The sequence below is a fragment of the Pelophylax lessonae genome (genome assembly GCF_965119305.1).
Source record: "Pelophylax lessonae genome assembly, chromosome: 10".
In the NCBI taxonomy this organism is placed as follows: Eukaryota; Metazoa; Chordata; class Amphibia; order Anura; family Ranidae; genus Pelophylax; species Pelophylax lessonae.
Genome location: NC_138777.1, coordinates 234,419,399 through 234,491,487, shown reverse-complemented (window position 1 = coordinate 234,491,487; position 72,089 = coordinate 234,419,399).

The window sequence follows — 72,089 nt, the reverse complement described above, 5'->3', positions numbered from 1 at the left end:
TCCCCAAACCGTTCCCACAAATCTGGGAGCATGAAATTGCCCAAAATGTCTTGGTATGCTGATGCTTACTGGAACTAAGGGGCCAAGCCCCTGAAAAACAACCCCACACGGTAATCCCCCCTCCACCAAATGCACCTCAATCCGATAGAACAACTTTGGGGTGAATTAGAGTGAAGACTGCGAGCCAGGCCTTCCCGTCCAACATCAGTGCCTGACCTCACAAATGCCCTTCTGGAAGAATGGTCAAACATTCCCATAGACACACTCCGTCCTAAACCTTGTGGACAGCCTTCCCAGAAGAGTTGAAGCTGTTATAGCTGCAAAGGGTGGGCCAACTCAATATTGAACCCTACGGACTAAGACTGGGATGCCGTTAAGGCCCCTTTCACACTTATGCCATGCATTTTTTTTGCCACAATTTTGCTGTGATTTTGACTGGACTTGAAATTATGCCTATGTCTATGGACCTCAAAAGGCATTAAAATCAGCTCAATGTAGTGCAGGGGACTACTTTGAAGTCGTCGTGACTTGAAGTCGCACAGATATGAACGGTACTCATTGGAAATCATGGAGTATGGCTTGTCATGCGACTTTGCAGTCCCAAGTCGCAGGACAAGTCGCACAAGTGTGAAGGGGGCCTAAAGTTCATGTGTGTGTAAAGGCAGGCGTCCCAATACTTTTGACAATATAGTGTGTGTATATGTATATATATATATATATATATATATATATATATATATATATATATATATATATATTTACAAATGTGTATAATTCTGCACTGGGAATAATAGTGTGTCAAAATTATATATCACAAAAAACAAAAACAAAGAAAAAAAGCGGCTAGCACAGGTTCATAGATACCAAAAACCTACACAAAACATCAACAAATAAAGTGCAGCGCTATCATATAAAAGTGAAACACTACATACACGTGAAAAATCTTTTCCAAAACAATCTGTTCCCAAGTGTTTAAGTAAAAGTCCACACAAGTATAGGAGGTGTTCCCAAGTGTTTAGGTAAAAGTCCACACAAGTACAGGAGGTGTTCCCAAGTGTTTGAGTAAAAGTCCACACAAGTACAGGAGGTGTTCCCAAGTGTTTAAGTAAAAGTCCACGCAAGTACGGGAGGTGTTCCCAAGTGTTTAAGTAAAAGTCCACTCAAGTATAGGAGGTGTTCCCAAGTGTTTAATAAAAGGCCACACAAGTACAGGAGGTGTTCCCAAGTGTTTAAGTAAAAGTCCACGCAAGTACAGGAGGTGTTCCCAAGTGTTTAAGTAAAAGTCCACACAAGTACAGGAGGTGTTCCCAAGTGTTTAAGTAAAAGTCCACGAAAGTATAGGAGGTGTTCCCAAGTGTTTAAGTAAAAGTCCACTCAAGTATAGGAGGTGTTCCCAAGTGTTTAATAAAAGGCCACACAAGTACAGGAGGTGTTCCCAAGTGTTTAAGTAAAAGTCCACGCAAGTACAGGAGGTGTTCCCAAGTGTTTAAGTAAAAGTCCACACAAGTACAGGAGGTGTTCCCAAGTGTTTAAGTAAAAGTCCACGAAAGTATAGGAGGTGTTCCCAAGTGTTTAAGTAAAAGGCCACACAAGTACAGGAGGTGTTCCCAAGTGTTTAAGTAAAAGTCCACGCAAGTACAGGAGGTGTTCCCAAGTGTTTATGTAAAAGTCCACGCAAGTATAGGAGGTGTTCCCAAGTGTTTATGTAAAAGTCCACGCAAGTATAGGAGGTGTTCCCAAGTGTTTAAGTAAAAGTCCACGCAAGTATAGGAGGTGTTCCCAAGTGTTTAAGTAAAAGGCCACACAAGTACAGGAGGTGTTCCCAAGTGTTTAAGTAAAAGGCCACACAAGTACAGGAGGTGTTCCCAAGTGTTTAAGTAAAAGTCCACTCAAGTATAGGAGGTGTTCCCAAGTGTTTAAGTAAAAGTCCACTCAAGTACAGGAGGTGTTCCCAAGTGTTTAAGTAAAAGGCCACACAAGTACAGGAGGTGTTCCCAAGTGTTTAAGTAAAAGTCCACGCAAGTATAGGAGGTGTTCCCAAGTGTTTAAGTAAAAGTCCACGCAAGTATAGGAGGTGTTCCCAAGTGTTTAAGTAAAAGGCCACACAAGTACAGGAGGTGTTCCCAAGTGTTTAAGTAAAAGGCCACACAAGTACAGGAGGTGTTCCCAAGTGTTTAAGTAAAAGGCCACACAAGTACAGGAATTGTTCCCAAGTGTTTAAGTAAAAGTCCACGTAAGTACAGGAGGTGTTCCCAAGTGTTTAAGTAAAAGTCCACACAAGTACAGGAGGTGTTCCCAAATGTTTAAGTAAAAGGCCACACAAGTACAGGAGGTGTTTCCAAAACTCCAGAAAGTGCGCCCAATGCTTCGATAAGACTGAGCTCGCAGAAAAGACACATCAGGAATCCAGAAGATAAAAAGGAGTGAGATTGGGTGCCACTGCTTACTGGAATCCAATGGCTTTCAAACTAATGATGTCAATGTGTGATTGACCTGGCCACTTATTATAATGTAAGAACCTTTTATCTTCACTGGCAATATGGGGGAAATGTATATATAAAATAAGGGTAAATCCACTGCCCAATGTGCATATAGACCAAGCTTTAATTGCAAGGTCACAATATCACAGGTGAGAACCCAACTGAGGGGGAGGAGCGCGATTTTCGTGGTGACACACGGATGTAGTCTCTCTCAATCATTGCACTGAAGGAGAAGGAAGAGACTGGACTTTGCACTATAAGGATATCAGTAACGGAGAGAAATATCACAAATACAGTACATACAGTATCACTTTATAATGCATGGACTGTAATATCGCTAATTTGTACAATATTTATGAGTGGATTTACACATTAATATTAACTGGTTTCTGACGCCCGCCGCAGTTATACAGTGGCAGGCAGCCGCTCCCAGGCAAATCGCCGTAGGTCTACGTCGCTCGCGTACATGAAGCTAGGGGGCGAGTGTGCGCCGCCAGCGGCACGCTCCCGCCCCCGCTCATCAGCGGGGAAGCCGATACGCAGGTCAGGCGGCTCCGATTGCTGCTGGGCACCCGCGATCGCACCCCGCTGAGAGAGAAGTACGGTCGGCTGTTGTAAACACATCTGACCGTCCTCCCTGGAATGATCACAGAGCTCCTTCTATATAGGATCACAGGTCTCTGTGGTCATTTCAGAAGCCACGCCCCCCCCCCCAGTTAGAATCACTCCCCTAGGCTCACATTTAACCCCTTGATCACTGATAATGTTAACCCCTTTACCTGCCAGTGTCATTATTACAGTAACAGTGCATATTTTTAGCACTGATTACTGTAGTAATGTCACTGGTACCCCCAAAAGTGTCAAAAATGTCAGTTAGGGGTCCAATCTGTCCGCCACAATGTCGCAGTCCTGCAAAAAATCGCAGATTGCTGCCATTACTAGTAAAAAAAAAAACAATAAAAATGACATAAATCTTTCCCGTAGTTTGTAGACGCGATAACTTTTGCGCAAACCAATCAAAATACACTTATTGCGATTTTTTTTTTACCAAAAATATGTAGCAGAAAACAAATTGCCCCAAAATGTTAAAAAAATGTTTGATCTAATGTACTCAGTCAGCCCCTGCTGATCTCCACTAATTCCCTCTGGCCCCCCACTGACCACCAAGGTACCCCTTAGCTCTTCCTGACCTCTAATGCACTCAGTCAGCCCCCACTAATTTCCACTGATCCCCTCTGGCCCCCCACTGATCACCAAGGTACCCCTTAGCTCTCCCTGACCTCTAATGTACTCAGTCAGCCCCCCACTAATCTCCACTGATCCCCACTGGCCCCCCACTGACCACCATGGTACCCCTTAGCCCTCCCTGACCTCTAATGTACTCAGTCAGCCCCCACTGATCTCCAGTGATCCCTTCTGGCCCCCCACTGACCACCAAGGTACCCCTTAGCTCTCCCTGACCTCTAATGTACTCAGTCAGCCCCCACTGATCTCCACTGATCCCCTCTGCCCCCCCCCCCCCCACTGACCACCGTGGTACCCCTTAGCCCTCCCTGACCTCTAATGTACTCAGTCAGCTCCCACTGATCCCCTCTGGCCCCCCACTGACCACCAAGGTACCCCTTAGCTCTCCCTGACCTCTAATGTACTCAGTCAGCCCCCACTGATCTCCAGTGATCCCCTCTGGTCCCCCACTGACCACCAAGGTACCCCTTAGCTCTCCCTGACCTCTAATGTACTCAGTCAGCCCCCACTGATCTCCAGTGATCCCCTCTGGTCCCCCACTGACCACCAAGGTACCCCTTAGCTCTCCCTGACCTCTAATGTACTCAGTCAGCCCCCACTAATCTCCACTGATCCCCTCTGGCCCCCCCACTGACCACCATGGTACCCCTTAGCCCTCCCTGACCTCTAATGTACTCAGTCAGCTCCCACTGATCTCCACTGATCCCCTCTGGCCCCCCACTGACCACCAAGGTACCCCTTAGCTCTCCCTGACCTCTAATGTACTCAGTCAGCCACCACTAATCTCCACTGATCCCCTCTGCCCCCCCCCCCCACTGACCACCATGGTACCCCTTAGCTCTCCCTGACCTCTAATGTACTCAGTCAGCCCCTGATTGGACCACAGTGGATGCAAAATAAGTAGGTACACAGATATTTTTTTATATAGGTTAGGCAGGACAGGTAGGAGGAAGAGGGGTGGGGGGGGGAACATTTTTTAGATTATAGTTTGGCTTTTCTTCCTCTTTAAGGATTGATTTCTAAAAATTGATATAAATGATACAGTTGCTGTAAATTGTAACAAACCCAGATTTTATTCATGCAGACTGCTGAAAGGTCCACTTTAAAGGCATGCTCATCAGAAAGCTCCGCTATTCCTATCCCCTGACGCTCAGATACCCACCGATGGGAGTATTTACCAATCCCTTAATATACCCCAGCTATTAAAATATGGAACAGCAAGACGCAAGTAAAAAAAAAATGCGAGCGTCTCATCAATATATGACTTCCATATAAACGTGGCGATAAACCCAGAGAAATATGTGCTTAGTACACCAAAGTTTCCCTTTAAACGTGTCCCTGGCGATATGTCACAGGCCCGGGGTGTGGAAATTACCCGGCGGAGATTAGGAGAGTCAGTGAAGTGTGCAGTCTCCTAATAGGCATGGAGGGAAACATGTTTCTACATTCAGCCGCTACACAAAAATGCTGTATTAGCCACTTCAGACGCAGGGCGATGAAACCCAATTGCCGCACGTACAATTTAAACAGCTGGCAGTGCCGTAAACTCGATTTGATCCCTGATATGGCTGATCTTCCGCAATTCGTACCACATTACCGCTTTTCTTCTGGTGGGCGCAGAGCCACCACTTCTTGTTGTCACTGCGCCGCGGCCATGGGGGGGGGGGGGGAGCAGCACGTCCGGGGGGAATCCCAACAAGAAGGTGGATTGGGGGGGTGGGGGGACCTTGGGCTCATGTCAGGTTTTTTTTTTTTTATTTGCATATAAAGTTTACAAAAATAATTCCAAAAATGGAATTTCACATATACACATTTGTTTATCAAGAAAAAGCAGTATTCAATAACTGTAAATCTGTAATATTTTTCCCCCTTTTTTTTTTTAAGTCTGCTCATGTCAGGTTAACCACTTAAGGACCGGTCCTATTTTTGACACTCTGTGTTTACAAGCTAAAATCATTTTTTTTTGCTAGAAAATTACTTAGAACCCCCCCAAACATTTTATATATATATATATATATATATATATATATATATATATATATATATATATATTTTTTTTTTTTTTAGCAGAGACCCTAGAGAATAAAATTGAGATCGTTGCAATATTTTTTATCGCACCGTATTTGCGCAGCGGTCTTCCAAACGCAATTTTTTTGAAAAAAGTTTACTTTTTTAAATTAAAAGATAAGAAAACAGTAAAATTAGTCCAATTTTTTTCCATATTGTGAAAGATAATGTTATGCCAATTAAATAGATACCCAACATGTCATGCTTCAAAATTGCGCACGCTCGCGGAATGGCGACAAACATTGGTACTTAAAAATCCCCATAGGCGACAGTTTAAAAATTTCTACAGCTTACCAGTTTAGAGTCACAGAGGGGGTCTAGGGCTCAAATTATTGCTTTTGCTCTATCGATCGCGACGATACCTCACATGTGTGGTTTGAACACCGTACAACTTCCATATACGTTCGCTTCTGTGTGCGAGCTAATGGGGACAGGGCGCTTTTTTTGTTTTTTTTCCTATTTATTTTATTTATTATTTTTTTATTTTTACACAGTTTTTTACAAAAAAAAAAAATTTGATCATTTTTATTCCTAATACAAGAAATGTAAACATTCCTTGTAATAGAAATAGCCATGACAGGACCTCTTTAATGTGAGATCTGGGGTCAAAAAGTCCTCAGATCTCACAAGTACACTAAAAAAGAAACAAAAAGAATGTTAAAAAGAATCGGCCCTTTAAACCGGTTGCTAGGCAACGACGTTTGACGCCGCTCTGGTCCTCCAAGACCATAGAGTCGAGGGAGGACCATCTTGCGCTCACTCGACTTCCTGTCTAAGAGGATCCGGGACCGGATCGTTTTGCCCGCTGCCGGCGGGTCCGATAAGCGGGGAAAACGGCCGAGACGCGGCGGGAGGGGGCACCTTTTCCGCTGCACCATAAGGGTGATCCCGCGGCGAATCTGCCGCTGGGACCACCCTCATCAGAAAGCCGACCGCCCACCGTTTAAAAAAATACCGGGGTTATGGTAGCTATCTGCTGCCATAACCCCAGTATTTAGCTTTAAAGGGCCGATGTAAATAGCCGTTAGGCGGTTGGTAAAAGAGAACCTGTCACAGAGCAAAATGCCTGCGTGTGACGCTTCCAGCTGTACGGTGGGCTGCTTTGACCATCTAATAATCATTGGCTCTGTCCTCTGTCTGAAGGCTGCATTCACACCCGGGCGTATTGAGAATGTGCGCACCATCGCGCCGCGTTTGTACGTGTTTTGTGCGCATTCTCATGGGGCAGCGCATGCAGTCGCCCTATGTGCAACAAACGCAGCAAAGTAGCCCAGGTAGATTTCTGCCATCTTGAGTCTTGAGTCATTTTTTAACCACTTGCCTACCGGACGCTTTCACCCCCTTCCTGCTCGGGACAGTTTTCAGCGCTGTCATCACACTTTGAATGACAATTGTGCGGTCATGCAACGCTTTTTTTTTTTGCTAAACAAACAATAAAATACTGAAAATGTTGAAAAAAAAAAGTTCTTCTTAGTTTCTGTTATAAAATGTTGTAAATAAGTAATTTTTCTCCTTCACTGATGTACGCTGATGAGGCTGCATTGACGGGCACTGATAGGCTGCACTGATGGGCACTGATGTGGCTGCACCGATGGGAACTGATGAGGCGGCACTGATGGGCACTGATAAGAAGGAACTAAAATGCAGCACTAATGGGCACTGATATGCAGCACTGATGAGCTCTGATAGGTGGCAATGATGGGCACGGATATTCAGCACTGATGAGAGCTCTGATAGGTGGCAATGATGGGCACAGATATTTAGCACTCATGAGCTCTGGTAGGTGGCAATGATGAGCACTGATAGGCAGCAATTATGGACATGGATAGGCGGCATGGATAGGCACTAGTAGGCAACACTAATGGGCACTAATGGGGGGCACTGATGGGCACTAATAGGCTGCACCGATGGGAACTGATGAGGCAGCACTGATGGGCACTGATAAGAAGGAACTAAAATGCAGCACTAATGGGCACTGATATGCAGCACTGATGAGCTCTGATAGGTGGCAATGATGGGCGTGGATATTCAGCACTGATGAGCTCTGATAGGTGGCAATGATGGGCACGGATATTCAGCACTCATGAGCTCTGGTAGGTGGCAATGATGGGCACTGATAGGCAGCAATTATGGACATGGATAGGCGGCATGGATAGGCACTAGTAGGCAACACTAATGGGCACTAATATGCAGCACTGATGGGCACTGATATGCAGCACTGATGAGCTCTGATAGGTGGCACTGATAGGCAGCACTTATAAACACTGATAGGCGGCAGGGATATGCACTAATAGGCAACACTAATGGGCACTGATAAGTGGCACTAATGGGGGGCACTGATAGGCTGCACTGATGGGCACTGATGTGGCTGCACCAATGGGAACTGATAAGGTGGCACTGATGGGCACTGATAAGAAGGAACTAATATGCAGCACTGATATGCAGCACTGATGAGCTCTGATAGGTGGCAATGATGGGCACTGATAGGCAGCACTCATGGACACTGATAGGCAGCATGGATAGGCACTAATAGGCAACACTAACGGGCACTAATGGGGGGGGGGGCACTGATAGGCTGCACTAATGGGCACTGATAAGGCAGCACTGATGGGCACTGATGAGGAGGAACTGTGCTGGGAACATATGTATGTGGAATGAGAGGATTTGAGCTAAGCATGCAAATGAGTGTATAATTTATTTTTATTTTTTGGGGGGAATTTTTACTGACACATAATGCTCATGTTGGCATGTTTGCCCTGGACTCACACCTATGTATGACATTTCTGGTTTTGAGTTTAATACGGCTTTAAGATGTAGGCCAGTGGTGGGGCTGAGTGTAAAATTGTCTGGAGGGGCCCGGGAGTCGAGAGGGGAATGGATGAAATGTTAATAAATATGAATATTTAGAGAATATTAAAGACGCGGAGGAGCTTAGAGGGAGGAGTAGGGGTGCTCCTGTCACAGATCAGGGCTAATAACGCATGCAAAGCTGGCTATTCTTCTATTCCTAAACAAGCAGCACTTGTATTTTTTCCTATTTTTGTTGTAGAAAATCCTCTGAAATGAGACTGAGCAGCTGAATAAATGTTGGAGGGATTATCATAAAATTCAGCGGAGGCAACAGTTGCGAGCGCTGATAAAGCTGGAGTTTATTTTCAGCTTGTATCTGATGTCTCTGAACTCCTCAGACTGCTTCCCCCCAATTGCAAAAGCCATCTCCAAACCACAGACAGTCTCTAGCAGTCTCTTCTAATGCTTTAGAAGTTTCTAAAAGTCTCTCTAACACATCAGCAGTCTCTTGTTATCAACTCTGCTCTCTCCTTCTGTCTGCATGTTACCTGTCAACGCATGCGCATGCAGCAGAGCCTGATTGGATCCTGCCCTCCCAGGGGGTACCTCCAGGTACAGAGGATGACAGGAGGCTGATACCAGGACAGATCCAGATATGCCTGCTGCTTGTATGTAAACATACATTCTTTTTTTTTACATGTATTTATAGAAATGTATTTATCGACATTTATTTGTTTACATTTATTGATTTACATTCATTTATTTACACTTCAATTTTTTTTCAGGTTTATGTAATTTTGTTCTGAGCGCAGATATATTGCTTTGTTTTATTTATTTACACTTATTTATTTACATTGATTCATTTATTTAAAGTAATAGAACATGTATTTACATTAATTGATATTTTTTTATTTATACATTTGTTTGTTTTTATTAACATTAATATACATATATTTATTTATTGATATGTATTAATTTATTTAAAGTAATTGAATTTTTATTTACATTGATTTACATGTACTAATTTATTTATTTATACATTTATTATGTTAAATCTACATTTATATACATTTATTAATTTATTTAAAGTAATAGAACATGTATTTACATTAATTTATATTTCTTTATTTATACATGTATTTGTTTTTATTTACATTAATATACATATATTTATTTATTGATATGTATTAATTTATTTAAAGTAATAGAATATTTATTTACATTGATTTGCATATACTAATTTATTTATTTATACATTTATTATGGTAAATCTACATTTATATACATTTATTAATTTATTTAAAGTAATAGAACATGTGTTTACATTAATTTATATTTCTTTATTTATACATGTATTTATTTTTATTTACATTAATATACATATATTTATTTATTGATATGTATTAATTTATTTAAAGTAATAGAATATTTATTTACATTGATTTGCATATACTAATTTATTTATTTATACATTTATTATGGTAAATCTACATTTATATACATTTATTAATTTATTTAAAGTAATAGAACATGTGTTTACATTAATTTATATTTCTTTATTTATACATTTATTTGTTTTTATTTACATTTATATACATATATTTATTTATTATTTTTTATTAATTTATTTAAAGTAATAGAATACCAGGTAATAGAATATAGTATCTCATAAAAGTAAGTGCAACCCTCGCATTTTTGTAAATATTTTATTCTATCTTTTCATGTGACAACACTGAAGAAATGACACTTTGCTACAATGTAAAGTACTGAGTGTACAGCTTGTATAAGTGCCGGGTCACACTTTTGCGATGCGGGAAGGCTGCGAATTCGCAGCCTGTTCCCACATCGCAAACGCACATCTGGCAGTTCACACTGCCATATGCGATACGCTGGGGGTGTCAATGAAATGTTAACGACACCCCCAGTTTGATCGCATATCGCAGTGCGATCTGACAGTTCGCACAGGATCGGATTGCACAAGTGTGAACCACTGTGCGATCCGATCCTGATGCGGCTGAAAAAATGCCTCATGTGCGACTTTTGTGCGGGTGCAGTGCGAATTTAGCCATACAAAGTGTATGGCTGAATTCGCACTGCACATCCGATCGCATGTAATGAAGGAGCAGTGCGCTCCGATATTACATGCGATCGCCGCACTCGCGGAAGTGTGAACCGGCACTAACAGTGTAAATTTGCTGTTCCCCTCAAAATAACTCAACACAGCCATTAATGTCTAAACCGCTGGCAACAAAAGTGAGTACACCCCTAAGTGACAATGTCCAAAATTGGCCCAATTAGCCATTTTCCTCCCCGGTGTCATGTGACTCATTAGTGTTGTAAGGTCTCAGGTGTGAATGGGGAGCAGGTGTGTTAAATTTGGTGTTATCGCTCTCACTCTCTCATACTTATATTTAGTCTACAGCAATTCACAGATTTAAAAAAAAAAATGAAAAATTTGAAAAAATAGAATTTTTTTTATTGGATATATTTTATAGCAGAAAGTAAACATATTATTAATATAAAAATTTTAAAATTTTCTGTATTTTTTTGTTTATAGCGTAAAAAATAAAATCAAATACCACAAAAAAAAAGCTCTATTTGTGTTAAAAATAAATTATATAAATTAAATTTGGATACAGTGTTGCCTGACCGTGCAATTACTAGTAAAAATAGCGCAGTGCTGAATAGCAAAAATAGCCTGGCCATGAGGGGGAGTAAAATCTCTTGGAGTAATTAAAACCCGTCACTGAGCGTCGTCTATATAGCTTACATCTTACAAAGTTGGAGGCAGGCTAATATTCAGTCTACAGCAATTCACAGATTTCTCTTGTTAATTGGGGTTGATTTTTAAGCAAACAAAGCGTAGCCAAAAAATAAAGAATAATAAAAAAAATATATTAAACTCTGTAACTGTTGCTGTAGAAAAAAAAAAAAAATGTTTATGAGGCAACAGCTGTTGAGAGCGATCGCTCGGCTCTCCTTACTGAATATTAATGAATTTCGCTCGGATTGTAGTGACATTAAACTTTGGACTCGAGAGACCCGAGAGTCAAATAACAAGTTTACACTGAGCGAGCTTCATTTCATTTCATTGCATCTTACAGGAAAGCAAATAATCGCACTCGTGTAAAGGGAAACAACAAAATAGTCCGACGTACGCGCATATCAGGGGTGAGTATGGAGCTGTACCGGATATACACGCAGCTATAACCACCCTAAAAGATGCCGAAATGTAAATTAGTGAGGAGCCTCGATCCATTCCTTGTTTTTCCTGATCCTGGAACCGGGGAACACCACACTCACCGCCCACTTCAATGCATTTTTATTTCTAATGGACAGAAAGAAACATTTTCCAGAATATTCACTCACCGGCCACTTTATTAGGTACACCTGTTCAATCGCTTGGTAACACAAATTACTAATCAGCCAATCACATGGCAGAAACTCAAATGCATTTAGGCATCTAGACGTGGTGAAGACGACTTGCTGATGTTCAAACCGAGCATCAGAATGGGGAAGAAAGGGGATTTAACCAGTTCTGGACTGGAAGGATTTGCTCCCTTAATGACCAGGCCAATTTTTGCGATACGGCACTGCGTTACTTTAACGAAAAATTTCATATGGTCGATATTTTTGTGATGTCATTCTGCTTTCTTAGGCCGCCTCCCTCGCCTTGGACAGCCTCGTCTGGAGTCGGGACTAGTCTCGCGGGAGTGTATCACAGCCATACACCCACCCACAGCAACCCGGTGCCAGCCAGCCACCCACATCCACAGGCCCTGTACATGCCAGCCAGCCACAGGCCCTGTACCAGCCAGCCACCCACAGGCACTGTTCCTGCCACCCACAGGCTCTGTACCTGCCAGCCACAGGCACTGTACCAGCCAGCCAGCCACCCACAGGCACAGTACCAGCCAGCCAGCAACCCACAGGCCCTGTACCAGCCAGCCACCCACAGCCCCTGTGCCAGCCACCCACCCACCACAGGCTGCCAGCCAGCCAACCACCTATCACAGGGTGCCAGACAGCCAGCCACCCACCACAGGGTGCCAGACAGCCAGCCACCCATAGACAGGGTGCCAGACAGTCAGCCACCCACCACAGGGTGCCAGCCAGCCAGCCATCCACCCACCACAGGGTGCCAGTAAGCCAGCCATTAAGCATTAAACAAAAATTACCATGTTCAGTACCAGATTTGTGTCAAAAATAGTCTTTATTTTTCAAAATTTTAAATGTACAAAATATTGGCCCATATCGGCCGATACCAATACGTTGTGACCAAAATATCGGTATCGGCCCTGAAAAAAACATATCGGTCTATCCCTAGTCCAAACCGGTACTGGCAAGGTGTACCTGATAAAGTGGGCGGTGAGTGTATATGCACAGGCTCTATAGGGCCAAACGCTTGTGGATACCTGAGCCTTAAAATGTATGAGCTTGCTGTTTTATTCACTGGAAGCAGGAGCCCTAAAGCAGGGGTGCTCCACCAGGGTTTTGTGGAACTCCATAGTTCCTCCTGAGATTACTAGGGGTTCCATGAGCAGTGTGCAGAAGTGGATTGGTCTCCAATTATACTGACCTCCAATGCAAGGAATCATGTCTACACTGTCCTCTAATATTAGAGGGAACTACAAGATTCATGTCTTTATAACAGGGGTTCCCCAAGAATCTGAAACCTATTTCAAGAGTAAAAAGGTTGAGAAAGTCTACTCTAGAGTCTTAAGGACAATGGAAGCCAAAGTGCTGGTTGATAAGGATGTCTGCATGTGTAACTCATTATCCACCAAAGCATCCCGCAATGCAGGGCCGGCCTTTGGGGTGTGCGAGCTGTGCGGCCGCACAGGGCGCCATGGGCAACAAGGGCGCCGTGCGGCCATCACAGCTCGCAGAGGATCAGGCGATTCAGGCTGCACAGCGGGAGGTGAGCGGCGACTGCGGCCTGGACAGGGTTAACACAGGCCGCGGCCGCCGCTTACCTCCCGCCGTGCAGCCGTGCCTCGATCACCTATTGCTGCAGTGAGGCGAGCTGTGTATCTCTCACACAGCTCAGCCTCCGATCCTTCCACGGAATCCACGCTGACTTCCTGCCCACACATCCCCGGGACTGTGGGGGGGCGGGAGGAGGAGAAGGGGCGGGGCGAGGAGGAGCTGACGATCTCTCCTCTGGCATCAGTGCAGGGAGGGAGGAGAGATCGTCAGCTCCTCCTCGCCCTGCCCCTTCTCCTCCTCCTCCCGCCCACCCACACTCCCGGGGATGTGTGGGCGGGAAGTTTTAAAGAAAAAAAAAAAAGCTGCAGACAACGTAAAGTAAGTGACATCTCTCTCCTTCAAAAAATGTAAGGGGGGGCTCTGTGTGAGGGGGGCTATGTGTTGGGGTCTGTGATGTAAGGGGGGGCTCTCTGATGTGGGGGGCTCCGTGGGGAGGGGGGGTCTGATGTAAGGGGGGCTTTTTGTGGGGGGGTCTCTGATGTGAGGATGTGAGGGGGGCTTTGTGTGTGTGTGTAGAGGGTCTCTGATGTTAGGGGGGCTTTGTGTGTGTGTGTGTGTGTGTGTGTAGAGGGTCTCTGATGTTAGGGGGGCTTTGTGTGTGTGTGTAGGGGGTCTCTGATGTTAGGGGGCTTTGTGTGGGAGGTCTCTGATGTGCGGGGGTCTCTCTGATGTGGGGGGCTCCGTGAGGAGGGGGGGGTCTGATGTAAGGGGGCTTTGTGTGGGGGGTCTCTGATGTGAGGGGGGCTTTGTGTCAGGGGTCTCTGATGTGAGGGGGGCTCTGTGTGTGGGGTCTCTGATGTAAGGGGGCTCTGTGTGGGGGGGTCTCTGATGTGATGGGGGGCTCTGTGTGGGGGGGGGGCTTTGTGTGGGGGGTCTCTGATGTAAGGGGGGCTCTGATGTAAGGGGGGCTAAGTTATTAGTGATCATAAAAAAGAAAAGTCAAATAAAGTGCAAAAAAGGTGCAAGAAAATGCGCGCGGGGGGGCGCCACGGGATTAGCTCGCACAGGGCGCCTGATCACCTAAGGCCGGCCCTGCCGCAATGCAGAGGCATAACTAGAACCTTCAAGGCCCAGGTGCAAGAAACCATGAATGGCCCCCCAACTGGATGTTTCCATCAGTCCCAAGGACCTTTCCTCTGGTCTATCCCCATGACTAAGCTCAGGGGGGGGTGGAGCGAAACGCATTGGGGGTGTGACCTGGTGAGAGTCCAGGCTGTAGGACACCATAGATGTGTGGCATTCAGGGGTCACCATCCTTTCCCCTTTCCTCTGGTATCAGAGCACTTCTTCGACCTATCATGCGACTTGCGACACTTAAAGTCGCATGACAAGTCAAAACACATTAATTTAAATGGGTGCGGTCTTATACAATGCAACTCAAGTCGCAGTGGCCAAAAGTTCCTGCACTGCTTGATTGTGACTTTGGTGCGTTTTGAGTGCTATAGGCTGCAATGTTAAATCACATAAGTTGCAAGCAAGTTGAAAGGAAGTTGCAAGGAAATTGCAAGCAATTTGCATGACTTTGGGGTCACGGCAGTGTGAACCAAGCCTTACAGGCTCATTTTACATGTTCTGCAATGGGCCCTCTTCCTGCTATCTTAAGCATTATCCCACCCCCTCTCTGGCTGGCAAAATGCCAGGACTTAGTCGCAAGTGTAACCTTTGCGACCCTAATAGTTCAGCCACTGCTGCCAAGGGTGATGAGATTTGCTGCAGGACAGCTCCCGCGTTGTGGCCTTCAAATACACCCATGCAGGCTATAGCTCACCTATTTACCAGCCTCTTCCTTTCCTGAATTAACACAATGAGTAAAAGGTACCAATCACTCACTGTGTTCATTCATAACTGAAGCATTGGCTGTATGGCCCCATGTCAGGTTGTCTGTATGGGGCCTTGTGGTTTCTAACAGCAGCCCTGAGGTCAGGTACTGATGTTGGATGAAAATATATTGTTTCCATATGGTGGTCCAATCCCCCCACCCCAAAAGGTGTTTAGAAGGTTTGAGTTCCTTGACCTAAAACTCATTTGACAAAGTCCTTATAGAGCTGGCTTTGTGGCTTTGTGCACAGGGCTGAATGGACACAAATGTCCACAAACACATTTCAAACTCTTGCAGAAATCCTTCCCAGAAGAATGGAGACCATTCCTGCCAAGTTTCTGAGATGGGAAAGAGGGACACATTTTTTTTTTTTTACTAAAGCTACAGAGGGCAAACTTTGTCACAATTCTGCAGAGAAACCATTAAGCTTCTAACCTCAGCTTGTTTAATTAAGCTTTAGCAATAAAACCTGGAGGCTGATTGGTTTCTCTGCAGAATTGTGACTCATTTTGCCCTTTCTTTGTAAATAAACCCCATTGTATCATAAAGTAATGTCAGGCATTGATGTTGGATGGGGAAAATTGTTTAGAATCAATTCATCCCAAAGGTGTTCAGTAGGGTTGAGGTAAAGAGGGCCACCATCAGGGGGGTACAGGTGATACACCTGTACGGGGCCTGAACATCAGGAGGGGCCCAGGACACGGCAACCAGGAAGTGTGCACAGTGCAAGAGAGAGGAGATAGGATGGAGGAGATAGGATTGGAGGAGGAGGAGGATATTGGATGGAGGAGATAGGATTGGAGGAGGAGGACATGGGATGGAGGAGATGAGACTGCAGGAGGAGGACATGGGATTGGGGAGATGGGATGGAGAAGGAGGAGGACATGGGATGGAAGAGGACATGGGATGGAGGAGGACATGGGATGGAGGAGGACATTGGATGGGACTTGTTGGGACAGCCAGTGGGGGGCCCTGAGGAATGTTGATGGTCAGGTCCAGGGGGGCTCAGACCTAAAGCTGTGTAAGTGGCCTCAAAAATTCTGATGGATGCCCTAGAGCAGTGATGGGGAACCTTGGCACCCCAGATGTTTTGGAACTACATTTCCCATGATGCTCCACTACACTGCAGAGTGCATGAGCATGATGGGAAATGTAGTTCTAAAACATCTGGGGTGCCATGGTTCACCATCACTGCCCTAGAGATTACGGCTATGTGAAGTACATGAGTTCCTTCACACCAAACTCATCAAACCATGTCTTTATGAAGCTGGCTTTGCACACGGGGGCACAGTAAAAGGACATTCTCCAAACTGTTATCACAAGGCTGGCAGATGCCTCCTAAACCCAGATACGTAAGACATAAAGTGTACTTTCAAGTTGTTTATTTGTGGTGTTACATTTTTCCAGCTTGACTCTTCCGTAACCAACCCGGTATTTGTTGTCCTTGAATCTTCCAGTCATTTGGTTATTGCCAGTCTAACATCTTCTAGAACAGATTTTTTTTATAGAGCAGAACAATCACAACGTAGGGGGATCGTTAAGTGAAGCAGTAGACTGAGGTGAGGAGTTTACGAGCTAGGTATAATTAACACCACGCTTGTGTCTTCGTATATAAATACAGTGTGGATTGTCCTACAACGCAATGCTACAGCTCAAGTAATAAAGCAACACATGTAGACAGCTATAACATTCCCATGTGTAACCCAGTTTTGTATTTATGGTGATATTCTTAAAACGGAACTCCAAACAGATAAAACAACATAAACAAATGAATGCAGCTTTGTGTTCAATAAAAGAGAAGTATGGGTTTCCTTCTTTTAGCTTTGTCCTATTCTCTGTGAGGTGCCAATACATAAAAAAATTTACAGCCCTTGGAGAAAGTGCACCTTTTCTTTTATAATCAATGTAAATACCTGTGGGAGGGGCTACAGCCTTCTCTGAATTCTTATGCAGACAATCTTGTCGGGATCCCCCTCCCTTCTTTCTCCTCTGATTGATATCAGCTCTGGGCTGTCTGCTCTCCCTCTCCCTCCTCCTCCTCCTCTCACAAGGCACACAGCTCAGATCGATTCTCTACAGACAGCCTCTATCTGCACACTGTGTAGCTGCCTGCTATGCTGCACTTCTGACTTGTGAAGTTCCCAGATAAAAACGGCAGTGCAGCATAGCAGGCAGCTACACAGTGTAGGGGTAGAGGAGCTGTGCTGCATATGCTCAGACGGTTTGCAGTACGGGGATGTAAGAAGGATGCTCCGTAAAAGGGCTGCACTGCTACTGCCACAGACATGCCTAAAGGATTCTTGGTGAAGAGAAGTAAAAAGCCCCTGCTGCTGACCTACTGAGTGCAGGTTGAAGGCAAGGACAAAGCGCAGCCCCCCCCCCCCCCAAGCATAGATGGTGTAAACTGTGTCTGAGCAGAGGCTGGTTCCATGCCGCACTGGAGACTCTCCTCCCCCAGCCAGCCCCAGGTATACCCAACCGCCCCGTGCTGGTCATGTCAGAAACTCAGGTTCAGACGGTAAGTAGAGAGTATCTGGAGCAGGGCTTCAGCTTGGAATGGGGGTCAGTAGGAGGATTGGGAGAGTGGGAGGGGGGTGAGAGAGAGTGGGAGGGGGGCCGAGTCACTGCACCATGGGCCTCTGGTTTGTACTTGCCCCCTGGGCCAAAAATTGCCAGCCTGCCCCTGGTCCCGCCTGGGAACTTGCCAGAATTTAACCCCGGGAATGACAGAATTTCAATACAGTTGCCCGGTTATTACCGTAATCAGTGAAATCTCTGGCTTAGTTCCAGGGCCAACGCCAACTGGTAAAGTAAAGCAAAAGAATGTGGAAATATGACTTTTAAGGTGCTACCTCTCAGATTTGAGAGGAAGCTCTTAAATTTGAGAGGTGCCACCTTGAAAATCCCATTTCTGCTTTCTTTTTCTTTATATAGGACCTAAGCTGGTTCATACATTGCTCAGTTACTGTCTTGAAATGCGTAGCCATGGCCCTTCATGCCTCCCGACATTTCACTTTATCTATAGTGCTCAAATGCTATCAGCTTTTCCTTGCTGAAGATTACCTATAGCAGGTGGAAGCCTGTACTTCTCGGACTAGATTCTTCATACAACATACAGCTGCCTTTCTCAAACCTTTTACCTGAAAGGAAGCCTTGCAACAATTTTTAGGTGTCAAGAAAACCCTTGCTAAGACTAGTCCATTGGTGGTCATTGGGAAAATGCCCCTTACATTAGTGATAGTTAAAATGCCCCTCTTACAGTTATGCTTCTGCCAATTGGTGTAAGATCTGGAACTATGAAGGTACCATCACATGGGAGGTCAATTAACCACAGCTCAAGGAACCACTAGGCACCTCTGGAGGAACCCTTGAGTTCCACAGAAACCTGGTTTAGAATGGCTGAGAAACAGGATCACTATTGGATGACAACTTTATGTGCATTACAGGCACTTTTATTCCTATAACATTTGAGTGGACATTTTTCTTTCTTAAAAATAGATTCATTATGCTGCACTCTTAGATTAACCACTTTACCACTAGAGGATTTTGCTGTCTTACGTCTGGGCCACTTTTTGCGATTCGGCACTGTGCGATTTTAACTGACAATTGCGCGGTGATGCGACGCTGTACCCAAACGAAATTTACGTCCTTTTTTCCCACAAACAGAGCTTTCTTTTGATCACCTGTGCGATTTTTACTTTTTGCGCTATAAACAAAAAAGAGCGTTTATTTTGAAAAAAATAACAATATTTTTAACATTTTTTTATATGAAATTCCCCCCCAAAAAATGTAAAAATCAAATTTTTCTTAAATTTTTGGCCAATTTGTTTTCTGCTACCTATGTTTGGTAAAAAAAAATCACAATAAGCGTATTTTGATTGGTTTGCGCAAAAGTTATTGCGTTTACTAACAAAGGGAAAGATTTTTGTCATTTTTGGTGGGTTTTTTTTTAACGCGTAATGGCGGCAATCTGCGTTTTTTTTGCGGTACTGCGACATTGCGGCGGACAGATCGGACCCTTGACTGACATTTTTGACACTTTTGGGGGTACCAGTGACATTACTGCAGTAATCAGTGCTATATATATGCACTGTTACTGTAAAAATGACACCGGCAGGGAAGGGGTTAATTTTATTGGAGAGGGAGGGGTTAATGTATGCCTGGTGCTTACTAATGTGTGTGGGGGGAGGTGACTGAGTGACACAGGGACAGATCGCATGTTCAACTATGCTGAACCCTGCAATCTGACCCTGCCTGTCACTTAGGAGATCCTCCCGCTTGTGTTTGCAGATCTCCACTCTCGATTCCCCGACGATCGGGGAAGAGCAGCGGGGATCTCCGCTGCTCCTCCACTGGCCCGACTCCCGCTGTGACTGAATACAGAGGGAGCGAGCCTCCGGCGGCGCGCGCGCGCCGCCGAGAACGGGGAGTGTCTGGCGATGTAGGTCTACGTCGCCAGACGATAACGAACCACTTTGCCGCAGTAGGCTCAACGTGAGCAGACGGCAAGTGGTTAAACTCTCTGCTGTTCCTTTATGATATTACAGATGTTTCTTCTGTCTGCTGAGGAGCTGCACTAAGTCCTTGTGAAGCTGGCTGAAATAACCATTACCATTAATGGGCATATTGTGGACGTGATGAACTTTCAGCTAGGACTTTGCTCAATTACCCCTCAACAAACATCAATCTAACGATTGACTTCTGTGGAAGGGCATTGGCCATACGCGGATCGAAATTTGGCAAGTCCCTACTGAACTGGCCGAATTTCAGTCCATCTTTGGCCACCTTTAATCTTGGATGTGGTGTCAAAATTATCCACTAAAACACTCATATTTGTATAGTATGCCAATTGGCAAAGCCAGCGGCATGCCAATGATCTTTTTGTCTGCCCATAAGTGTAAGTGTCAGGGGGGCTTTCTATCCACTAACCACCAATATAGGAGACATGTTCCCAGTGATCCATGAAGAAATTGGTGTTAGCACGGGTTCCCCAAGGCCTAAAAAAGGTTAAAAGGGTTCCTCTGTGATAAGAAAATTGAGAGAAATCTGCCCCAAAAATACTACTTCCCCAGCTGTTATGCTGATCATGAAACTAGAGGAGTGCCTCCGAAATTTTACCCCTCCTTGTGACTTGTCCACAAGCCTGGGGCCACTGGTTGGCGCCATGTGAGTGGGAATTCTCCCACTAATTCACGATGAATTGGTTTTAGCAGGGGTTCCCCGAGACCTGAAAATTATTTTATGGGTTCCTCTGGGGTAAAAATGTTGAGAGAGGCTGCCCCAAAGATACTACTTCCCTAGGGGTTTTGCTGATCATGAAACTAGGGGTTTGCCTCCAAAATCTTGCCCTCCACAAGCCAAGGACCCTGTGAGTGGACATTTTCCCAATGATCCATAAGTAATTGGCTTTATCAGGGGTTCCCCGAGACCTGAAAATGATTTTAACGGTTCCTCTGGGGTAAAAAAATTTGAGATAGGCTGCCCCAAATATACTACTTCCCTAGCTGTCTGCCTCAGAAATTTAGCTCCTCTTCCTGGCTTTACCACAAGCCTAGGGCCATCGGTTGATGCCGTGTGAGCAGGCATTTTCCCACTGATTGATGACGAATTGGTTATATCAGGCATTCCCAGAAGCCTGGAAAATATTTTAAGGGTTCTTCTGGGGTACAAAAGTTTGAGAGAGGCTGCCCTATAAATTTTTTGTTTAATATATTTTTATTGAGGCATAAAGAAAGTCACAAACAAAGACATACCTCTGTAATCCAAAGGAAAACAAAACATAATCCTTGAACAAAATTGTAATCGTCAATGACAACCAAGAGCGGCATGAACATCACACAGGCATGCAATCATGGCTGCCCTATAAATACTACTTCCCCAGTTGTTTTGCTGATCATGAAACTAGGGTTTGTCTCCAAAATATTGCCCTCCACAAGCCAAGGACCACCAGTTGGTGCCCTGTGGGTGGACCTTTTCCCATTGATCCATGAGTAATTGGCTTTATCAGGGGCTCCCCGAGACCCGAAAATGATTTTAACCGTTCCGCTGGGGTAAAAAATATTGAGATAGGCTGCCCCAAATAAACTACTTCCCTAGATGTTTGCCTCTGAAATTCCGCTTCTCTCCCTGGCTTTTCCACAAGCCTAGGGCCACGGTTGGCGCCGTGTGAGCAAGCATTTTCCCACTGATTGATGATGAATTGGTTATATCAGGCATTCCCCGAAGCCTGGAAAATATTTTAAGGGTTCCTTTGGGGTACAAAAGTTTGAGAGAGGCTGCCCTATAAATACGACTTCCCTAGTTGTTATGCTGATCATGAAACTAGGGGTTTGTCTCCTAAATCTTGCCCTCCACAAGCCAAGGACCACCAGTTGGTGCCCTGTGGGTGGACATTTTCCCATTGATTCATGAGTAATTGGCTTTATCAGGGGCTCCCCGAGACCTAAAAATGATTTTAACGGTTCCTCTGGGGTAAACATTTTTGAGATAGGCTGCCCCAAATATACTACTTCCCTAGCTGTTTGCCTCTGAAATTCTGCTCCTCTCCCTGGCTTTTCCACAAGCCTAGGGCCACCGGTTGGTACCGCATGAGCAGGCATTTTCCCACTGATTGATGACGAATTGGTTATATCAGGCATTCCCCGAAGCCTGGAAAATATTTTAAGGGTTCTTCTGGGGTCCAAAAGTTTGAGAGAGGCTGTCCTATAAATATTACTTCCCTAGTTGGTATGCTGATCATGAAACTAGGGTTTGGCTCCAAAATTTTGCCTGCCACAAGCCTGGGGCCACCGGTTGAGTGGGCATTTTCTTCATTGAGCCAGGAAGCCCAAAGACTGAACATTCGCTGCTCCTGCTTTGCAGTTTAGAGAGAAAGACCAACAAGCAGCGTTTGTTATTTACACGGTAGAGTGTTCCTTTCTGTTCCCGTCCCAGAAGTCGCTCTTTTCATTCCCCGGTTTATGTTCTGCGGTGGTTTTTAGCTCAGACAGACATAAAACAACCACATGGCGCTTAATACTCCAGTACCCTCACAAAGGAGGATTAACAGTGACAGCTAACGCGGAATTCATGTTTTGTTTATCCATCAGATACTAAACAGCTGCTCGGAGGTACTGCAGGCAGATGTTCAAAAAATGATATTCAACATTACGTCCAATTTCGACTTTTTGCAAAATTGTGATCCAATCAGACGGCGCTCTTCTGCATCTGATGATTTATTAAGGGATGGTCTGATAAGTTTTCTTGTTTTTAGCGATTACAGGGAACAGCTTTGAAACTGAGAGGCGTAATATGTTTCCCGTAAGGAACGTAACATCTGTACTGGTTCGTAGCTGCCGTAAGTGGCTGTCAAATTTGGTGAATATTTTTATTGTAGCTTTAAACAGCTTCACTAGGAGAAAAAATGGAATATAGGCATTCAAGGTTCCTATGGTAAATAAAGGATAACTCCACTTTCATGGAAAAAATATGGCAAATAAAACAATTAATAATACAGCATGTAGGGCTCTCCTAGTGTAGAGGAAGGCTGATCGGTAAATTTAGTTTGGCTCCACCGAAATCAGAGGAGCAGGGGTGGATCGCTTAGGGCTGCTCAGTAATTCATAGGCTGCTGCTCTGTTACTTCTGCTTGTCTTCTACAGTGGTGGTCTCCAAACTGCGGCCTGGGGGCCAGATGCGGCCCTTTGCTTGCTTTTCTCCGGCCCTTGGGGCACTATTTCATCCACTGATACCAACAATAGAGTATAATTCCCCCCCCCACTGACACCAATGAAGGGGCACAATTCCTCCCAATGACACCAATGATGGGGCACAATTACTTCCAATGACACCAACAATGGGGCCCAATGACATCAATGATGGGGCACAATTCCTCCAAATGACACCAACGATGGGGCACAATTACTTCCAATGACATCAACAATGGGGCTTAATGACATTGATGATGGGGCACAATTCCTCCAAATGACAGCATCGATGGGGCACGATTTTTTTTAATGACACCAATATTGGGGCCCAATGACATCAATGATGGGGCAAAATTACTTCCAATGACACCAACAATGAGGCTCAATGACATCAATGATGGGGCACAATTCCCCCAAATGACAGCATCGATTGGGCACAATTTCACTCAATGACACCAACATTGGGGCCCAATGATATCAATGATGGGGCACAATTACTTCCAATGACACCAACAATGGGGCCCAATGACATCAATGAAGGGGCACAATTCCTCTAAATGACAGCATCGATGGGGCCCAATTTCTCTCAATAACACCAACATTGGGGCCCAATGACACCAATGATGGGCCACAATTCCTCCCACTAACACCAAAGATGGGGTGCAATTACTTCCACTAAACAACTGATGGGGCATTATTTTTTCCCACTGATATCAGGACCTTTTCTACTCCCAATGGCCACAGTCCAGCCCCGATTGCCGCCGGGCACCCACAATCGCTCCCCGCTGAGAGAACGACGGTCAGCTATTGTAAACACAGCAGACCGTTGATCTCTCAGGAATGATCACAGGGCACCTGTGATCCTTCTATATAGGATCAAATGTCCCTATGGTCATTTCACAAGTCGATCCCCCCCATACAGTTATAAAACAACTCCTAGGCACACATTTAACCCCTAGATCTCCCGAGATGTTAACCCCTTCCCTGCCAGTGTCATTAGTACAGTAACAGTTCATATTTTTAGCACCGATTACTGTAGTAATGTCACTGGTCTGCCTAAAAGTGTCAAAAATGTCAGCTAGGGACCCGATCTGTCTGCTGCAATGTCACAGTCTCGCAAAAAATAACAGATCGCCTCCATTACTAGTAAATAAATAAATAAAAATGACATAAATCTTTCCCCTAGTTTGTAGACGCAATACCTTTTTCGCAAACCAATCAAAATACGCTTATGTAGCAGAAAATGTTAAAAAATTTAGATTGTAAATTTTTTTTTTTTTTGAGAATGTCATATAACAGAATGTGAAAAATATTGTTTTTTTTTTTTTCAAAATTGTCACTCATTTTTTTCTTTATAGCACAAAAAAATAGAAACCGCACAGGTGATCAAATACTACCAAAATAAAGCTCTGTTTGGGGGAAAGAAAGGACGTACATTTTCGTTTGGGTACAATGTCGCACGACCGCGCAATTGTCTGTTAAAGTAACGCAGTGCTGAATCGCAAAATAGGGCCTGGTTATTAAGGGGGCAAATCCTTCCGGTCTTAAAGTGGTTTAAAAAAAAAATTTAATTTATTTTTAATGTAAAATAAAATGTAAAAAACAATTAAAAAGGGCTAATTCACACAGGTATTTTTTTTTATAAATTTTTTTTATATTTATATTTTATATCTTATTATAAAATTATATTATTATAAAATTATATTATATAAATTAATTAAATTAATTATTATATATATTAATTATTATGAAATTATATATCTTATCTTATATATTTTATATATATAATATAATTTTGTTTGGGTACAGCGTCGCACGACCACGCAATTGTCCGTTAAAATAACGCAGTGCCGAATCGCAAAATAGGGCCTGGTCATTAAGGGGGCAAATCCTTCCGGTCTTAAAGTGGTTAAAAAAAAAATTGAATTTTTTTTTTAATGTAAAATAAAATGTAAAAAGCAATTAAAAAAAGCTAATTCACACAGGTATTTTTTTTTTTTATATATTTTTTAGATTTATATTTTATATCTTATTATAAAATTATGGTATTATAAAATTATATTATATAAATTAATTAAATTAATTATTATATATATATATATATATATATATATATATATATTAATTATTATGAAATTATATTATATCTTATCTTATATATTTTATATATATAATATAATTTTGTTTGGGTACAGTGTCGCACGACCGCGCAATTGTCCGTTAAAATAACGCAGTGCCGAATCGCAAAATAGGGCCTGGTTATTAAGGGGGCAAATCCTTCCAGTCTTAAAGTGGTTAAAAAAAGAATTGAATTTTTTTAAATGTAAAATAAAATGTAAAAAGCAATTAAAAAGGGCTAATTCACACAGGTATTTTTTTTTTTATATATATTTTTTAGATTTATATTTTATATCTTATTATAAAATTATATTATTATAAAATTATATTATATAAATTAATTAAATTAATTATATATATATATATATATATATATATATATATATATATATATATATATATATATATATATATATATATGTTAATTATTATGAAATTATATTTTATCTTATCTTATATATTTTATATATTATTTTATATTTATATCCACTATCAATGATTTTAGTGTATTATTTGTGAAAATATTGTCATGATATATCTGGGGGGGGGGGGGTATTTGGGGGGGGATATTCGGGGGGGGGGGTAAGGTTGTACGGGGCCCCGTGATTTCTAACAGTAGCCCTGCCCCCAGAGCCCTCCTATGTCTAGCTACTTCATTATGGAACAAGTACTGCGCCGCGCTCGCTTTTTCCCGCGAATGTAATCTCCTTTCTGGTTCAGCAACAAACCGACAAGCTTGAAGTACGTTAAAATTTGTTGCCGGCGTCTCCGTCATCATCTTTGTCTGAAATGTCACAACCTGTCCCCTTACGCCACGCCGGGTGCTCAGGCAGAGAGAGTAACGGCTGCGGGCAGAAAAACGAAAAAGCCGAGTCTGGCGAAGAGACAATGATAGAAAAAAATGACAAAGTGTATAAAATGTGCAATCAGGAATGGACGAAGGTCCGCGTGTTTTTTACTGACGCACGATCGTTACTGTGCCCAGATACAACACTCTGATGGTAAAGGAGACCCCGACATCTGATATAATTCTTCACATTAACTGTGCGAAGGCTCTGAAATGTGTCAGTATAATACTTCCAGGTATTTATCACCTATCACAGAGATCACAGTACTCCCCATGACAATGCCCTCATCTGATTTGTTCTCCAGAAGGACAGAGCCATCTTTGTTCAAGCATCATTCAGGGCCAATATTTTCTTTCAGGACTGAGATGCCTGCTCAGGAATGTCACAATCACCTTGACTCTGACGCCCTTTGCTGTTCTTGGTTCTTTGACATGGATCAGCCTCTGCTGCAGCTTCCACCCTTGTGACTTGCTACAATGTTACAATTCAAACACGAACGCCGTCACCGCACACTTAAGCTGGATACACACTATACAATTATCCTTAGATTTTTTTCCTTACAATTTTATCAAAACCAAATAATCAGGGGCGTAACTACAGGGGTTGCAATTGCAACCGGGCCCCATGCTCCAGGGGGACTGTGCGGCTCCCCTGTACACCTGGATAGGAGGGGGGGCAGCATGTAGAGAAATCACTGTCCTCCTTTTTCCTCCTGTAGCTGCAGGAGGAAAATGGAGGAGATTGGTTCCTCTGTATGCTGCCCCCGCCGCCCCTCCTTTCCAGTTCACTTGTGTTCTGCTGTCTCTGGGCCCCTGTGGGCTCCCCTGGTCCCCCCCCCCCACTGTGCTCCCTCCCCTCTCCTGCCGGCTGCTGCAGGGGATGTGTCACAATAGAGAACCAGGAAGGGGTCGGTAAATATGTAATTTACCAGCTCCTTCCTTTTCTGAATGGACAGAGTCATAGTCAGTGACATTGTAAAAAAATAAAATAAAATGATAAAAAATAATACAATTAAAATACCAAAAAATAAAAACTACCGACACCAGTGGGTGAACTTCTAGGATCGCAAAGTTCACACTTGCTACCGGGCCCTGGCATTCCACCACCGTGGGGAGGCCCCAAGATGGCAGGAAGGGGGCCCACTGCAGAACTTGTGAAAGGGTCCTGCTGCGGGACCGTAATAAAGGGCCCCGCAATGAGAGTAAAGGGGCCCTGAAGGTTCTAGCTACGCCTCTGCTGATAATATGAGGTCAAACCTGAACACTTTCCACGTGTATGCAATCAGGCAGACCCTTGCACTACAAAGTTGAAGGCAAATCTAAAGGAATTCAAAAAACAAAAGTTGTATAGTGTGTATCCAGCCTTAGGGTCCTTTCACACGGGGTTTCCGCCCGGCGGACTCCGTTTTGCTCAGTGGGGATCGACGCGCCGATCCCCGCTGAGCCCATATCGGTATCGGCCAATATGGGCCGATATTTTGAACATTTAAAGTTTTGCAAAATAAACACAATTTTCGACACAAATCTGTTACTGTGCTGGCTGGCACCCTGTGGTGGGTGGCTGGCTGGCACTCTTTGGTGGCTGGCTGGCACCCTGTGGTGGGTGACTGGCTGGCTGGCACCCTTTGGTGGGTGGCTGGCTGACACCCTTTGGTGGGTGGCTGGTTGGCACCCTGTGTGGTGGGTGGCTGGCTGGTACAGGCCCAGGGCCTGTGGCTGGCTAGCTGGTACGGGCAGGGCCTGTGGCTGGATGGCTGGTACAAGCCTGTGGGTGTGTGGCTGACTGGCTGGCACCGGGCAGCTGTGGGTGGGTCTATGTATGTGGGGGCTGTGTTAAACACAATGTGTGCACTGTACACTCACTGTCTCGAGACTCCCCGACTCCAGAGGGAGGCGGCCTAAGAAGGCAGGCGCTGCCCCAGTGCAACATATGCAATGACGTCATGACAATATCGGCAATATTAGTAACCTTCGGGGCCGATTGACATATATCGGGGAAAGTGCATATCGGCCCTTGATATATCGGCCTTGCCGATAATCGGTCGATCCCTACGATGGAAGCTTGGGAGCTGCTAGATTCAACCCCTTGGTTGAGTGTTGGTCCATAGCTGTCACATAGACTTGGTGATACCAGCATTGACCCCCATAGGATAAACATCTACCGCTGCGCCATTTTAAAATGCAACCCTGAGATTGGTTAAAATTGGACGAACATACAGACAAAATATTCTGGCTGCCTGGCTTAGAATATCAGCTCATTTGCTTTTAAGTGGCCTAAAAAAAAAGGGGGGGGGGACATGTTATATTTAGAGACCAAAAAGCTCTGCCTCAGACGCCATTCTAGACACAACTCTCTATAATCAGATCCCAGGTTCCAAAATTATGCTTCCGATTTCTCTAGGGAGCAATCCTTGACAAATTCTAATCCTTCAGAGCACCGGGGGAACAGTAGAGGCTCAAAAAATGTGTTTGACAGCGGCATGAAGGGAAAAAAATGATTTAAGAGTGAAATCCCTTTAATTTCTCCTTGAGTTCTACAATATCCAGACAATAGCACGAAGATTGTGTTTAAATATTTCAGTTAATATAGATCTTGGCTAATGTATTGTATTGCCTGAAGGGTCCCTAAATTCCGATCGGAGCGCGGATATAATTATGGATGCTGGCTATTGCTGGATGTGGCTTTATATCATATATCACCTCTCTCCGTCTGCAGAACTTTATATGCTCGCCGTTCTTTCCTCCATAATTCTCTCTGTGGAGCCCAGGCATTGTCCAATTAAGACATCTGAAAAGATTTTTTAATGAGACAGATCTATGCGCCACTTGAAATATTCCAGCTGAATGAATTTGAAAGACTTAAGGCGTTATCTTATATAGGAGAGCCTTAAAAATAGCTTGATATTAAAATGAGGTTATTTTTACAATTCTGGTGGAAATTTGCATTTTTTCCGACTATCTGGGAATTTTTTTTCTTTTTCCTCATCTACATTTGTGCGTTATCGAGGGCCCTAGGAGAATCGGCTTATATAACTATTCTTCTTTTTCATTTTGTTAAGTTTTAAAGTTTTCATTTCAAAAAGTTTTCATTTTAAAATTGAAGCCATTAAAGATAGTCATTATAATGGACCAGAATGGACTTCCAACCATCACACTGATATGAACTTGTTGGACATCCCTTTGGAAATCCATGGGCTTTAATTTGGAGTTTCTCCTGTTTCCATTCTTCAGGGAAGGATTTCCATAGGACCGAGTCTCTGTGAATGTGTGTCCATTCCACCAAGAGATCATTAGTCAGGTCAGGTACTGATCTTGGATGGGAAGACCTGGTAACAGTTGGTCTTCCAATTCATCCCAAAGGTGTTCATTGGGGTTGAGGTCAGGGCTCTCTACAGGATACTCCAATTCCACCACACCAATCTGAAAGACTTAAGAGCCTTAAAAATAGCTTGATATTAAAATGAGGTTATTTTTACAATTCTGGTGGAAATTTGCATTTTTTCAGACAATCTGGGAATTTTTTTTTTTCTTTTCCTCATCTACATTTGTGCGTTATCGAGGGCCCTAGGAGAATCGGCTTATATAACCATTCTTCTTTTTCATTTTGTTAAGTTCCAAAGTTTTCATTTCAAAAAGTTTTCATTTCAAAAAGTTTTCATTTTAAAATTGAAGCCATTAAATATAGCCGTTATAATGGACCAGAATGAACTTCCAACCATCACACTGATATGAGCTTGTTGGACATCCCTTTGGAAATCCATGGGCTTTAATTTGGAGTTGCTCCTGTTTCCACCCTTCAGAGAAGGATTTCCATAGGACTGAGTCTCGGTGAATGTGTGTCCATTCCACCAAGAGATCATTAATGAGGTCAGGTACTGATCTTGGATGAGAAGATCTGGTAACAGTTGGTCTTCCAATTCATACCAAAGGTGTTTATTGGGGTTGAGGTCAGGGCTCTCTACAGGATACTCCATTTCCACCACACCAATCTGAAAAACGTAAGAGCCTTAAAAATAGCTTGATATTAAAATGAGGTTATTTTTACAATTCTCGTGGAAATTTGCATTTTTTCCGACAATCTGGGAATTGTTTTTTTTCTTTTCCTCATCTACATTTGTGCGTTATCGAGGGCCCTAGGAGAATCGGCTTATATAACCATTCTTCTTTTTCATTTTGTTAAGTTCCAAAGTTTTCATTTCAAAAAGTTTTCATTTCAAAATTGAAGCCATTAAAGATAGTCGTTATAATGGACCAGAATGGACTTCCAACCATCACACTGATATGAACTTGTTGGACATCCCATTGTAAACCCATGGGCTTTAATTTGGAGTTGATCCTGTTTCCACCCTTCAGAGAAGGATTTCCATAAGACCGAGTCCTATGACTTCCATAGGACCCCCTAAAGCACAATACACTTTAGGGGGGGAACCTTTGGGGGAATCAAAAATGAAGAAAGATCTGGGAGTCTTGGTAGAGGATAGACTAAGCAAAAGCATGCAATGTCAAGTGGCAGCTGCCAAAGCCGGCACAATATTAGCATGCACAAAGAAAGGGATGTATTCCAGAGATAAGACTATAATCCTTCCACTTTATAAAACTCTGGTCCGACCACATCTGGAGTATTCTGTCCCGTTCTGGTCGCCGGTCCTCAGGAGGGATGTGTTGGAGCTGGAGAGAGTCGAGAGAAGGGCAACTAAACTAATTAGGGGATTGGAGGACCTTAATTATGAAGAGCGTCTGCAATCGCTTGATTTATTCTCCCTGGAGAAGAGACGCCTGAGAGGGGACATGATAGCAATTTATAAATATCTCAATGGTGATCTCAGCATAGAAAAAAAGCTATTCAGTCAAAAGGATTGCATGAGGACTCGAGGGCATACAATGCGATTAGAGGAGAAGCGTTTTAACCTCAGGCAATGTGGGGGGTTCTTTACTGTTAGGGCTACAAGATTGTGGAATTCTCTACCACAAGAGGTGGTTTCTGTGGGAAGTATGGTGGCTTTCAAAAGACTCTTAGACGTACATCTCAAGGATCAGAACATTCAGGGGTATGAGAGATGATTACGTCCACACACACCTACACAGGTTGAACTGGATGGACTATTGTCTTTATTCAACCTCACCTACTATGTAACTATGTAATATTAGGCTTAAAATAGCCTTAAAAATAGCTTGGTATCAAAAGTAGGTTATTTTTACTTTTCTAGTGAAAATTTGCATTTTTTCCGACAATCTGGGAATTTTTTTTTTTCTTTCCCTCATCTACTTTTGTACATTATTGAGGGCCCTAGGAGAGTCAGCTTATATAACCATTGTTCTTTTTTTGTTTTGTTTAGTATTAAAGTTTTCATTTCATATAGTTTTAATTTCAAAATTGAAGCCATTGAAGTCTTTATAATGGGCCAAAATAGACTCCAAACCATCGCACCAATATGAGCTTCTTGGACATCCCATTGGAAATCTCATTGGAAATCCATAGGCTTTAATCTGGAGTTGCTCCTGTTTCCACTCGTCCGGTAAAGAGTTTTACAGGATTTTGGAACTGTATCTGGGTGAATGTGTGTCCATTCAGCCAAAAGATCATTAGCGAGGTCAGGTACTGATCTAGGATGGGAAGACCTGGTAACAGTTGGTGTTCCAATTCATCCCAAAGGTGTTCAGTAGGGTTGAGGTCTGGGCACTGCGCAGGACACTCAATTTCAACCACACGCATCCGAACGCATGGCTTAAGGGGTTATGTTATATAGGAAAGCCTTAAAAATAGCTTGATATTAAAACTAGGTTATTTTTACTATTGTGGGAAAAATTTGCATTTTTTCCAACAATCGGTGAACTTTTTCTTCCTCATCTACTTTTGTACATTATTGAGGGCCTTAGGAGAGTCAGCTTACATAACCATTGTTCTTTTTCATTTTGTTAAGTTTCTAAGTTTTAATTTCAAATTTGAAGTTATTAACGATAATTCTTATAATGGGCCAAAATGGACTTCCATCCATCACACCCATATGAGCTTGTTGGACATCCCATTGGGCTACACCTTGGAGCTGCCCCTGTTTCTACTCTTCAGGGAAGGATTTTTTTTCCTCATCTACTTTTGTACATTATTGCGAGCCCTAGGAGATTCAGCTTATATAACCATTGTTATTTTTTTTTTTTTGGGAATATTTCAGTTTTCATTTTAAAATTAAGGCTATTAACCACTTTACCGCTGCTCATGTTGAGCCTACTGCGGCAAAGTGGCTGTTGTAGATCTGACGACGTAGACCTACGTCGGCAGACCCTTCCCCTTCTAGGCGGCGCGAGCATGCCGCTGGAGGCGCGCTCCCGCTGTATTCAGTCACAGCGGGAGTCGGGCCAGGGGAGGAGCAGCGGCGATCGCCGCTGCTCTTCCCCGATCGTCGAGGAATCGAGTGTGGAGATCCGCCCACCTGTGTAAACACAAGCGGGCGGATCTCCTAAGTGACAGGCAGGGTCAGATTGCAGGGTTCAGCATAGCTGAACATGCGATCTGTCCTTGTGTCACTCAGTCACCTCCCCCCACACATGTTAGTAAGCACCAGGCATACATTAACCCCTCCCTCTCCAATAAAATTAACCCCTTCACTGCCAGTGTAATTTTTACAGTAACAGTGCATATTTATAGCACTGATTACTGTAGTAATGTCACTGGTACCCCCATAAGTGTCAAAAATGTCAGTCAGGGGTCCGATCTATCCGCAGCAATGTCGCAGTCCCGCAAAAAAAATCGCAGATCGTCGCCATTACTCGTTAAAAAAAAAAACACCAAAAATGACAGAAATCTTTCCCTTAGTTAGTAAACGCAATAACTTTTGCGCAAACCAATCAAAATACGCTTATTGTGATTTTTTTTTACCAAACATAGGTAGCAGAAAACAAATTGGCCAAACATTTAAAAAAATTTGATTTTTACATTTTTTTGGGGGGAATTTCATATAAAAAAATGTGAAAAATATTGTTATTTTTTCAAAATTTACACTCTTTTTTGGTTTATAACGCAAAAAGTAAAAATTGCTCAGGTGATCAAATACCACCAAAAGAAAGCTCTGTTTGTGGGAAAAAAAGACGTCAATTTCATTTGGGTACAGCGTCGCACGACCGCGCAATTGTCAGTCAAAGTCGCACAGCGCCGAATCGCAAAAAGTGGCCCAGACGTAAGACAGCAAAATCCTCCGGTGGTAAAGTGGTTAAAGATAGTCTTTATAATGGACCAAAACTGACTTCCAACTATCACACCAATATGAGCGTATTGGACATCCCATTGTAAATCCATTGACTTTAATTCTGAGTTGTTCCTGTTCGCTGCTTCAGTCAAGGATTTACATAGGATTCTGGGTGAATGTGTGTCAATTCAACCAAAAGAACATTTGTAAGATCAGGGGCTGATCTTGGATGGAAAGAACTGACAACAGTTGGTGTTCCAATTCATTTCAAAGGTGTTCAGTAGGGTTAAAGTCTGAGCTCTTTGTAGGATGCTACTCAATTTCCACCACACCAAACCATGTGTTTATGGAGCTGGCTTTGAGCAAAGGGACACAGTCATGGTGGAACAAAAAAGGGCCTTCCTCAAACTTTGGCAATGAGGTTTAAAGCTCACAACTGTCTAAATATCTCTATATACTGTAACATTAACAGAGCCCTACATTGGAAACATCTAAACTCATTCAGTGCAAGGGTTGCCTACATACCGTTAACCATATAAGTAGGTGTGAGGGTCGGGGTGTCTACCTGTTTCACAGGACCATCTACGCCTTTGAAGATATTTATTCATTGTTAATAGACTGGTACACTACTGCGGTATAGAAACAGCACCCGGCATAGGGGGCAAGCGAGGAGCGCCTTCTTCAAAACCTAATAGAATGCCAAGAAACCAAAACGTGGAACTAGATGTAGCCAGCCAGTACCTAAAGGAAATCCCAAGGGCTGAGATAAAAATAGAAAGTCTGTCTCTCTGAAGAGATAGAACACATGGCCAGTTCTCCTGGGTGGAGTCCATCGTCTATTGTCAACGATGATTGAATATCTTTAAAGGCATAGATGGTTCTGATAAAGAGGGAAGCCCTGTGAAACGCGTAGACTGCTTACTTTATTTTAACTGCTTTATGCTATGCGTTTTTGATTGTTTTTAATCTAATCAATGTATATGCTTAAGAAGGGTAAAGCTGCGCTAAATGATACATGTAATAAAACAAATATAGTAAATTATATCTCAAAGAGATAGCATTGAGCTATCAAGCTAGTGACTAATCAAGTGATCGTGCAATCAAACAAATAAATAAAAGGTGACTCCAAAGTAAATACAATTAAATTCAGTAGAACACAAAGTCCATTAAAGAATGAGAAGTCAAAAGGTGTGTATAATAGTGCTCAAGGACAGAATCCTCCACCACTAAATAATATTCTTTCCACCGTGTTGAGGAGCAAATTACGCTAATGCGCTTACCAGATGAAGGCTGTAATCAGGCATATATGGCTCATGAAAGTATATCCAACCAGCTCAACCAGGACCCTTGGCAACTCCACTCAGACCAGCAAGATAATAGACACCGCAACATAGAGAACCCGGGCAGTCCACAATCCAGCAATGATCATGAAAGAATAATAGCCACCATAGTGAAGTATGCAAAAATGGACATTTATTGTAATGGTAAAACACTGACATGTATAAAAACGAACAGCGCTTGTATCGGCAGGTTCCAAAAAACACACAGCTGCCCGACTTCTGGGCATCACGTGGTGACGTCAGCACGCCTTCCCGATGCGTTTCGTCATAGATGACGTCTTCCTGGGGAATGTATATGCTTATTAGCATGTAACGCTCCTGTTCCATAACATCTGCTGGCCTCATTTCTACATCCTGGTTTTGGCTGATCTGCACTGTGTGACTGTCCACCTGCTGGGTGATTGATGTAGATACAGCTTCTGGATGGAGACCAAACCTATTTTAAGCCTGCCAAGCCCTTAGTATCATGCTTGTGATAATGTTGGCAACACGTGCTTCAAGCTCCCTGTTTTCCTGCCTTGTTCCAGTACCTTGACCATCATCTCCACCTGAGACCTGCCCTGCCAGCTAGTCTGGATATACTTGTTGACAACCTCAGATTGGATATTGATTGATGTAGACACAGCCTCTAGATGGAGACCAAACCTATTCTAAGCCTGCCATGCCCTTAGTATCATGCTTGTGATAATGTTGGCAACATGTGATTCAAGCTCCCTGTTTTCCTGCCTTGTTCCAGTGCCTTGACCATCATCTCCACCTGAGTCCTACCCTGCCAACTAGTCTGGATATACTTGTTGACAACCTCAGATTGGATATTGACTAGGCTCAGAACACAGCCTGCCCTGAACCCGGACTCTCACTGGACCACTCTGGCTGTCTGCCAACCGCAAGTTCTTGTTCGCTGTACTTAGTTTGCGCCTGCCCCAGCGTGGTAACCCCTGCATTATAGTATTGTGTATAAGACCTGGGGGCAACCGAGTACCAGTAGGCCTGTTTGCCTTATGGAAAAGGGGGCTGCTATAGGTGAAGAACACAGAAGCCAGATATAATGCCTGGCCCCCAACGCTAGGGGGAGGCGTGACAACTTCATAATTGTTCACACATACTGTATATTTACTCCCAGTCCCATTTATTTATTTTCCACTTCAATGGTATTTATTAAGGTTTATATAGTACAACATGGTTGTACAATGTACAAAGTGTAAAGAGGTAAGGTGGATCACAAGGAATACCGGTGCATACAAAATGTGCAATACAGGGAGCATGTCTAATATTGCATTTAAAAACTATAAATGGTACTAAGAGTATAAAAGTGGGACAGCAAGGTCCAAAATTTACCCCGAACCACCAGAAATGAGCAATTAAAGTATGTGTTCCTCTGACAGATCAAAGCCTTCATGGCGTTGGGCCTCTGATGAGTGGTAGCGGGGCCCAGAAATAGTACATGCTGACACAAGGCGTGCAGCCTCCCACACAGAGGGAGCTAAGAGAGCCTAGTCAAATAATAATGTGTCCTGTGAAATCAGACTTATATACAGTAAGCAGCAGGAGAAGAAGAAAGAAGAAAAGAGAGGAGAGAAAGGAGAGAGGGAGAAAAAAAAAGGGTATGTAGGGTATGGGGGTGGCTGGTAGGGAAGGGAGGGTAGGGGAAGGGTCAAAGCAAGAGCAGGGAAGGTCCAACACCTCAGAGCAGACTCCTGAATGAAAATGATAGACCAGTTAGAGCGACCACAAAGAGTCGTTTGGGTTCTCCCCCCAATAATTGGAGACCAATGGGTTCCAGGCCTTAATTAATTACATACTTGACCTTGTCCTGTAAGACTGCTGCCAGCTTCATGCTAATTAGATATCAGGCCATCTTGGCTTTAACCTGGGCTACAGTCGGAACCCCAGATTTCCAATTTCTTACCAGGGTCTGTTTTTCAGCAGTGAAGATATCAGCCTTAATTGGTTGGCTGTGCATCGAGCAGGCTTCAAGCTGAGCAACGCCTCATAAGGATTCTTGGGAATACTGGTGTCCAAAACCTTATAAATGAATTGGTGTACCTGCGTCCAGAAGGTATCAGGACAATATCCCCCCGGACAATATCCCCCGGACAATATCCCCCGGACAATATCTCCCCGGACAATATCCCCCCGGAAAACATCCCTCTGGACATAATCCCCCAGTGACAACATCCCCCCGGATAATATCCCACCACGGGACAACATCCCCCGGGCAATATCCCCCGGAACATAGGGTTAGGGTTAGAGGGTTAGGGTTAGAGGGGGGATATTGTCTAGGGGGATATTGTCCAGGGAGGATATTGTCCGGGGGGATGTTGTCCAGGGCGGATATTGTCCGGGGGGATATTGTCCAGGGGGATATTGTCCGGGGGATATTGTCCGGGGGGATATTGTCCGAGGGAATGTTGTCCCGGGCGGATATTGTCCGGGGGGATATTGTCCGGGGGATAATGTCCAGGGGATATTGTCCGGGGGGATATTGTCCGGGGGGATATTGTCCGGGGGGATATTGTCCGGGGGGATGTTGTCCCAGGGGAATGTTGTCCCGGGAGGATATTGTCCGAGGGGATGTTGTCCAGGGTGGAATATTGCCCGGGGGGATATTGTCCAGGGGGATATTGTCCGGGGGATATTGTCCGAGGGGATGTTGTCCCGGGGGAATATTGCCCGGGGGGATATTGTCCGGGGGATATTGTCCGGGTGGATGTTGTCCGGGGGAATATTGCCCGGGGGGGATATTGTCCGGGGGATATTGTCCTAGAATCGTCCAGAATCTTTTTATCCTGGGACACTCCCACCACACATGTACCAACTCATTAAATTTCACCAGCCTCAATGGCACCATGTACCAGCACAACATGAGTTTATAATTAGCCTCTAAGATTTGATCGATCCATGTGCGACCGTGTCCAATTTATTTACTCTACTTTTGTTTGTAAAAATTATGAGAGATGCCTCCAGTAGTATGAGTACACTTTGCTTGTTCATTTGATGCCCCACCACTTTGAGTTCCAAGGGTTGGGGCGTCCAGATACATTTGGCCAGCTAGTCTACGGTATATTTAGAAATGTAATATTTATTTTTTCAGTATTTTAGCCCAACTAGATGTTACATTCGTTCTTCATTCAATGTCTTTCAAAGCATTTCTGTAGAAATACAATGGACTGGCCTTGTGTTTGTTGATGGTACCTTTCTTTGCTTAGCTTTTAGCTTCAAAACCCATTGTTTGCCCGGAACTTTGCTCCTTTCTCCATGCATGAAAAGTATTTTTTCCCATTTTTTTAGACAGATTAAAATGTATTTTGTATGCTAACAATGACATAAGCCAGATCAGACCTACTGTTTGGGCCGTCATCAGCGGTACACAGTGCTATTAGCTACATTGTGCCGAGAGCATCAACACCTTTTATAGAGCAGACAAGTTAGAAAACATCTCTTGATCTGAATAGTGTTCAGGACTTGGGGATAAATAATCTGGCAGAATAAGCTTTTCATGATGGACAGAATTAAATATAAATATTAGTTTGTCAAAGAATGGAGAGACGGCTGAAATCGAGACCAGGCAAGTTTTAAAGAAAAAAAAAATGTGGAGAGTCAAGGCGATGAGATGAGAATTGAAGTGGGGCCTCAACCAAGACTTGTTTTCATTGTTTTCAGTAGAGCGAGGTTCTGTTGGGTCCTTATAGCCTTAGGCCCTGGGTGGTCCAATGGGGATCCGCCACTGGGTTTCTATTACTGTGCAAGATTTCTCCTCACTTCCTGTCCTAGAGACCACCATGGTATTGAGGCGAGGCGAACTTCCTTTTTTACTTCTCTAAATTGCACTATCCTAAACCCCTTAACCTAAACCACACAAATATGCAGCCCCACAGGACTGCGATTTTTTGCCTAGGGCCACATATTTGTGTATCTCCCTTTGTACTGGGAGCGCACCTCACGGCACACTCCAAGTGGAGAGACCATGATCGGGACCCGGAACGTCCAATTCCAGGTCACCTGATCGCTGTGATAGCCTCTGATTGGCTACCACAGTGATCAATCACTGTGAAGCCCGCCCCGTGTCTTCTGTCTCTGTGAGTAGACAAGAGAGATACATTGTATCTTTTTCTGTCCTTGCAGAGTAAGTGCCGGTTCACACTGCAGCGGCACGACTTCGGGGGCGACCTGTGAAGTCGCGTGCACCGCGACTTTGGCGCGACTTGCACGGACTTCATAAAATGAATGTCTATGCAAGTCGCTCCAGGTCGCCCCGAAGTAGTACAGGACCCTTTTTCTAAGTCGGAGTGACTTGTGTCGCTCCTATTAGAACCGTTCCTGTACTACACTATGGGACGCGACGGTGCGTGACTTGTCAGGCTGACAAGTCACGGTCCAAGTCGGATAAGTGTGAATGGAGTCAAAAAAGTGTGTGTAGAAAGAAAAATAAATAAATACAAAATAAATAAAAATACCTTGATCAAGGTTTTTTTTTTTTTGGTGCCGTGACCCGGATTAAGGTTTGATCTAGTTCAGCCCAAGGGTTAGTGTTTAGGTCAAGGTCAGGGTCAAAGGTCAAGGCCAGTGTCAGGATTTTTGGACAGGATTATTGAAGATGAAAAAAAAAATAAAAATCAGGCGATATCCATTACCATTTAGAGCGAAGGGGTTAAAATTCTTATGAAGAAGCCACTTGGGAGCCAACGGCAATGTCACTTAAAAAATGGGAGGACACATAATGAAAGGAGAGGGCTGCACTCCCCAAATCTGTAATCAGAAAAAAAGAGAAGGATTCCCCCAGGGGTTTTTTGGCAGCAAATAACAGTTTAAGGCAAATTTTTATAAAAATAATTAATTTTATTAAACATGTTGTTAAAAACTTAGTTCCACATAGGATTAAAAAAGGAGCTCTGGTTACAGTGTTTAAAACCATCCAATATAGCAACAAGGAAGAGAATTAGGCCTCTTTCACACGGTCCGCTCCGTGTTGCTCAGCGGGGATCAAACCGCGATCCCCGCTGAGCCGGCGGATGACAGCTCCGTCTCCGCTTGCAGAGCGGAGAGGGAGGTGTCTCAGCCCCCGCTGCCCTCTATGGGGGATCGGATGAGAGCGGACCTCCTGTCCGCTCTCATCCGATCCGATCACTGAACGGATGGAAAAATAGGGTTTCCATCCGTCCAGATTTCACGGACAGGATCGGACACGGATGGCAGCGGGTGTCAGCGGAGGTGTCTCTGCTGACATCCGCTGCCCCCATAGAGCTGCATGGAGGATCCGATCAGATCCGCCTAAAAAACTGACAGGCGGATCTGATCGGATCGCCCGTGTGAAAGAGCCCTTAAACAAATGCAAATTCATAAGTGGTTACATAATCACTACCAATTTTTTGTACCATTTTTTTTTGGTAGTGATTATGTAACCACTTATGCATTTGCATTTGTTTAAGTGCCCATTCACACTACCGCGACTTGTCAGGCGACTGTTCAGCCTGACAAGTCGCGGTCCATGCAGTGCTACGGGAACTCAAGTCGCTCCGACTTAGAAAGTAGTTCCTGTACTACTTCGGGGCGACATCGGAGCGACTTGCATTGACATTCATTATATGAAGTCCGTGCAAGTCGCGCCGAAGTCGCGGTGCACGGGACTTCACAGGTCGCCCCCGAAGTCGTGCCGCGGTAGTGTGAACCGGCACTAATTCTCTTCCTTGTTGCTATATTGGATGCTTTTAAACACTGTAACCAGAGCTCATATTTTATTTCCTATGTGGAACCAATTTTTTTAAAACGTGTTTAATAAAATTAATTATTTTTATAAATATTTGCCTTAACCACTTGCCGACCGCCGCACGCCGATCTACGTCGGCGGTCAGCCCCTCACAGGCAAAGTGACGTAGGGCTACGTCACTAGCTTGTGAGGGTCTAGGGAGCGAGCGCGCGCCGCCGGAGGCGCGCTCCCGCTCCCGCGTGGTCACGGACCCCCCCGCGCGTGTGACCGGCGGACCCGATGTCCGCCGGCCACTCTGCGATCGGCGGGGGAAAGGGAGAAAGTCAGGCAGCTTGTGTAAACAAGCTGCCTGTCATTCTCCCCTCTGTATGAGAGCTGATCATATGGATCTACTATGTAGATCTGTTGATCACTATGCATACAGCTGAAGCCACAGCCAATCACAGTAAGAATCACGCCCCTAGGGACACACACAGCCCCTCCCTCTCAAATAAAGTTAACCCCTTCACTACCAGTGTATTTTTACAGTAACAGTGCATATATATAGCACTGATTACTGCAGTAATGTCACTGGTAACCCCAAAAGTGTCAAAAATGTCAGTCAAGGGTCCGATCTGTCCGCCGCAATGTCGCAGTACCGCAAAAAAAATTGCAGATCGCCGCCATTACGCGTTAAAAAAAAAAAACAACAAAAATGACAAAAATCTTTCCCTTAGTCAGTAAACGCAATAACTTTTGCGCAAACCAATCAAAATACGCTTTTTGCGATTTTTTTTACCAAACATAGGTAGCATAAAACAAATTGGCCGAAAATGTTAAAAAATTTTGATTTTTACATTTTTTTTGGGGGAATTTCATATAAAAAAAAGGGAAAAATATTGCTATTTTTGCAAAATTGACGCTCTTTTTTTGTTTATAGCGCGTGATCAAAAAATCGCACAGGTGATCAAATACCGCCAAAAGAAAGCTCTGTTTGTGGGAAAAAAAGGACGCCAAAATCGCACGACCGCGCAATTGTCCGTTAAAGTCACGCAGTGCCGAATCGCAAAATACCCCCTGGTCGTTTAGCAGCCAAATCCTCCGGGGCTTAAGTGGTTAAAGGGTAACTCTCTTTTTGTGGGAAAAAAATAGCAAATAAAGAAAAAACAATATAGCGTATACAATTGCGACACAAATCATATTATAATTGAATGTTATTAAAAATTACCTTTCCTTTTCAATCTGCAGCTGTTGTAATTTTCTAAAAATGCAATATGGCCGCCTGGAGCTGTTCTCTACACAGAATGTATACTGACCACACCCCCAGAAACATCATTTCCTGCTTGTGTGATTGGCTCACCAATTTTCCCAGAAGTCTGCTTAAGATACAAGTCAGATTTCTGGCATCCCCTGCAACAAAAATGTCATTTTTTGGTGAGATCCTCCCAATAGGAACACGTCTAAAGGGATGCAGGCCCAGCAGCTTTCCTCATTAGAGCCCTGCAGCTGCCACAGCTGATAGATAATTATGAAATCACTCCCATTTGACCCACTCGGCACAGAGGAACACACAGGGATTACTTCAGAATAACAAAAGGTAGAAATCTGCAATAAAGTTTGTTAAAATCCTTGCAATGTACAGAGATCACCCAGAGGAGAATGTTTTTTTCTCAACAAAAGTCTAGTTACGTTTTAAAAATTTCCCGTTGCAGCCAAAAAAATGCAATTTGGAAGCTCAAAATAAAGGCCAGCAATGTATTTAGCAAGAATTACAGGGAGGCATGAGCAAGCCAATGGATCAATGTCATTCAAAGTTGGAATTTCCCTATGAATACCCGCTCACCAGCATTCTAGAGCGGGCCTATTTACTCATGGCTTAGTGGAAACAGAGCCGGAGGCAAAAAGCAGGGAGAAATTATCTGGAAATAACAAAGCAAACTAACCATACCAAATGTAATGTTTCATCAATGTAATGATTTTTGTTCTATCATCCTAAAGGCAATTAAAGAGCTTATTTCATACGTCCCCATGGGCCTGGCATCAAACAATACCCACTCCGCAGATGTCAAATGCAGATTGATATATTTTATCAAAAGGCATTTAAGAGTTTCATATGGTAAGTGGCCCGTGCAAGGGGAGCCAAGCTGGAAATTTTTATATCATTATCGTTTTTTTGCACGTTCTAAACCGTACACAATAGCCACTTATTATTACCTGCAATTACTCACTAGAGATGATGGAAATTGAAAGCCCACGTGCTCATTGTTTTTCCACATTTATATTCCAGCTCAGGTTTGGAAAACGACAATCCATCTCTATGAGCTGATCTTTGCAGTCCCTGTTCTTAGGTTTTATGATTGAAAGTGGGAATCATTTTCAGGGTGGACCCAAGCCCCTAGACCAGGGATATGCAAACAGGGGAGGACTGGGCCAGGGGACAATTGCCCCCTGGGCCGCTCTGATGTACTGTAAAAAGGCAGCACTGCTTCTGCCACAGACACGCCTAAAGCAGTGGTGGATGGTGCTCCATGGGCCGGGACGGACGGACCACACCATACCCCCCCCTCCCCAGACCACACCAGCCCCCTGACCGGTCGCCGGCTCATTCACCCTGGAGGTCAGTCAGCAGTCAGCAGCAGTGGCAGCTTCCCCCTCGCAGGAAGAGTCTCCTGCGTCTCTCTTCCCTCCACCTCCTCGGCCAATGGCATTGCTTCTCCTTTCGGCCAATCAGGAAACTTGTCTCAGGACCTGTTTCCTAATTGGCCAGGAGGAGAATCCGTGTGACAAAAGTGAATATTCATACGCTATTTTCACACAACTGGGTGGGCTCAGGGCGAAGTTCTCTGCGCCCCGAGCCCACCCTTTTTTGAAGCCTATTAGAGCCTCTGGCTCTAATCACATGCTTAGAAAAAAAAATACAACCCCATTGGAATCCATGCATCCGGCGCCCTGCATGTAGATTAGGGGGCCGGATGCATGGATGGGGGGGTGGCACCCCTGCACCCCTAATGGACGGGCCGCCCCTGGCCTAAAGGATTCTGGGTGAAGAGAAGTAAAGTCCCCGCCGCTGACCTACTGAATGCGGGATGAAGACAAGGACAGACTTCAGGCCTCCCCCCCAGCATGGATGGTATAAACTTTTTCTGAGCAGAGGCTGGTTCCATGCCCCACTCGAGACTCTCCTCCCCCTGGCCAGCCCCAACCGAGCTGTCCGAGGTCCCCCCAATGGCCCCCTGCTGGCCAGGTTGGGAACCCAGATTCAGCAAGTGAGTAGAGAGTACCTGGAGCTGGGCTTCAGCCTGGAATGGGGGTCAGGAGGAGGATGGGAAGAGGGAGAGTGGGAGGTGGCCAAGTTGCTGCACCATGGGCCTCTGGTTTGTACTTGCCCCCTGGGCTGAAAGTTAACAGCCTGCCCCTGTATGCAAACTGTGGCCCTCTAGATGTTGCAGAACTAAAAGTCCCATGAGGTATAGCAAGACTCTGACAGTCACAAGCATGACACCCAGAGGCAGAGGCATTATGAGACTTGAAGTTTTGCAACAGTTGGAGGGCCACAGTTTGCATATCCCAGCCCTAGACTGTACTCCCAAGACTTGTGATCGATTTATAAGCTGAAGGATCTTGCAAACAAATTGTCCTAAGTGTAGCCACCTTGTTATCAGAGTTGTCTGGTAGGTTAACCCTTCCTTAATAGTAGTTTGCCCAGGCCAATTTATAGTCTTTTCACTTGGTTTCAAGTTGCTGCACTGGGGACGATAACAATCTTAGTGTCAGGACCTGGGTCTGAACCTGCAACCTCTGCTGTGTCTGGTGGTGTCTCTTGAGATGCTGCACAGCATCCTGCCTGATCTCTTAAGACAACCTTGTCTTGAACTCTAAACCTCCAATGAACTTCCTAATAAAGCTATGCTTTTGCATTACTGTTTGCCAGATTATTGTACTCTCCAGCCAATATCTTGCTCTTGTCTGTCCTGATGGTGTCTATATCTTTGCTACCACTTGCTACCGACCTTGGGCTTGTTCCTTGGATATGCTTCTACTTGATCCCAACCTGAAACCACTTGTTACTGACCTTTGGCTTGTTAACTGACTGTGCATCTGATGATCCCTACCTGCTCTATCTGCATCTGAACCCCAGCTTGCTCACTTTCTGGTGGGGCAGATTCCAAGGACAGCGGCCTAATACTAATAGCAGCAAAACCCATCTCCACCATTAGGAGCTCAGGTGAATAATGGGTAGTGCTTAGACAATGTGCCTCAGGTGATCCCGTATCATTCACCAGGGTGATCTTCCCATGTACTCTTCCTTTTCACCTCTCTACTGCTATAGCTATTGGTCTCCGAGCCTGACTCCTGCCCATGACATTTGGGCTAATGAGCATTTATGTCTCCTCTGGCATCCACTAGGAGGTTCTTGTCCAGTGGTGCATGCTGGGGGGGGGGATATAAATGATGGGGGCATGACCTGGTAAGCTCACTTACCCCCAGGCTGCATCCTGGGGAGGTGTGTGCAATGGTTTTTGCTGAATAGGCCAGAGCCTAGTTGGGGCTCTGCTCAGAACCCTCGGGCTGCCCTGCCTGGTTGAGGAAGGCTCAGCACCCAAGGTGAAGAGCCAGAGGATGGAAGCCCTACTGGAGGGGGATTAAAGTCTGCCCTGGATACTTAGATGCCCCTTTCCAATATCTGATGGATTTTACCCCCAGCTTGGCAGAAGCTGGGACCTCAGTGAACACAGGCAGATTTCTAGCTGGGCTCCCTTGAAGGGCAGCAGCCCTTCAGGCTGGGAACTTCTCCTCCTAGACAAGAACAGGGCTGCCCCACACCCAAGACTATTTATGTCCTCTCCAGCCACCTACTGGGAACCCTCTCCCAGATAGTGGCTGAGACAACCTAAATATTCAGACTGCTGATTTGTCTCCTCCCAAACTACTATATTCTGGAATCCTCCAGAAATCAGGGGAAAGCAATCAAATCTACAGCCTGCAGAGCAGCCCGAAGCAATCACATACTGCTCTACTGATTACAGTGGAGTCAAAAACAACTACGTTTACCTTACTTTCCAGGTAGCCTATCTGGGAGGTGCTACACAGCTGCGTATCCCAGTGCAGCTAGCAGGAAGAGACAAGGACACAGAAATATTTTTCTGTTTTTGCTGAAAATGTCCTTAGCTTAACCACTTGCCTACCGGGCATTTTCACCCCGTCCTGCTCAGGCCAATTTTCAGCTTTCAGCGCTGTTGCACCTTGAATGACAATTGCGCGGTCATGCAACACTGTACCCATATGACATTTTTATCATTTTTTTTAAGACAGACAGAGCTTTCTTTTGGTGGCATTTAATAACGCTTGGGTTTTTATTTTTTGCTAAATAAATGAATAAAGACTAAAAATTAAAAAAAAATAAAAAAGTTTTTATTAGTTTCTGTTATAAAATTTTGCAAATAGGTAACTTTTCTTATTCACTGATGTGTGCTTTTGAGGCTGCACTAATGGGCACTGATGGGTGCTGATGAGGGTGCACTGATAGGCTACACTGATGAGGAGGCACAATTAGGTGGCACTGATAGGCAGCACTGATGAGGAGGCATTTTTAGGTGGCACTGATAGGCACTAATGAGGAGGCACTGATGGGCACTGATGAGGCTGCACTGATGGGCGCTGATGAGGCTGCACTGATAGGTGGCACTGATGAAGAGGCACTTTTAGGCTGCACTGATATGCAGCACTGATGAGGAGGCACTTTTAGGTGGCACTGATAGGCACTGATGAGGAGGCACTGATAGGCTGCATTGATGGGGATGTACTATTAGGTGGCACTGATAGGCACTGATGGGTACTGATGAAGCTGCACTGATAAGACTGCACAAATAGGCGGCACTGATGAGGAGGCACTTTTAGGTAGCACTGATAGGCACTGATGAGGGGGAACTTTTAGGTGGCACTGATAGCACTGATGAAGATGCACTGATGGGCGCTAAGGAGGCTGCACTGATGGGCACTAATGGACACTGATGAGGCTGCACTGATGAGGAGGCACTGATAGGCTGCATTGATGGGGAGGCACTATTAGGTGGCACTTATGATGAGGCACTGATGGGTACTGATGAAGCTTCACTGATAAGACTGCACTAATGGGCAACACTGATAAAGAGGCACTTTTAGGTAGCACTGATAGGCACTGATGAGGAGGCACTTTTAGGTGGCACTGATGAGGATGCACTGATGGGCGCTGAGGAGGCTGCACTGATGGGCACTAATGGACTCTGATGAGGCTGCACTGATAGGTGGCACTGATGAGGATTCACTTTTAGGTGGCACTGATAGGCACTGATAGGTGGCACTGATAGGCTGCACTGATGATAAGTGTCCTGTAAACAATGTGCTGACAGGCTTGCAGGTTAACGGCTCTCCTTTCCTCACACAGGCACAGAGTGGGGAAAAAAGGGTTGCTGATAACCGGCAAGTATGTTTACATGTGATCAGCTGTGATTGAACACAGCTGATCACATGGTAAAGGGCCGCTGTGATTGGCTCTTTACCGCGATCTGTGATCAGCTGTGTCCAGAGGAAACAGGGGTCACAGAGTATGCCAGATGCGCCCTCCAGGGGAGCGCAAGACGCAGGGTTCTGGGAGGACATCCATGGAACTGGAAGCCCGCGCTGTACATGTCTTTTGGCTATAGCGCGGGTGAGAAGAAGTTAATAAAAGGAAACAAAGGCAGCCACCATATCTATGAACTGTAACCTGCAGCCCATTACATTTTCTGTTCTTGGGTTTAGTTATCCTTTAAGAACCCAAAACAGACTTTCCATTCCCTTCCAGTTAAAATGGCGTCCTGTTCCATCCGTCGCGCACTTCCACCCGATTTCTTCCTCTGCAGGATATTACTCGGCGCCGTGCTGGGATTTGTCAGCAATATAAAAAAACTGAAGGTCAACTGCGCAATTAAAATGTGAGATAACGAGGTCTTCCAGTCATTTGGAAGCTGCAGGGAATAGAGTGGAAAATATCCTCTGTATGTATAAGTATTGCGGTATTTACTGTAAATAGAACACATAATGCCTGCGCCTTGTTTACCATGCACAGATAATTGCCTTTATTTAAATATTCTCAAAAAAACAGCCAGGAGCTGCCGGGCTCCTTGTGGACAGGAATATCAACGGCTTCTTCTGATTGGCACATCGTGAACCTGTCTTATCAAAGAGAACCTGTCATAAAGCAGAAGGCGCAGGCAGATGCAGCCAATCCGCTACTCATCCGCTCCGGGGCAGGTAAGTGGATTTTATTTGACTTTACAATCAAAAATTGATACTAAACCCCACGTTTTCCAGCACTTTCAGCAGCTGATTTATTCGTTCACTGAGTCTGCAACTCGCTTATCATTTAATCCTTGCTTACGTTCCAGTTTAACCCCTTCAATACCGGGCACATTGCCCCCCTTCCTGCCCAGGCCAAATTTCAGCTTTCAGCGCTGTCGCACTTTGAATGACAATTGCGCGGTCATGCAACGCTGTACCCATCTGACATTTTTATCATTTTTTTGCACACAAACAGAACTTTCTTTTGGTGGTATTTGATCACCTCTGGAGGTTTTTATTTTTTGCTAAACAAACAAAAAAATGTCTGAATATTTTAAAAAACAAAAATGTTTTTCTTAGTTTCTGTTATAAACTTTTGCAAAAAGGTGATTTTTCTCCTTCACTGATGTGCGCTGATGAGGCGGCAGTGATAGGCACTGATAGGCAGCATTGATGGGCACTGATAGGCAGCATTGATGGGCACTGATAGGCAGCACTGATAGGCACTGATAGGCAGCATTGATGGGCACCAATAGGCAGCATTGATGGGCACTGATAGACAGCATTGATGGGCACTGATAGGAGGCACTGAAGGGCACTGATAGGCAGCCCTGATGGGCACTGATAGGCAGCACTGAAGGACACTGATAGGCAGCACTGATGGGCACTGATAGGCAGCTTTGATGGGCACTGACAGGCGGCACTGATGGACAGCACTGAAGGGCACTGATAGTCAGCACTGATAAGCAGCACTGATAGGACTGCACTGGTGGGCATTGATAGGCAGCATTGATGGGCACTGATAGGTGGCACTAATGGACGGCACTGAAGGACATTGATAGGCAGCACTGATGGGCAGTGGTAGGCAGCACTAATGAGACTGCACTGAAGGGCACTGATAGGCAGCAATTATGGGCACTGATAGGCAGGGTTGAAGGACACTGATAGGCAGCACTGATGGGCACTGATAGGCGACACTGATGGACGGCACTGAAGGACACTGATGGGCAGCACTGATGGGCAGTGATAGGCAGCACTGGTGAGACTTCACTGAAGGGCAATGATAGGTAGTACTGATGGGCACTGATAGGCAACATTGATGTGCACTGATGGACAGCACTGAAGGACACTGATAGGCAGCACTGATGGGCAGTGATAGGCAGCACTAAAGAGACTGCACTGAAGGGCACTGATAGGCCTCAATTATGGGCACTTATAGGCAGCACTGATGGGCACTGATAGGCAGCATTGATGGGCACTGATAGGCAGGATTGAAGGGCACTGATAGGCAGCACTGATGGGCAGTGATAGGCACCATTGATGGGCACTGATAGGCAACACTGATGGACGGCACTGAAGGACACTGATGGGCAGCACTGATGGGCACTGATAGATCTTGTCGCAAAGAGGCGACAAGATCTCAGATTCTGTAGTTAGACCAGACAGCAGAAGTGAGTCTTCCCCTTATATGTTGATCTATTCACTATAACTGTGTAAAGTGGACATCTACCCCCAGAAGAAGACTTTAGGTTGAAACGCGTCGGGGGTTCTGTGTCCACTATCACTGACATCTGTAATTGTACTATCTATATTAGGGGCTTTCCCGTATATATACATTAATATAATGTATTAAAATATACATTAATGTCCTTTTGTATACTTTCATGATTTTTTACTATACTCACCAATGATCTTCATTGATGTATTTTACTGTGTTTGGTACTAATAAAAAATTTGTTTTTAGAATATCAATTTTCAATATTTACATTTACATTTTCTGTCATATTTTATTTATTTGGTATCGCTTAGTCCCATTCCCCCCCTTACCCCCCCCCCCCCTCCCTCTGTGGACTTTCCCTGTATCTTTAAGGACAGATACCGCTCCTTCTTATATCATTACCTTCAAACTTTGGCAAACTTTGGAACCTAGCTTATTGAATTGTTCCGAACATCGGATTTTGGAGGTCAGAGCGTAAGTTTTTATTACATAATTCGTAAGTAAAAAAAAAAATAATGCTTACTTTGTGTCCTTATATTTATGTTTTTTTTTTTTTTTTTGCCTTCTTGTCTATTTCTTGGCTAGTGATTTGGAATGGTGACATTGTATGGATATAGCTCAGAGAGTACATGTGTCAGGAACAGCCCCCCCTCCCCCCCGCATCTTCCCTGCAACATGATCCGCAGCGGCGGATTGGCCGTAACGCGCGGGGAGCAGTCATAGACCTGTGATCGCTATGTCAGCGCCGGCCTCGCTTAAAGACTTCACTGCAAGAGACGAATTCCAAATCCTGCCGTATCCATTTCCACCATCTGGGTTATGCAGCTGTCTCCACCCAGACAAACAAAACCCAACACAGAATGTGTCATCCAACCGCCTCTCCCGGCCAGCCGGCCGCCGCAATCACCGCTAATCTTCCAATATGGAGAAAATCTTTCTACAATTTGTAACTATTTCATTGGAGAATTTCCAGCAACAATCAGAGAGGAAGGGAAAAAAAATGCAACTTTCAAGTAAAACGATACAATCTCCGAGAGTTCTGAGTTACTATTCCAAGTTCTTTTTTTGGCAAAAAACTTCAAATCTGAAGATTCTACTTCTGGGACGTCCGTTCTCATCCGGGGGTCCACGGAGTGAGATCATCGATGGTATTCACTAAGAATAGAGCGGCGCTAAATTAGACAACACTAAAAATAATCCATAGATAAAATAAATAAAATAAAATTATATATAATATATAAATAAACATTCAAGGAAAAAATGAACACATCTGATGAAAAAAATAAAAAATAAAAATAGTGCTTACATAGTGCATAATGCATAGTGCATAGTACATAGTACATAATGCATAGTACATAGTACATAGCTCATAATGCAAAGTACATAGCGCATAAAGCATAGTGCATAGTACATAGCACATAGTACATAGCACATAGCGCATAATGCATAGTACATAGCGCATAATGCATAGTACATAGCGCATAATGCATAGTACATAGTGCATAGTACATAGTGCATAATGCATAGTACATAGTGCATAGCGCATAATGCATAGTACATAGTGCATAGTACATAGTGCATAGCCCATAATGCATAGTACATAGTGCATAGTACATAGCCCATAATGCATAGTACATAGTGCATAGTACATAGCGCATAATGCATAGTACATAGCGCATAATGCATAGTACATAGTGCATAGTACATAGTGCATAATGCATAGTACATAGTGCATAGCGCATAATGCATAGTGCATAATGCATAGTACTTAGTGCATAATGCATAGTACATAGTGCATAGTACATAGCGCATAATGCATAGTACATAGTGCATAGTACATAGTGCATAATGCATAGTACATAGCGCATAATGCATAGTACATAGTGCATAGTACATAGTGCAAAGTACATAGCGCGTAGTGCAAAGTGCATTGTACATAGTGCATAGTACATAGCGCATAATGCATAGTAAATAGTGCATAGTACATAGTGCAAAGTACATAGCGCATAGTGCAAAGTGCATTGTACATAGTGCATAGTACATAGTGCAAAGTGCATAGTACATAGCGCATAATACATAGTACATAGCGCATAGTACATAGTGCATAATGCATAGTACATAGCGCATAGTACATAGTGCATAATGCATAGTACATAGTGCATAATGCATAGTACATAGCGCATAGTGCACAGTACATAATGCATAGTACATAGCCCATAATGCATAGTACATAGTGCATAATGCATAGTACATAGCCCATAATGCATAGTACATAGTGCATAGTACATAGCACATAGTACATAGCACATAGTACATAGCCCATAATGCATAGTACATAGTGCATAGTACATAGCACATAGTACATAGTACATAGCACATAGTATATAGTACATAGCCCATAATGCATAGTACATAGCGGATAATGCATAGTACATAGCGGATAGTGCAAAGTGCATAGTGTGTAGTACATAGTGCATAATACATAGCGCATAGCACATAGTGCATAGTACATAGTGCATAGTACATAGTGCATAGTACATAGCACATAGCACATAATGCATAGCACATAGCGCGTAGTGCATAGCGCATAGCGCATAGTGCATAGTACATAGTGCATAGTACATAGCACATAGCACATAATGCATAGCACATAGCGCATAGTGCATAGTACATAGCGCATAGCACATAATGCATAGTACATAGCGCATAGCACATAATGCATAGTACATAGCGCATAATGAATAGTACATAGAGCATAGTGCAAAGTGCATAGTGCATAGTACATAACATGCCCAAAAAACTGAACTTGATAAAGGAATGGTAGGGAAAAAAAGAAAAGCAGGTGGGTTTACCAAATCCTTTTTTTTTATGTATAACTCTCCTTTAAGGGGGCGTGTCAGAAGGTGTGGCCTATGCCTACATACTTTTGCTAACAGGTGTCCCTCGTTCCCATCTCAAAAAGTCGGGAGGTATGCACAAGCGCACCCCCTTGGCCAGGACAGCTGCTGTGATTGTACACAGCAGGAGTCTCTCAGTATGTCCCAGCCAATGATTCACGACCAGGACCTGCTGATCAGCTGTGTCCAATCACAGCCCAGGGCCCTATGTTGACAAATAACACAGAGCTCTGTACAGAGAAACAATCTCCCTGCAGGAGAAGAAACAGAGAGATCTAAAGTAAAAAGCAGCACACATTACACATTGTTAGGCACACATTTAACCCCTTGATCTCCTGAGATTTTAACCCCTTCCCAGCCAGTGTCATTAGTACAGTGACAGTGTATAGTATTATCACTGATCACTGTATTAATGTCACTGGTGATGTTAGTGTGGCAGTTAGTCAGTTCCCCCAGCATCAGTTATTGCCGTCCTATTATAAGTGGGCGGTCCCTGCCATTAGTAGTATAAAAATAAATAAATAAATAAATAAGGAAATAAATAAATAAATAACCATTCCAGTATATATCTCATAGTTTGTAGACAAAATAACTATTCACAAAAATACAAAATACACTTACTGGGATTTTTTTTCACCGAAGATATGTAGCAGAATGCATACAATAAGCATCTGCGAAACGCATGGAGACCTTCTAGAGGTTTCTGGCACAGACTGTATTTGTTTGTATGATGATCATGTAATGATATTGCATGTACAGTTATAATGAGTTTCTTTGAGTCATTGCATGCTGATTGTGTGTTTAGGTTGGTGGATCCCGGGGTTTGCTGAAAATGAATGGTACGTGTCGGCACGCCATGACAGCTGCTACTATGGACTATCTATACTTTATGTATACTATGTGAGGGGCTGTGCGGGTTATGTATTATTCATGTCTACTACGGACTCTGTTTTAGGAAAGATGTATTATTTATGTGTACTATAGGCTTTGTCTTATGAGCTATTTTCCATTTATTTACTATGGACTATGTATTATTAATACATACTAGAGTATGCTATACGGATTTAGAAGCATTTAGACCAGCTGGTTTCATCCTTTTTACCCAAGAGGAACCCTTAAAATATTTTTTCATTTGCAGGAAACCCGTTAAAATTAATATGGGGTCAGTGGGAAGAATGCTCCTTACATTGGTGGTCAGTGGGAAGAATGCTCCTTACATTGGCGATCATTGGGAAGAAGGTCCCTTACATTGGTGATCAGTGGGAAGAATGCTCCTTACATTGGTGGTCAGTAAGAAGAATGCTACTTACATTGGAGGTCAGTAAGAAGAATGCTCCTTACATTGGTGGTCAGTGGGAAGAATTTTCCTTACATTGGTGGTCAGTGGGAAGAATGTCTCTTACTTGCTGATCAGTGGGAAGAATGCTCCTTACATTGGCGATCATTGGGAAGAAGGTCCCTTACATTGGTGATCAGTGGGAAGAATGTCCCTTACATTGGCGATCATTGGGAAGAAGGTCCCTTACATTGGTGATCAGTGGGAAGAATGTCCCTTACATTGGCGATCATTGGGAAGAAGGTCCCTTACATTGGTGATCAGTGGGAAGAATGTCCCTTACATTGGCGATCATTGGGAAGAAGGTCCCTTACATTGGTGATCAGTAAGAAGAATGTTCCTTACATTGGTGATCAGTGGGAAGAATGTCCCTTACATTGGTGATCAGTGGGGAAGAATGTCCCTTACATTGGTGGTCAGTAAGAAGAATGTCCCTTACATTGGTGATCAGTGGGAAGAATGTCCCTTACATTGGTGATCAGTGGGAAGAATGTCCCTTACATTGGTGATCATTGGGAAGAATGTCTCTTACATTGGTGATCAGTGGGGAAGAATGTCCCTTACATTGGTGATCAGTGGGGAAGAATGTCCCTTACATTGGTGGTCAGTGGGAAGAATGCTCCTTACATTGGTGATCAGTGGGAAGAATGCCCCCCCCCCCCCAGTCAAAATGCCATCATCACAGACAAATAGGTCAATGCCACTTCGCTGGCTCTTCGAAGTGGCTTCGACCCTGAAACCACGCAAGCACCATCAGATGGGGGGGGGGGGGGGGGGGGTCAATTACCCATAGCTTAATGTTTTGGTGGAACCCAAGAGTTCCACAGAACCCTGAATGAGAATGGCTGATTTAGATTTCTTTTCTTATTGGAGATACTTTCTTGTTAAATAGATACGACTATTTAAGAACAAATGATCAGCCTGAATAAATGATTTTCTGCTGTAAAAAGATGACCCGCATGTTTCATGCAGAGAGGAACGCAGACACATTTAGTTCTCAGTAATAAAGGAGAAATGTCACGTGGCACTTTACAGGTGGTGCACACTTCAATCTTTTTGAGGGAAATAACAAGATTCAGTCACAGTTGGAGGCAGCGTGGCAATTACATGACTTATACATCTGGCTAAGTTATTCCAAATGAATACTCGTAACGGGTTCGAGAAGGACGCCGGCACCCTTTGCAAAGCCAACAACACTTTGCAATCATTTCTGGGAAGTGGTGCCTCTGAAGTGAAATAGTCCAGCACTATCTAGAAGGACTAGGATACCACTCAATAGCTGTGTGTAGTGGTACTATTACTAATTTGCTCACATGATCATAAAAAGAGCCATCTTTAACCACTTAAGCCCCGGAAGATTTTACCCTCTTCCTGACCAGGGCCTATTTTGCGATTCGGCACTGCGTGATTTTAACTGACAATTGCGCGGTCGTGCGACACCGTACCCAAACGAAATTTACGTCCTTTTTTTCCCACAAACAGAGCTTTCTTTTGGTGGTATTTGATCACCTGTGCGATTTTCACTATTTGCGCTATAAACAAAAAAAAGCGTCAATTTTGAAAAAATAACAATATTTTTCACATTTTTTTATATGAAATTCCCCCCAAAAAAATGTAAAAATCAAAATTTTTTTAAATTTTGGCCAATTTGTTTTCTGCTACCCATGTTTGGTAAAAAAAAAATCACAATAAGCGTATTTTGATTGGTTTACGCAAAAGTTATTGCGTTTACTAACTAAGGGAAAGATTTCTGTCATTTTTGGTGTTTTTTTTTTTTAACGAGTAATAGCGGCAATCTGCGATTTTTTTGGGGGACTGCGACATTGCAGTGGACAGATCGGACCCTTGACTGACATTTTTGACACTTTTGGGGGTACCAGTGACATTACTGCAGTAATCAGTGCTATAAATATGCACTGTTACTGTAAAAATGACACTGGCACGGAAGGGGTTAATTTTATTGGAGAGGGAGGGGTTAATGTATGCCTGGTGCTTTACTGACGTGTGTGGGGGGAGGTGACTGAGTGACACAGGGACAGATCGCATGTTCAGCTATGCTGAACCCTGCAATCTGTCACTGTTTGCCACTTAGGAGATCCAACCGCTTTGTTTACACAGGTGGGCGGATCTCCACACTCGATTCCCTGACGATCGGGGAAGAGCGGCGGCGATCGCCGCTGCTCCTCCCCTGGCCCGACTCCAGCTGTGACTGAAAACAGCGGGAGCGAGCCTCCAGCGGCGCGCGAGCTCCGCCCACAAGGGCAGGAGTCCAGCGACGTAGGTCTACGTCGCTGGACGGAATCGAGCCACTTTGCCGCAGTACAGTCCCAGTGACTGGTCGGCAAGTGGTTAATATTGATTGGACCCCGGGCAAACATTTTCTTGGGCCCTCCCGAATCCACTTGTCAACTCTTTGCGGGAAGTGGGGGCTTAAGGGACAGCTGCTTTGGGCCCCACAACAATGTTTGGGCCCTGGGCAGCTGCCCCTTTTGCCCTGTGTTAAAAAGAGCCCTGATTATAAACCCTTCAAATATTAAAGACTGATGCCTCTGAAATGATATATAAAATACAGATATAGGAGATGTTTTACTTGTCAATGGATTTGTATTTCTGTCCAGTCTTTAGATTACCCCGTCCTATCCTACTATGACATCAGTGGCTAACAAGGAATATGTCAGGGAACTTCCCACAAGAGAGCTGGATCTGCTGCCTACACTCTACAGACTAATGCAATGGCGCATAGAAATTCGCGATCGCTATGGCGCATGCGTGAACGCACATCCTTGGCAAAGATTCATGCGCCAGTGCGCATGCGCGAATGCCTAGGCCAGTGATGGCGAACCTTGGCACCCCAGATGTTTTGGAACTACATTTCCCATGATGCTCATGCACTCTGCAGTGTAGATGAACATCATGGGAAATGTAGTTCCAAAACATCTGGGGTGCCAAGGTTCGCCATCACTGGCCTAGGCGCACGCAAAACATGATGAGTTTGGCGCCCAGTGGCCTATTTAAACCGGCCTGCTCCAGCCATTAGTTGCTGGATGATCTTCAGCTTCCCTGTGAGTTCCTGCATTCCCGTTTACTTGGATTACTCATTACCAACCCGGCTTGCCTCACCTGTCTTGTCTCTTCTCCTGGCTCCGACCCCCGGCTTGTTTACCTACTCTGCTCCAGTCTGCTGTTCCCTTATATGACCCCTGGCTTGCTCCTTCGGACTCCTCTACTGCTTGATAAACTGTGTTTGACCCCTTGGCTTGACCTTGACCTTGCTTCTGTCTCACGGCTGGCTACCTCCTCCGGACCCCTTCAAGGCAACCTGCATTGCAGCACGCACTACGTGTCTACTACCACAGCAGTCCCCTCTTCACCGGAGCCTGCCGCAGCCGGGGACCCCTATTCCTTTGGGCACAGCACTCTCTGTCTCCACCTTCAGGGGTGCCTTGCACTTAGCCACAAGGGAAGCCCTCTCAGCACCTAGGCCTCTGATCAGGTACTTGATAGAATATGTGTTATGTCACCCAAGGGCTGGGCATTCTCCTCCTATAACCCTCTGCAGCTTTCAAAGCTGGATTCCCCTTGGATCCCAACAGGTGACTCCAGGACTGGAGGACTGGACCACTTGAGGGGCAAGGAGCCCAAGTTCACTTCCATTGAAGGTAGGGTGAAACTTGAAAAATAGACTTACTTACGCGATCCTCTGCTCCTTTGATCAGCATTTTTCCCCAGGCTCAAGCAGTCCAAGGTCCTGATCATTAAGATCAACTTAGAGTCCATAGCCCTGCTGTGTATGTGAGGACGGTAGGGGGACAGTCCACCGCCAGAGCACTGGTCCACCTCTTGGGTCTGTGCAGGGCCTTCTACACATGCTAACTAAAGGAGTATTCATGGCAGGCTGCTATTTGTGAGGCAGTGGTTTAGAATTGTCAGCCTACAACAAGAAATGTTGTTACTTGCTGGCTTTCTAGGCAACAGATTTGCTTAAAAAATCTGTTTATGGTGAGAAATAATGCCAAATATATTCAAAATTGATGTTGGGTTTACATTTAAAGTTATATAAAATTGTATTCCCCCTCTGTCCACAATTTGTTTACTGAGGTTGAATCATCGTCAACACTTTTCACGACTGCTAGCTGTCAAACCGTCTGTCACTGACTGCTTCAATCCCCACTAATGATCGAAAATCAAGCAAAATGTTTTCCTGATCATGTGATCATCATAGAAGGTGTGGTATGGTGATTGTATGCAAGCTGAATTCTTAGGTAAAAAGAAAATAGTTTTAGCTTGCATAGGCCAATGCAGCCTGTAGATGGCAGTGTGCCTCTGTTGAATACTATAATTGTCCGATACAATTAGAGCATTAAAAATAAATTAAATATATATATATATATATATATATATATACATACAGTGTATATATATATATATATATATATATATATATATATATATATATAATTTCGGCTTGCATAGGCCATTGCAGCCTGTAGATGGCCTCTGTTGGATACTAAAATAGTCTTATACAATTAGAACATTAAAAATAAACGAAATAACGATATATATATATATATATATATATATATATATAGTAAATAAATATATATATGATTTCAGCTTGCATAGGCCATTGCAGCCTGTAGATGGCCTCTGTTGGATACTATAATAGTCTGATACAATTAGATCATTAAAAAAAAAGAATAAAACATGTTATATACTGTATATATGGTTTCAGCTTGCATGGGACACTTGAGCCTGTAGATGGCCCTGCTGAGTACCATAATAGTCTGATACAATTAGAGCATTGGAAAAAAAAATGAATTAAACATTAGTAAGTAATTAGCGCTCAATAATGTTATTCACAAGGTACCTTCATCCCATAGCAAAATGAATACATATAGGCAAACAAGCCAAAGGACTATGGGGGAAGGGGAAGGTGGTGGGATGGGGGACAGGCAATGGGGCACGTGGGATTTTAATGGCACCATAAACAACCATAAACGGGTAAATAAAATCCAAAAATATTTATTACACCAACAATTTGTACATACAAAAATATAAATAAATACAATCGAAAATAAATATTATATTTTTGTATGTACAAATTGTTTGTGTAATAAATATATATTTTTTCATTTTATTTACCTGTTTATGGCTGTTTATGGTACCATTAAAATTCCACATGCCCCATATCCCGTCCCCATCCCACCACCTTCCCCTTCCCCTTCCCCCATAGTCCTTTGGCTTGATTGCCTATATGTAGGAATTAAACATTATATATATATTAATATAAAACATTTTATAAACATTTTTAATTAATTTATTTTTTATAAATCTCTTATTGTTTCAGACAATTATAGTATAGATTGTAGTAGATAGTAGTGTATGTAGATTTACAAACTTATGTCCACTTAGCTAATCTACATATATACTGTATATATATATATATTTATATATATATATATATACATATATATATATATATATATATATATATATATATATATATATATATATATATATATATATATATATATATATACATATATATATATATATATATATACAAAAAAAAACAGAGCAGGGTCCTAATTACAAAGGTACACCAAAATCAAAAAATATTTATTACACAAACAATTTTTACATACAAAAATATAAATAAATAAAATCAAAAATATATATTATATTTTTGTATGTACAAACTGTTTGTGTAATAAATATTTTTTTTATTTTTTTATTTACCCGTTTATGTTTATGGTTTTGTTTATGGTAACATTATATATAAATATATCAGACAATTATAGTATAGATTGTAGTAGATAGTAGTGTATATAGATTTACATATTTATGTCCATTTAGCTAATCTACATATATACTGTATGTATGTGTATATATATATATATATATATATATATATATATATATATATATATATATATATATATATATATATATATATATATATAAACAAAGCAGCATCCTAATTACAAGCGTACACCAAAATCATAAAATATTTATTACACAAACAATTTTTACATACAAAAATATAAATAAATAAAATCAAAAATATATATTATATTTTTGTATGTACAAACTTTGTGTGATAAATATTTATTTTATTTTATTTACCCGTTTATGTTTATGGTTGTTTATGGTAACATTATATATAAATATATCAGACAATTTAGTATAGATTGTAGTAGATAGTAGTGTATATAGATGTACATATTTATGTCCACTTAGCTAATCTACATATATACTGTATATATATATATATATATATATATATATATATATATATACAAATGAAAACAGAGCAGGGTCCTAATTAAAAACGTACACCAAAATCAAAAAATATTTATTACACAAACAATTTTTACATACAAAAATATAAATAAATAAAATTCAAAAATATATATTATATTATTGTATGTACAAACTGTTTGTGTAATATTTTTTTTTTTTTATTTATTTACCCATTTATGTTTATGGTTGTTTATGGTAACATTATATATAAATATATCAGACAATTATAGTATAGATTGTAGTAGATATAGTAGTGTATATAAATGTACATATGTATGTCCATTTATTTCCATTTTGCATATATATATATATATATATATATATATGCAAAAAAAAAAAAAAAAAAAACAGAGCAGGGTCTTAAACCAAAATAAAATCCTTTACAAATTTTTTTTAAAGAAATATAGAGTTTTAGTTGAGTTAACTAATGCATACTGAGGCTGCAAAATTCAACCTTGGCATCCAGGCTTCATTGATCTCCAGGCGTTGAATGGTTAATCCAGCTCCAGTATGTAGTAATTGTTTCCAGGTGCAGCCACACAAAAAAAGACAATTTTTCTGCTGTTAGAGTTCACAAAGTGACTAAATGTATCGCGATGATATATTGGACATCAACCTTATACACTAATAAAATTGAAGACTTTCTAAGATTATTGTCCCTGTGGTATATATGAACAGAAAAACAAGAATTAATTATGTTCTGCGTGTTGTTATTGATGTATTGAGGCTCTTCTATGCTCTCTTTCTGTTACTTAAAGAAAAATGACCACAGATTAAATCCAAGGCAAGAACAGCAACAGACAAAAGATGGGGGCCCTCGCCTACAGGTGCCCCCCCCCCCCCCCCCGGGGGAAAGACAATGACTATTCTTTATATTTGACCTGAGTTGTCTCTTCCCAGCTGGAGACACAAGTCATGCAAATTTCCTTCTTGACACTTTGGGGATGATATATAAACCACAATCGCTTTGGCAAAGTTTGTATATAATTAGACTCAGTTCATTTGATTATTAGATCATTGGATGACAGATTTATTACTTGCTGTAGCATAGGGAAGAAGCAACCGGATGTGATAAGATCAGGCAATGATTTATTTTATTAACCAAGGAAGAAAATAAATCTGTATGTTGCATTTAAAGGGGAATTTTTTGTGTTTTTCAAAACCAACACCACTTAGATTAAAAAGGAAAAAAATAAAAAATAAAATAAATAAATGCAGATGTGTAAAGAGAAGAATAGGATACAACAATTCCACTTTGAGATGAGTCAGCAGAGGAGAAGAGAAGATGATTCACTCCACTTTGAGAATATTCTATTCACCCCCCATATATTAGAGAATTGGTAATGGATGGTTTCTCAACAAATAAGTGTAACTAAACATTTGTACAGGATGTCAGCGATGGGTCATGGAAGGCAAATACAGTATGTGTCCCCATTATTTGGGTTTGTGGTGCCTTTAGGGGAGCCAAAGAGAACCACGGTACTCAAGGGTCCTCACTTATGCAGGGCAAGGGGTTCTGGGGTTATCTGATAGAGAGGGTAAGCTGATTTGGGACCCAGAATTCAGAGAATCTGGGAGAGATTTTGAGTCCTGTATAATAAAGGAGGGATAATTGTGGGAGGGGGTCCTGTGTAATAATGGGGATAGTAGGGGAGTCCTGTATAATAAAGGAAGGATAATGGCGGGAGGAGGGTCCTGTGTTATGATGGGGGTAGTATGGGGAAGGGGGTCCTGTGTATTGATAGGAACAGGATGGGGGAGGGGGTCCTGTGTAATGATGGGGGTAGTATGGGGAAGGGGGTCCTGTGTATTGATAGGAACAGGATGGGGGAGGGGGTCCTGTGTAATGATGGGGGTAGTATGGGAAAGGGGGAGTCCTGTGTAATGATGGGAGTAGTGGGGGGGGGGGGGTCCTGTGTAATAAAGGAGGGATAATTGTGGGAGGGGGTCCTGTGTACTGATGGGGGGGGGTCCTGTGTAATGATGGGGGAGGGAGTCCTGTGTAATAATGGGGGGGGGGGAGGTCCTCTGTGTAATGATGGGGATAGTATGGGAAAGGGTTCTGTGTAATAAAGGAGGGATAATTGTGGGAGGGGGTCCTGTGTAATCATGGGGGAAGAGGGTCATGTGTATGATAAGGGTAGTATGGGGAAGGGGGTCCTGTGTATTGATAGGGGTAGTATGGGAAAGGGGTGGTCCTGGGTAATGATGGGAGTAGCGGCTGTGTAATAAAGGAGGGATAATTGTGGGATGGGGTCCTGTGTAATGATGGAGGTAGTATGGGAAAGAGGGGGGCTGTGTAATGATGGCAGTAGTGGGGTGGGATCCTGTGTAATAAAGGAGGGATAATTGCGAGAGGGGGTCCTGTATAATGATGGGGGTAGTAGAGGGTGGGTCCTGTGTATTAAAGGAGGGATAATTGTGGGAGGGGTCCTGTGTAATAATGGGGGTTGCGGCGGGGGGGTCCTGTGTAATAAAGGAGGGATAATTGTGGGAGGGGGTCCTGTGCAATGATGAAGGTAGTATGGGAAAGGGGGGGGCTGTGTAATGATGGGAGTAGTGTGTGTGGGGGGATCCTGTTTAATAAAGGAGGGATAATTGCGGGAGGGGGTCCTGTGTAATGATGGAGGTAGTATGGGAAAAGGGGGGGCGGTCTTTTGTGTAATGATGGGAGTAGTAGGGGGGGATTCTGTGTATTAAAGGAGGGATAATTGCAGGAGGGGGTCCTGTGTAATGATGGGGGTAGTAGAGGGGGGGGGGGTCCTGTGTAATAAAGGAGGGATAATTGTGGGAGGGGGTCCTGTGTAATAATGGGGGTAGTAGAGGGGGGGGGTCCTGTGTAATAAAGGAGGGATAATTGTGGGAGAGGGTCCTGTGTAAGGATGGGAGTAGCGGCCGGGGGTGGGGGGGTCCTGTGTAATAAAGGAGGGATAATTGTGGGAGGGGGTCCTGTGTAACGATGGAGGTAGTATGGGAAAGGGGGGGGGGGCTGTGTAATGATGGGATTAGTGTGTGTGGGGGATCCTGTGTAATAAAGGAGGGATAATTGCGGGTGGGGGGTCCTGTGTAGTGATGGGGGAGGGGGTCCTGTGTAATGATGGAGGTAGTATTGGAAAGGGGGGGCTGTGTTATGATGGGGGAGGGGGTCCTGTGTAATGATGGAGGTAGTATAGGAAAAGGGGGGTGGTCCTATGTAATGATGGGAGTAGTAGGGGGGGGTCCTGTGTAATGATGGGGGTAGCAGGGGGGGGGGGTCCTGTGTAATAAAGGAGGGATAATTGTGGGAGGGGGTCCTGTGTAATAATAGGGGTAGTAGGCGTGGCCCTGTGTAATAAAGCAGGGATAATTGTGGGAGAGGGTCCTGTGTAAGGATGGAGGTAGTATGGTTGGGGGGGGGGGGGGTTCTGTGTAATGATAGGGGTAGTATGGGGGAGGGGTCCTGTGTAATTAACGAGGGGGGGGGGTCCTTTGGAACTACAGTTGGAGAGTACGTACTATTACAGATCAAGCTAAGGACTTGTTTAAGGACCTGTTCTTTTTGTTTACATTATTAAAGTTTTTTTTATATATAAGTCTATGTGTGTATTTGTTTTTTGGGATGTTGGGGTGAAGAGTGAAATTGCATTTTGCTCTTCACCCTAAGGGGGTGAAGGGGGGGGTGTCCAATAAAATGTTTGCCCAGGGTCACATCAATAATAAAGACAGCCTTGCGGCTCCCGTTACACAACAAGCCACGACCACAAAGAATTTCACTGATGAAATGTTGGAGCCAACGCAACATTGTATAAGTTTCCTTGTAACGGATCTAAGCCGCTCTTTACTCAGTAAAACCTTGAGCGCACAATGTCATTGGGCTTTTAGAAGAAATAAAACCTAGAAAACGATCGTAACGCAGCAAACAACGCTCCTCCATCACACAAGAAAACCTTTTTGTCTTTATTTACAATAAGGTCAGGCGCTTGAACTTCCATCCCGGGCGATTTTCCCAAGCGGTAATTTGCGTTATTGGCAAATTGGTCGCGAGAAAAGCAGACAACGAAGACCATTACTCTCGCCCGGAAAGATTGTAGCGAGGGGGAGGGTTCAAGGCCGGCTTCCGTCGCCGAGAGATAATAATGACGGCGACCCCTCGGGCTGGAAACAATACAGATTTTGATTACCCATTTCAAATTTCAATCTCTGGAAAGTCCGCTCATCAACGTGAATGTAACGAGTTCATGCCGAGAAGAGACAGGCTCCTATTTCTGCATGTTTTTAATGTGATTTCCTTGCCCGTTCAGTTTGTTATTGGCGAAGGATGCGTCACATTCCACCTGCCGCACTCCTGGGACTGCTGGGAAATTAGACAAACTGATCGAAGACAATGCACTTCATATTGTTCCTTGTAACTCGGTTTAAATGGATTCTGTATATCAGCAGAGATAATGTGGAACAAATAGAGTACGTGCCGAAGTCTGCTACCGACACCTAGCCAAGGGTACAGGTAGACTCCGGGAAAATATCAACATTGGACATTTAAACCAAAACAGGAACACACAAATTCCTGAGTGGCTCATATTTTCATCTTGGCTGCACCCCCCCCGGCCCCCCCCCCCATTTTTCCCCCCACTAAGTCCCTATAGCTCACTTCTTCCTAACGCAACTCACAGGAAGTTCTTATTTTCCATTTTTCAAATTCATTGCAATATACAGTATATTTATTGTTTGTTTATATATATGTATGTTTATTTATATATATATGTTTATTTATATATTTATATATTTATTCATATACATATTTATTATATATATATTATATTATTTATTATATATATATATATATATATATATGCGTGTGTGTGTATATATATATATATAGTATATTATATTTATTATATATTATCTTTTATTATTATATTTTATATGATTTTATATTTTATTATTATATATTATATTTATTATATATTATATATATATATATAATATAATATTATATTATATTATATTTATATATATATATATATATATATATATATATATATATATATATATATATATATTTATTTATATATTCATTGCATTATACAGTATGTTTATTGTTTGTTTATATATATATATGTTTATATATATATGTATGTTTATATATATATATATATATATATATATATATATATATATATATATATATATATATATATATATATGTATATGTTTAACTCCACTTTTGTGGGGGAGAAAAATAGCAAATAAAGAAAAAAACAATACAGCGTATACAGTTACGACCCAAATCATATTGTAATTGAATGTTATTAAAAATTTCCTTTCCTTTTCAATCTGCAGCTGTTGTAATTTTCTGAAAATGCAATATGGCCGCCTGGAGGCGCTCTGTACACAGAATGTATACTGACCACACCCCCAGAAACATCATTTCCTGCTTGTGTGATTGGCTCACCAATTTTCCCAGAAGTCTGCACTAAGATACAAGTCAGATTTCTGGCATCCCCTGCAACACAAATGTCATTTTTGGTGAGATCCTCCCAATAGGAACACGTCTAAAGGGATGCAGGCCCAGCGGCTTCCCTCATTAGGGCCCTGCAGCTGCCACAGCTGATAGATAATTATGAAACCACTCCCATTAGACCCACTCAGCACAGAGGAACAAACAATGATTTCTTCAGAATAACAAAAGGTAAGAATCTGCAACAAAGTTTGTTACAATCCCTGCAATGTACAGAGATCACCCAGAGGGGAATGTTTTTTTCTCAACAAAAGTGGAGTTACGCTTTAAAGAGAACCAGAAGTCAGATTTGGATATTTGTAAGAATCTCAGGGATGGATGTTTATGCTGTTATTTACCTGTATTCTTTCCCTGTCACCATCAAGTTTTAGCACATAACCCCCCTCCCCCCCATGGGGTACAGCGCTATACAATGTAGCGAGGGACAGTACAATTACGATACAGTTCAATACAGACAGTGCCGGGACAAGGTCACCTAGATGTATTAGAATTTCGTGTCTGCAAAAATCCCCCCCCATAAAAACACTGCGCGCTGATCTGCATGCTTACCCCCCAAGCATAAATGTTCCCTCCTCCCAATAAAAATCCACCTCTTGCTGAAATCCCCCATCTCAGCACAAATCTTTGCCCCCAACCTCATCCCCCAAATCCCCTCAGGTCCAAACCCTTCCCGAAAAAAAAAGAATTAACACTTCCTAGCACACATCCCCCCAACTTCAAATCCCCCCAGCACAAACTCCCACAAATCCCCCCACCTAGCACAGATCTTCTCCCCCCCCCCCCCATCCCCCTCCCAGCAAAAATCCCCCTACATCATCACTCCTCCAATTTCCCTTTCTAGAACAATACTTACCCCCTGCAGCCCCCCCCCCCCAAATTGCCCCTTCCAACATAATCCCCCGAAATCCCCCTGTGGCCACCCCCCCCAACCTCACATGAAACCATAGTGCCCAGGGCCCCTCCCTTCTGCCCACACCTTGTCCCCACCCTGAATACAGATGGGGCAGGAGGGCCCTGCTCGTGGAGCTTACATGCTTAGGGGGTAAGCATGCAGATTGGTGCTCAATTTGTTTGGGGGGGGGGGGGGGGGGAGATTTTGCTGACATACATCGTAAGGGTGGGTGCAATTTTGAATGTTCGCCCTGGGCTGTAGATGACCTTGTCCCGGCACTGCTTTAACATCAGTGCCTCTGTATGTCAGCCAGGCAACTAGCATTTTCAAAAGGTGACCAGCACGGTTATACATTTCTATTAAAAGGCGATAATTTTCCTTAAAATTTCATACATTTTCTGCAAAGTGCATGAAGCAGCGGGAGAGGCTCCTTCCATAAATGTGTGGTATACAGAGAATTCTTCATGGGAAGAGGATCTGTAAATAAAATCCTCGCATGAAAAACAAGGATACGTGGGCGTTGTGAACAGATTGTGCAGGCGATGCCAGGAATGGCCACTTAATAAAGGAATTAGAACCCGAATCCCCACCCCCACCCCAGTATAAACACTCCGACTGAGCGCGCACAGCTGCCTGTTCATATTGCTGTGACGGTAAAAAGGCGCCGTCCGCTATCTGGAACATGCGGCGTATAACTCACATCAACGCAATCAAAGGTTCAAAAGTTGATTTCTATTCAAGAACCATCATGGACACCTGTTCAATCGCTTGGTAACACAAATTGTTAATCAGCCAATCACATGGCAGCAACTCAATGCATTTAGGCATCTAGATGTGGTGAAGACGACTTGGTGAAGTTCAAACCGAGCATCGGAATTGGGAAGAAAGGGGATTTAGGTGACTTTGAACGTGGCATGGTTGTTGGTGGCAGATGGGCTGGTCTGAGTATTTCTGGGATTTTCACACACAACCATCTCTCGGGAAAAATAGAAAATATCCAGTGAGCGGCAGTTGTGTGGAGGAAAATGTCTTGCAAAGGTCAGAGGAGAATGGGCAGACTGATTTCAGATGATAGAAAGGCAACAATAACTCAAATAACCACTTGTTACATCCGAGATATGCAGAATACCATCTCTGAATGCACAACACATCCAACCATGAAGCAGATTGGCTACAGCAACAGAAGACCACACCGGGAGCCACTCCTGTCAGCAAAGAACAGGACACTGAGGCTACAATTCACACAGGATTACCAAAATTGGACAATAGAAGATTGGAAAAACGTTGCCTGGTCTGACGAGTCTGGATTTCAGCTGCGACATTCACATGGTAGGGTCAGAATTTGGCGCATGGATCCATCCTGCCTTCTATCACCGGTTCAGGCTGGTGGTGGTGTAATGGTGTGGTGTGGAGTGGGGGGGGGGGTAATGGTTCAGGCTAATGGTGGGGGTGTAATGGAGTGGAGTAGGGAAGGGGGGGAGGGGTAACGGTTCAGGCTAATGGTGGGGGTGTAATGGTGTGGGGGAGAAGGAGGGGATGGTAACGGTTCAGGCCGGTAATGTTGGTGTAATGGTGTGGGGTGGGGGGCGGGAGGGGTAATGGTTCAGGCTGATGGTGGGGGTGTAATAGTGTGGGGGAGGAGGTAACGGTTCAGGCTGATGGTGGTGTAATGGTGTGGGGGAGGAGGACGAGGTTGGTTAATGGTTCAGGCTGGTGGTGTTGGTGTAATGGTGTGGAGTAGGGGGGGGGGTAATGGTTCCGGCTGGTGGTGTAATGGTGTGGGGGGGATATTTTCTTGGCACACTTTGGACCCCTTAGTACCAGTTGAGCATGGTTTAAACACCACGGCCTACCTGAGTATTGTTGCTGACCATGTCCATCCCTTTATGACTGCAGTGTCCCCATCTTCTGATGGCTCCTCCCAGCAGGATAATGCACCATGTCACAAAGCTCCAATCATCTCACCACTGGTATCTTCACCATGACAATGAGGTCACCGTCCTCCAATGGCCTCCATACTCACCACATCTCATCCAATAGAGCACCTTTGGGATGTGGTGAATCGGGAGCTTCGCATCATGCTACAAATCTGCAGCAACTGTGTGATGTTATCATGTCACTATGGGTCAAAATCTCTGAGGAATGTTCCCACACCTTGTTGTATCTATTGTAAAACGTATTGTAAGCAACACTTGAGATCCCAACACATCAGCGAAGATATAAGGAATCAGTGACTGACCATCAACATGTCCAGATATATTATCACCAATCACCGAGGTCGTAAAGGGTGGAAACAAGTGAGCAACATATGGAATCCATCTAGGGAATCAGCCACTGACCATCAACATGGCCAGAAATATCTCAACTGATTGCCAAGGATGAAAGCATATTGTGAGCAACACTTGGAATCCAAACACATCAAGGAAGATATAAGGAATCAGTGACTGACCATCAACATGTTCAGAAATATTATCACCGATCACCAAGGGAGTTAGTGTATTATGAGAAACACGAGGAATCTAAAGAGATCAAGGAAGATCTAAGGAACCAGTGACTGACCATCGACATGGCCAAAAATATCATCACTGATTGTCAAGGGCGGAAGCATAATGTGAAAAGCAAATGGAATCCAAACCCATCAAGTGAGCTCTAAGGAACCTGCAACTGACAAGTGCCATAGCCAGAAATATTAGCAATGATGGTCAAGGGTGGAAACAAGTGAGCAACACATGGAATCCATCTAGGGAACCAGCTACTGACCATCAACATGGACAGAAATATCACAACTGATTGCCAAGGATGAAAGCATATTGTGAGCAACACTTGGAATCCAAACACATCAAGGAAGACATAAGGAATCAGCGACTGACCATCAATATGTCCTAAAATATTGTCACCGATCTTCAAGGATGTAAGAGTAAATTTTTGAACAAAACAAATAATTCAGAGGCACCTACAGCAGGGTTTTGGTAGAGAAGACAACCTGCTTCCCTAATCGCCAGCTAAGGATTTAAGAAAGAGAAGAAAACCCTTCCCTACTCCTTCCAACTTTTAAATAAAGTCGAGGCAAAACCAGAGAAGGTTGTTTCAGCTTATTCAGAGGTCTAAACACTCCTTTCACCTGTATGAATGTAAACAACACAAAGAATCTATAGAGATCAAGGAAGATCTAAGGAACCAGAGACTGACCATCGACATGGCCAAAAATATCATCACTGATTGTCAAGGGTGGAAGCATATTGTGAAAAGCACATAGAACCCAAACCCATCAAGTAAGCTCTAAGGAACCTTCAACCGACCATTGCCATAGCCAGAAATATTACTAATGATGGCCAAGGGTGGAAACACGTGAGAAACACACGGAATCCATCTAAGGAACCAGCCACTGAACATCAACATGGCCAGAACTATCTCAACTGATTGCCAAGAATGAAAGCATACTGTGAGCAACACTCAGAATCCAAACACATCAAGGAGGATCTAAGGAACCAGCGACTGACCATCAATATGCCCTGAAATATTGTCACTGATCTTCAAGAGTGTGTAAGTATTGTGAACAGCACAAGAAATCCAGAGGCACCTACAGCAGTGTATTGGTAGAGAAGACAACCTGCTTCCCATTAGCCAGCTAAGGATTTAAGAGAAGAAAACCTTTCCCTACTCCTTCCAATACTTAAATAAAGTCAAGGAAAAACCAGAGAAGGTTGTTTTTAGCTTATTCAGAGGTCTAAACACTCCTTTCACCTGTATGAATGTAAACAACACAAAGAATCTAAAGAGATCAAGGAAGATCTAGGGAACCAGTGACTGACCATCGACATGGCCAAAAATATCATCACTGATTGTCAAGGGCGGAAGCATATTGTGAAAAGCACATGGAATCCAAACCCGTCAAGTAAGCTCTAAAGCAGGCCATAGACGATGCAAATTTCGTACGATAATCGTAAATGGCAGTGTATTCGAACGATTTTCGTATCGTTAGTGTGGTATGTACAACATGCGATTTTTGTACGACAGTAAAAATTCACATATCCAACATGTTGGGTTTTTTTGCGAAAATTGGCCAAATTCGTATCATTAATGGGGGAGTTGTATGATTTCACCTAACAAAACATAGAACAGTAGGGGGTGTGTCCAGTAGAGGTGTGGTTAAAAGGGCACAAAAAATAGTGTTTGGAAGTACGATTTTCGGATCACATTGATGGTACACTCGATGATGTACACGAGTGCCGCGTGCGTTTATCGCACGATAAATCGTAAGAAATTCGAAATGTGTATGGCCTGCTTAAGGAACCTTCAACCGACCATTGCCATAGCAAGAAATATTGCTAATGATGGCCAAGGGTGGAAACACACGTGAGAAACACACGGAATCCATCTAAGGAACCAGCCACTGACCATCGACATGGCCAGAAATATCACAACTGATTGCCAAGGATAAAAGCATATTGTGAGCAACACTCAGAATCCAAACACATCAAGGACATCAACATGTCCTTAAATATTGTCACTGATCTTCAAGTGTGTATAAGTATTGTGAACAACACAAGGAATCCAGAGGCCCCTACAGCAGTGTATTGGGTAAGAAGACAACCTGCTTCCCAATCGCCAGCTAAGGATTTAAGAAAGAGAAGAAACCCCCATCCTCCTCCTCCTCCAACATTTTTATACATCGTTTCGGCTTTAAATAGAGTTGAGGCGAAGAAGGTTGTTTTGTTTCAGTTTATTCAGAGGTCTAAACACTCCTTTCACCTGCATGAATATGTATCTGGCATACAAAACACCATCAAACAGTCAGACTATTTTGTTAATATGGATGTCTTGTCTTGCTTCCTCTTTCAGCAATTTTTTTTTTTTTTTCCTCATTCAAAGGCCGGTTAAGATCCTCTAGTACAAGGATTTCAGTCCGCTGCCTGCTCTCGAAGAGCTGCCAATGTTATCATCTTTGCATTTTGCCGACATCAAATAACCAAATCAAACAAACTTTGACATGCATTAAAAATGATCCCTCCGCATGAACTAGAAGATCAAGGCAATTGCAAGCCTGCTTCCCTGTTTTTTATTTTCTTAATAATAACATCCGATTCTCGCTGTGATTTAATTCAAGGCTTTGGTATTAATGCTGCACAGCCTTTTTTTTTTTTTTTTTAGTTTATATTTTTTACAGTTGTGCTTGGAGCCCTCTTCTGGAGACTTTGCTAAAATATTTAAGCAAAGCGATTTGTCTGTAAGTCGTGTGGCGTTTTATATCACCCTAAGCAGGAGATAGGAAAATGTTTTGCTAGGACAATGTTAGCGCCCTTGCCTTGCAGCACTGGAGCATCCAGTTCAAATCCTAATCTGAACACCAGGGCCGGCCTTAGGTGTTCAGGCGCCCTGTGCGAGCTAATCCTGTGCCCCCCCCCACAGCGCCGTGCACATTTTCTTGCACTTTTTTTGCACTTCATTTGACTTTTCTTTTTATGATCACTAATAACTTAGCCCCCCTTACATTAGAGACCCCCCTTACATCAGAGGCCCACCCACGTAGCCCCCCCTTACATCAATTGCGGAAAGTTATGTAGACAACTAGAGGGTACTGCGTTACCATAATCCCTAAACAAGGTTTAGAAAGGTAACCCCCTAAGTACATGTAGGACTCTTGTGTATATATACATAAGAGAAACATTATTAGAAGTGATATCAATTTTCAATAAAATCAAAATATTTTAGATCAACGACATTAATCTTCTTTATGGATAGAACCCACTGTTACCTCTAAAGTCCCACATGTACTTAGGGGGTTTCCTTTCTAAACCCCCCTTACATCAAAACCCCCCACAGAGGCCCCCCTTACATCAAGGACCCCCCCCCCCCCACGGAGCCCCCCCTTACATCAAAGACCCCCTTACATTAGAAACCCCCCACAGAGCCCCCTTACATCAGAGACCCCCACACAGAGCCCCCCTTACATCAGAGACCCTCACGGAGGCCCCCCTTACATCAGAGACCCCCCACAGAGCCCCCCCCCCATTACATCAAAGACCCCCTTACATTACAGACCCCCCACAGAGCCCCCCTTACATCAGAGACCCCCCCCACGGAGTCCCCCTTACATCATAAACCCCCCACAGAGGCCCC